General features: G+C 38.4%; 7 protein-coding genes across 9 annotated transcripts in view; 4 read left to right on the forward strand and 3 right to left on the reverse strand.

Moving 5' to 3' along the window:
- Positions 1–2,523: 2,523 nt before the first annotated feature.
- pigm (phosphatidylinositol glycan anchor biosynthesis, class M) lies at positions 2,524–10,089 on the reverse strand. Its single transcript, XM_053487494.1, has 5 exons — positions 9,674–10,089; positions 7,960–8,486; positions 4,932–5,190; positions 3,219–3,320; positions 2,524–2,792 (listed from the first exon to the last, which is right to left on the reverse strand). Exons 1-5 carry the CDS (start codon positions 9,851–9,853, stop codon positions 2,610–2,612), a joined length of 1,251 nt encoding a protein of 416 aa, XP_053343469.1. The 5' UTR covers positions 9,854–10,089; the 3' UTR covers positions 2,524–2,609.
- A 578-nt stretch (positions 10,090–10,667) lies between these two features.
- On the forward strand, positions 10,668–14,206 carry mrpl17 (mitochondrial ribosomal protein L17). Its single transcript, XM_053488049.1, has 3 exons — positions 10,668–11,065; positions 13,527–13,595; positions 13,712–14,206. Exons 1-3 carry the CDS (start codon positions 10,892–10,894, stop codon positions 13,967–13,969), a joined length of 501 nt encoding a protein of 166 aa, XP_053344024.1. The 5' UTR covers positions 10,668–10,891; the 3' UTR covers positions 13,970–14,206.
- A 5,081-nt stretch (positions 14,207–19,287) lies between these two features.
- On the reverse strand, positions 19,288–28,921 carry fzd6 (frizzled class receptor 6). Of its 2 annotated transcripts, none has more exons than XM_053488096.1 (6): positions 28,693–28,921; positions 26,213–26,595; positions 24,420–24,616; positions 23,306–24,320; positions 23,065–23,213; positions 19,288–21,282 (listed from the first exon to the last, which is right to left on the reverse strand). In XM_053488096.1, the coding sequence occupies exons 2-6, from the start codon at positions 26,390–26,392 to the stop codon at positions 20,898–20,900; spliced, it is 1,926 nt and encodes a 641-aa protein (XP_053344071.1). In that variant the 5' UTR covers positions 26,393–26,595; positions 28,693–28,921; the 3' UTR covers positions 19,288–20,897. The 2 variants fall into 2 exon arrangements, with proteins under 2 accessions (XP_053344071.1, XP_053344070.1); XM_053488095.1 differs by having other exon boundaries at positions 28,689–28,921.
- Positions 28,922–30,414: 1,493 nt separating this feature from the next.
- Positions 30,415–44,981, forward strand: pop1 (POP1 homolog, ribonuclease P/MRP subunit). The gene is made up of 16 exons (XM_053487453.1): positions 30,415–30,520; positions 30,727–30,814; positions 30,908–31,000; positions 33,073–33,248; positions 34,153–34,404; positions 34,530–34,617; positions 35,268–35,446; positions 37,095–37,357; positions 37,446–37,539; positions 37,660–37,768; positions 37,940–38,059; positions 38,919–39,040; positions 40,042–40,230; positions 40,583–40,737; positions 40,982–41,185; positions 42,609–44,981. Exons 2-16 carry the CDS (start codon positions 30,727–30,729, stop codon positions 43,366–43,368), a joined length of 2,892 nt encoding a protein of 963 aa, XP_053343428.1. The 5' UTR covers positions 30,415–30,520; the 3' UTR covers positions 43,369–44,981.
- Positions 44,982–48,083: 3,102 nt separating this feature from the next.
- LOC128514342 (NIPA-like protein 2) lies at positions 48,084–55,787 on the reverse strand. Its single transcript, XM_053488149.1, has 12 exons — positions 55,702–55,787; positions 55,395–55,461; positions 53,373–53,441; positions 53,111–53,279; positions 50,967–51,026; positions 50,689–50,810; positions 50,290–50,386; positions 50,047–50,185; positions 48,976–49,064; positions 48,510–48,573; positions 48,302–48,396; positions 48,084–48,220 (listed from the first exon to the last, which is right to left on the reverse strand). Exons 2-12 carry the CDS (start codon positions 55,398–55,400, stop codon positions 48,114–48,116), a joined length of 1,017 nt encoding a protein of 338 aa, XP_053344124.1. The 5' UTR covers positions 55,401–55,461; positions 55,702–55,787; the 3' UTR covers positions 48,084–48,113.
- Positions 55,788–58,992: 3,205 nt separating this feature from the next.
- LOC128514296 (potassium voltage-gated channel subfamily S member 2-like) lies at positions 58,993–61,609 on the forward strand. The gene has a single exon (XM_053488080.1). It carries the CDS (start codon positions 59,669–59,671, stop codon positions 61,124–61,126), a length of 1,458 nt encoding a protein of 485 aa, XP_053344055.1. The 5' UTR covers positions 58,993–59,668; the 3' UTR covers positions 61,127–61,609.
- Positions 61,610–69,068: 7,459 nt separating this feature from the next.
- The window catches only part of LOC128514299 (uncharacterized), a 2,263-nt gene continuing 541 nt past the window's right edge, over positions 69,069–70,790 (forward strand). The window contains exons 1-3 of one of the 2 annotated variants that reach the window (XM_053488090.1): positions 69,069–69,782; positions 69,889–70,171; positions 70,265–70,790. The exon at positions 70,265–70,790 is cut by the window's right edge and continues 541 nt beyond it. In XM_053488090.1, the coding sequence (XP_053344065.1) occupies positions 69,460–69,782; positions 69,889–70,171; positions 70,265–70,790 (1,132 nt within the window). In that variant the 5' untranslated portion in view covers positions 69,069–69,459. Of the gene's footprint in view, positions 69,783–69,888 lie in introns of both variants that reach the window. The other variant, XM_053488089.1, reaches the window with a different exon arrangement.

The following is a 70,790-nucleotide window of genomic DNA, read 5'->3' on the forward strand; positions in this document are numbered from 1 at the left end:
GTTCATTATTTACTGTAAAATGACTTATTATTTTAAAAACATCAAAGGACAAATATTCCAAGCACATTTCTTTGTGTTTCTATAGAATTAGTTGGTTTGCGGTTTGGCACGAACACTGATTTTAGACCCAAGGTAAATCTAATTAATGATCCATAGATAAGTCAGGTTAAATAAATGTGACATTTTTAAGACCATAATAATTTAATAATTACCAAATAAAAACATTTTTTTTACTTTTTGAAGTGACTTGAACTTGAAGATAATTGAACTATAGCTCTTTGAACTATATCACTCTAAAGCTGCTACCTAATCTCAGTTTCAATCCCCTGCTCTTTTTCTGTTTTGTTTCTCATCCAAGTAAATGCGTTTATAATACCAGTATTATTACATGACTAATCGAATTATCAGGAAACTGATGCTTCACAGTGGACATTCTCAAACTGCTTATTCCTTTTCTTTAATCTTTACTTCCTTAAATGTGTAAGGATGCCCCAAAATTCTCTCATAATGCACTCCATGTCATATTGTACTGCAATTTTGATCTAAATTACTAATAGTTAGATTGTGTAAAAACTTTGATCATTTACCCAAAACTCATGTCATCTTATAACAGGATATATGAAGAATTGTGTCTGTCTTTGCATTTTGCATGTTTGTTTGCACTAACGAATATGCACTTTATAAGGCAAAATAAGATTTTGGAAATTGAATCTGTAAAGTTTTGTTTAATGTATTGTATTTCTTTTTGGTGACTATGCAGAAAATAATGTATATACTGATCAACCACATCATTAAAACCATCTGGCTAATATTGTGTAGGTCCCCCGTGTGCAGTCAATATAGCACTGATCTGTTAAGGCATGGCCTCCATAAGACCTCTAAAGGTGTGCTGTGCTACCTGGCACCAAGATCTTAGCAGGAGATCCTTTAAGACCTGTGAGATGCCATGTGAAGCACCCACGGATCAGATTCTGTCCAGAACAATTAGAAGGCCAGGTCAACACCTTAAATTCTTTGTTATGTTAGTCAAACCATTCCTGAAACAATTCTGGCAGTGTAGAAGGGCTCGTTTTGTGGCTGTAACAGCCCACTGCCAAAAAGGGGTGTACGTGTCAAAATAACATCCACACGAATGCCACGACTCAACATTTCCCAGCAGAACACTGCTGGCTTGCCCTCTTCCCACAGTGCATCCTGGTACAATCTGTTCCCCAAGGAAACATAATTCATTAAACCAAACCACCTTCTGTTGTTGCTCCACGGGCCAGTTCTAGAGCTCATGCACTCATTGTAGACACTTTCGGTGCTTGGAAAAGGGTCAGCATGGGTAATGCAATCCACTATGTGTTCTAAGGTTGTTTCTGTCATAGCCAGCATTAACTTTTATTGCAGTGTGTGTACCACTAGTTCTGTGCAACCTAACCAGATGAACTAGTTCTCCTGCCCATTCAGCCTTCATTTACCCTGCCACTGGTTCACAAGTTATCCTTCTCTTGATGATTTCTGGAAGTGACTAGCCACTAAATACATGAGTAATTCCTACAGTTTTAGGGATCCTCTGACCCGATTCCAACGGATTATCTTTAAGAACCGAGCTGTAAAACATACCGTGTCACAACTCCTTGACAGGTATCATTGTAATGAGATAAACAATGCTGTTCACTTTATCCGTCAGTAGTTTTGATGGTATACCTGATCAGTGTAAATTCAAAATATACAGTACAGTATATACTATGACCAGAGTTGCCAGGTCTGAGTGACAAAAGGAGTTAAATAGGGATGAAGTATGTAGCTTTCTTAAATAATTCTTATACTAAGATCCAAAAAGAAATATACATATACCTAGGCTATCCAAACCTAGTAAAAGGGTACAAGGGCCACTCTAAGGCACTCTCTCTTAGCCACACCAAGTTCCGCTCTGCACATGGGCTTACATGAGCATCAACTGTAATAAACCTCATTTAGGTGGATGCCCATCACCTGCTGCTGCCATGTGAGGAAGTATAAAATCCCCATGTACTGTATGTCAGAAACATTCAGCTCCAGCCGATATGTCTCTGCAGGACTCCAGCTCCGCAGCTCCAGTACGAACATCAGCACTGTCAGCATAAAACTCATGGATAAAACTCAAACTTGTCCATGAGTTTATATAACGGAATTTTGAGAGCAAAGACTATAAATAAATAAAGGCTTATTTATGATCACTACAGTCAATAATTCTTTCTGTCATCCCATTAAATTCCAAAAATAACTGACTGTATTTTATGAAACAGATTTTATGGAGCCAAGATGGCACAGATTTTCTTCTCCAATAACTAAACCAAGCATAAAAATCTGAATTTAAACAAACAGAAAGTCATCATTTGACACCTATTTGATACTAGCTTATAACACAATTAAACAAGAAACTGAGAAACTGCCTACCAATAAAATGACTGCTTTCTCATTTGGTTTAAGGCCATTTTGCCGGGCAGTAGAGACAAATGTAACAAAATGAACAGACGTTCAAAAACACTTTTGCTAAATTATTTGTTTATTCATTCATTCAGCTGTATTTCGTTACCTTGCACAGACATGTGCAGTGACAATAAAGTTGAATCCAATCTAATTTAATCCATTCTTTCTTTTATTTTCTTTCTTTGTTGACCCACTGTATTGGGTATATAATTGTTGATGATCTGGACCATTACCACTGAATTAATGATAAGGAACAGCAGGCCAGCAAGCCATATAAACACAAATGCATTGCGTCCTTCAAATTCCAAGTAGTAAGCCGGTGCCAACCACAAGCCCTTTGGAGATAAAGAAAAAAATCGTAAAACTCACATAAGGTATGAAAAAAAAAAACGGTCTTAATAGTGCACACAAATCACTTTCATTAATTGTGCATTATGGGAATTTTTTTTATAAAAACTAGTTTAAAGATATATAAATTAAAGTTACAGTCAGGATATTTACAAACAATTAAAAAACATAAATTAAACTATTTATTGGCTTTAATCCTAGTTTCTTGTATCTAGTAATCCTATTAAAATTTTGGACTGATGTAGAGAGTATACATATTGGCGTAATACTTTCAATCTGTATTGAAAATAACTGCTTCAAATTAAATGTAAAATGCCTGTTACTGCTTGGATTCTTAACAGTTTTTCTGAATCTGCTATTAGAATTTTTTTTTATAATTTTTTTTTATGTAAAGCATTAACCATTTTTCATACCTGGCCAGTAAACCACAACAGGAGTAGCCCAATCCCTTGCTTTATAGTGAGTCTCAGGTGTGGCAAGACCAGCGGCAGTAAACACAGGTACCAGAGGAAATACTGCAACAACACAATGGAGAGAAAACCTTCTATAAACATATTTAAGATAACAACAGAGAAATCTGTGTTAGATGGAAATAGGGAAATTCATGTATTATTTGATACATTGGTATATTTTTTTTACATTGAAGATTTACATTGGATACAGTTGATCGATCATGAATATACTGTAAAAATTGTTAATGCTCATTTAATGGCAAATATTAAGCATCACAGAGTTTTGACAGTTAGATACTTGAAAGAAAAACTAATAAACGGAAGATGATAACCAGCACCATGATGATATGCCTTATATGTGGGCCAAGTTATGCATCCCTACAGTATTTCAGACTCTTATGTCTGTCTGCCAAATTGCATTTCCAGGAAAGGATGACCCTGGTCACTGAAGCTTCCAGTAGGTACTCTAAAAGAGCTTCTGTGCAGAGATGGGAGAACCTGTCGGATGGACAACCATCTCTGCAGCACTCCATAAATTAGGCTTCATTGCAAAGTGGTGGGCGGCATGGTGGTCTAGTGGTCAGCACTGCCGCCTTGCACCTCCAGGGCCTGGGTTCGATTCCCGGCCAGGCTCGATTCCCGCCTCTGTGTGCATGGAGCTTGCAGGTGCTCCCTGTGCCTGGTGGGTTTACTCCGGGTACTCCCGTTTCCTCCCACAGTCCAAAAATATGCAGGTTAGGCTAATTGGCGTTCCCAAATTGCCCGTAGTGTGTTTATGTGTGTGCCCTGCGATGGATTGGCACCCTATCCAGGGAGTCCCCTGCCTTGCCCCCTAAGCCTCCTGGGATAGGCTCCAGGTCCCTGTGACCCTGAATACAGACGATGAGTGAGTGAGTGAAGAGTGGTAAGACAGAAGCCATTGCGAAGTAAAAGCAAATGGCAGTCTGCTTGGAATTTGCTAAACAGCATGTAAAAAGCTTAGGAAACAAGTGGAAAAGTTTTCTGGTCTGAAGAGATGAACACTGGACTCTCATCAAGCATTATGTCTAATGAAAAACAGGCATCGCACATCACCTGGCAAGTCATTCTGGTGAAACAGTAGTGTCAGCATCAGTTCACATTATCAGTTAATTTTCCACATAACGTCGACTCTAACCATACAGCCAAAACACTTCGAAAAAAATCCTGAATGTCCTTGAGCGGCCCAGGCAAAGCCCAGCCTTAAACTCCATTAAACATCTTTTAGGAGACCTGAAGATGGCAGCATATTTTCATTTTATTACAACGGACAATTAAGTTTAAACTAGTGGGTAAAATAGCATGGCATCTGCATACTTTCTGAATCCCATGTAAATTAATTTGAGAAATAATTGCTGGTCTAATTGTGGGTTTGTGTGAATTTTTTATCTTATAGCATCAACTTTTACACAAAAAAGGTTTGTCTCTGTATAAAGTTTTTTCCTTTTTTAAATGTCTGATTAATATATTTTGTGCATCGATCCATAAGAACTTGTTTTATGCTTAGAGCAGTCCGGGAGAATCAGTTTACGGAAATGTATTGTATAAGGGGCAGTCATACAAAATAATGAATTATACATTCTGTCACAAAGAGCGAAAGGAGAATTAAATATAACGCTCTGCAAAGTCACTGGGAAGTATAGCAGGATGTGTTACCTGCGAGGTGCAGACTTTGTTGAAGGTGACAAAAAGGGCTGTGTTGAGGAAGCAGCAGAGAGGCAAGTCAGCATAGAAGGCCAGAGAGGTAAAGAGCAACAGAATAACCTGGGGAAGGAAGGTCACTAAACCCAAAACAAAACTCCATTCACTCTCCACTGTTAAGTAAAACATGTAGAAGTATGGGGAAAAATTATGACGAATGTCCCGTCTTGTTAAGTGGTAGAGGTAGGTTTCTTGGAGGAAATTCCAGCCATACCTAAAAAAAAAAAATGAATAGAGAATTTACAGGATTTGATTAATCAGTTTTTAACAAACAACAACTGACATTATCTCTACAAAAAAAAGTGTTTTATATAAATACTGGGGTATTTATGATTAAATTATGTTTTCTTTTTTATCTCCCGAAATTTAGTTATATCCGATTCCCACCCATTACTAGACTCCTACTAGCTACTACTGCCAGTCAGAGAGGGCCAAAGACTATCATGTGTTTTCTCCGAACCATGTAGCGCAAGCCGACTGCATCTTTTCGAACTGCTCGCTTATGCACTGTTGGGGGCGGCGTAACACACTCGGAGGACAGCGCTACCCACTTGCATGAGCTTACACATGCCCATGTTTGGCTGTAGAGCCGTGATTGACATGAGAGCGAAGTGCCTTCCATCCCACCCTGCTGAGAGAGCTCGGCCAATCAGCTTTTCTCTAGTCCTCCAGCTGCGAGAGGCTACAGCATCACCCGGGAATCCAACTAGCGATCACCCGATGATACTGCGAGCATTCTATATCCTCTTGTGGATGCAGTACTAGAAAGCAGGGAGAGTAGCTGTCTGACAAAAACCCACATTCTAAACCAGTTACGTACCACTTTCAGCAAGAAAACACATCTTCTAACATTATGTCGGCTTAATCAACAACACATTTTCTCCTTAGCAGTTTCTTCCAAGTTGTTCAAAATTTCCTCTCAACTGTCTTGTCTCGATCTTTCATTTCTGCTAGTTACCATGAGTGCAATCTTCTTCCAGGTTCATGACTCACTTTGGTGCATTGTTTAGGGCAACCACGAACTACAAATCTAAACAGCCTCTAGCACAAGGCTGCGTTCAAAATCCTAAAAAAAAAAGAAAACACTATTTGTTGTATTCGGAACTAAGGATTTTACACCCTAAATAGTGCACTAGCTTTCCATTTTAAGATATTTGGGGTTTAACCCTGGAACAGTTCCTTAGTTAGCTAATGCTGTTCTTAAGTGGAATAAGTAGAATAAGTAGAAGAGACCAGTGTTGGGGGACGCTATTTTTTAAAGTAACTAATTACATTATGGTGAAGTACTAGTTAGCACTGTCGCCTTGCACCTCCAGGGTCCGGGTTTGATTCCCGGCCAGACTTGATTCCCGTCTCTGTGTGCATGGAGTTTAAATGTTCTCCCCTTGCTTGGTGGGTTTCCTCCGGGTTCTCCGGTTTACTCCCACAGTCCAAAGACCTGCAGGTTAGGCTAATTGGCGTTCCCAAATTGCCCGTAGTGTGTGAATGTCAGTGCGAGTGTGTATGTGTGTGCCCTGCGATGGATTGGCACCCTATCCAGGATGTACCACGCCTTGTGCCCTAAGTCTCCTAAGATAGGCTCCAGGTCCCCGCAACCCTAAATACAGGGTAAAGCGGTATAGAAGATGAGTGAGTGAGTGAGTGATTACATTACAAAACTAAATTTTTTTTCATTAAAAAGTAATCAGTTACATGACAGCGTTACTTTTTGATAAAAGTAACTAGTTTGAGTACAGTTTTCATTGCAGAAAATAAAACTCCTTTGTGATTCCTCATGCATTTTGTTTCAGTCAAGACCTTTATAATTATTCTACCATCATCACTCAGCGAAGTTTGGCCAATAATCTGTTAACTGCGAGTTTTGGCACTGTGATAGGTTTCCATCTTTCCTCGCGTCAGCCCTTGGATAGTCAAACCGCATAGGTGAGATGGGGTATAACAGCAGGAAAAACAGAGTGGGACGGGGGCTTGTAGGACAACTTTCACACACACACAATAACGGATTGGGAATGACTGCTGTCTGGCTCACGGATTGCATAAATTGTCTGAATAACGGTTTACATTTTTGAAAAAGTAACTAAATAACTGAGTATGTAAATGGCGGTCCTAACGCGTTTGATTACTCGCTACATCAAAAAAGTAATCAAAGTACTCTAACAACACTGGAGGAGACATAAAGAAAAATTTTGCAGATTTACAGAACTGTCCACCACCAACATGGTTTATTCTCCACACTATGGAATTAAAAACTTTTACTTTAGCATGACAGCTATGATAAATTTATATCCTTTTGTGCTCTTCTACAGCATTGACATTACCTATCACCTCCACAAAAAACAATTCTAAGTTAAAAGAATATAGTGTTGTGAGCTCTAACTTAAAAGTAAGCCAAAGCCAGACTGGCGACAACTTTGAGTGGTGCATGTGGCAAGGCACACTATCTAGACAAAAGTATCTGGACACCTGACCATCACACTCATGTTTTCTTTTCATTGGCCAAAAGGTTGGCTGAACATAATTATTTCAAACGTCTTTGTATGCTTTATCGATAAGATTTCTTTTTACTGAAACTAAGGAGCCCAAATATGTCCTAGAATGACAAATGCACACTCCACGCACGCAGACCAGATTCAAACCCCCAACTCTTAAGGTGAAAGGTGACAGTGCTAATCACTAACCCAACGTGTCGCCACTAGTAATTACCCTGAGATGTAAGAACAGGTTTAATGATATTTTTTTTCATTTGTATTGGCAATACTGTACTTCCGACTATAATGTCCCTTTAGTATTATTTGTGCTACTGACTAATGCTTTCTAACCTACACATAAAGAGAAATTTTACCCTAGAAATTGTGTACCTTTCAATCTTATTTTTCATATCAAACTATTAAGCAATGTTGCATCACCAGCCAATTTTTTTGCTCTGCTAAGATGCCCCAGTTGGCTATAGTCTTTACCCCCCACCAACCTTATTTTAACTTACATGTAATAGAAAATCAAAGTCAGTCCAAGAAACACAGCTCCTGCAATGACAGCAAATAGAGCCAGCTCGATGCTGAGAAGTCTTTGGATAACCCTAAAAACACCCCTGTTTCGTGTCATCAGTTCCTTGCGGTTTGATATATAGAGGGCGATGGGGAGGGCGTATATTACTGTATAGATTTTCATATGGACAGAGAGACCATAGAGAATCGCAGCTGTCAAATGTCTCTTTAGTTGTAAAGACAGGAGAGTAGACAGAACCAAAATGGCTAACAGTGCTTCAGCATTCCCACGCGTCGATACACCAATTGGTAAAGGATTCAGAAGCCAGAGAGCTGAGAAGCGGCATGCTGCATCCCTGGATAAACCTCGATGGGTCAATATGTGGTATAATAGGACACCGGAGAGGACATCACAAATCACAAAAAGCAACTTTCCAAAACAAGAGGTCAAGTAGATGCTAGGAGATAACATCCAGGCCAGAAGGGGTGTATACCGGTAGGTGGACCTGTTGTATGGAGACTCACCCTAAAAGAATAATAGCAAAATTAATATAATTAAAAGAATGTTTCAAAGCATTCAATTTCTATAACATAAGAATAACAAACAGAACTGTGCAAAATTTTTACAGATTAAAAAAATAAATACTGTAAAACATGAATGCTTTCAAAAATAGAAGAGTTTTTTTTTTTTTTTATCAATTAACAAAATGGAAAATAGATGAACATAAGAGAATTCCAAATCAAATCAGTTTTTGGTGTGACCAACATTTGCCTGCAAAACCAGAATTACCATCAATACTTTTAGGTACACTTGCACAGAGTTTTTGAAAGAACCAGCCAGGAAGGTTGTTCCAAACATCGACCAGAGACCTCCTGAGGATGTAATCTGCCTCAGATCCCTCTGTCCTTTCATTTAATCCCAGATAGTGATGTTGAGATTAGGGCCTAGTGGGGGTCAAACCAATTCCAGGACTCCTTGTTCTTTTCTACACTGAAAATAGTTCTTAATGACATTGGGTGTATGTTCAGGGTCGTTGTCCTGCTGTGGAATAGAATTCGACACCTCCCTGATGGTATTGCATGATGGATAAGTATCTGCTTGTATTTCTCAGCATTGAGGACGCCATTAATCTTGACCAGATCTCAAACTCCATTTGCAGAAATGCAGCGCCAAACTTGCAAGGAACCTTCACCATGCCTCACAGCTGAGTCACCTAGCCTTGTTCCCGCCTCAGAGGTATGGTTTATGGGCCATGATTCTTCCCTAAAGACCACTACTGGCCAGACTTGAGGTTTGACCTGTGACATGGAACTGTCTTCCAAAATCTCACCTTAGTAGCAGAGTTTGGCTGTTCCTCACCCGGTTTTAAGCCATCCACACAACTGTTTCTGTTTCAGTTGTGTCCGTGTTTCAAAGTACATAATCCAAAGCCTTTATAATAGCTCTACTTTGAGGTGCTGTTTGTTAATTGGTGATTTCTGAGGCTGGGAACTTTAAATAAACTTCTCCTCTGCAGCAGAGGTAAGTTTTGGTCTTGCTTTTCTCTGATGGTCTTCAAGAGAGACAGTTTCATCATGATGCTTGATGGATTTTGCAATTGCACTGAACTATACTGTTTTTACATGAACTATTCCAGAACAGCTGACTTTCGTGTCCTAAAATACCAACTGACGGTTACTGTTGGTTATCACTGTTCCTACAGAGAAACTCACCTGAGTTACTAGTCTGGCTCCGTCCATGAAGACGTGGAAGTCGATGTCAGTGTATTTGACCTCCATGATTTTGTCTTGATAAATCCCAAAGGCAACAAAAAATAAACGTACGACAAATGCGACGCCATGCAGCGTCCAAAAATTCATTAGATGGAATAAAAACATGCTGTCACGTGACATAATCTAACGCTTACTCTCTCTCTCTCTCTCTCATTCACACACACTATAAGTTAATAAAAACAATTAAAAGAAATTTGTGTTTATTTCAATGGCTCGCCTCGCCTTCGCCGCCAGTGGGCTCAGCTTTAAAATATCGACCAGATTCATGTTTAAGTAATCTATAAATAACTATATTTAAGTAAATGTAACAGATGCATTATAATCATTGTGTAAATTAACTTCCTGGTTAAGTTACTTCCTGATTTATGCCGGTTGTTTCTCTTTAGTTTTTCAAAATAAAAGTCATATATCGTTACTAAAAATAGGGATAGAATTCAATTCAAAGAAAAACAAATATTACATGTACTAAAGTTAAAACTAGGAACTAGGAAAAAAAAATTATGAAAATAAACCATAATGGTGCACTGGTACCATAGTGTATAATTGTAATTTTACGTTGAAAACATTTTTTTTTTTACACCCAACGAAAGTTGGATTAAAAAAAGTAACAGATAGGAATAAAAACAAATCACCAATGTTTTCACTTTGTGAGTGGGACACTATTGTAATAAAGGTAAAACATATTATGGGTGGCTGTGTTGTCAGTCAGAGAGGAACACTTCAACCAGTATATAACTGTGTAAGTTAACTTCAATAATTTAAAAGAAATAAGTATTGGGCAGATATATAAGTGCATTATTTATATGCTAAATAAAAACAGGGCAGATGAATAGAATAAAGATAAAAAATAGTCTTGACAGTGGTTCCCACAATCCAGACCAGTAGGTGGCGGTAAAACGCAAAACAGTTCCATGACACCCACCACCAAGTCGCAGAAAACGGTACGATGATGCGCATGCGCAGCGTAAAGAACGTGCATGTAATTCTGCTGTCACTGTAAAGCGCTTTAAATTAGTTATATTAAGTTTTATTAGCATTTACGTGGAAATATCGAATACGTATGTTTGACATTTGCCACATATGATTATATATCCATAGTTTAATCCAAATCTGCGAAGTGTTTCCTTGAGGTTTTGTCCTTCAAACTACCTTCCCGAAATGCGTCTCAGTGTTCGCGCGCTCATCTCGCACGGGCGCGTGGCCCGGCGGATTGGCCTCGGGCCGGAGTCACGGATCAACATTCTGCGGAACATCCTGACGGGTTTAGTGCGACATGAGAGGATCGAGACTACACGAGCCCGAGCCGACGAGGTTCGATTTTACGCTGAAAAGGTAAGAGCTCACGGGAATCACCTGGCACGATATAATCGATATAATATAATCACCAAACCTAGGTGCCGATTCGATTTGTATCGCGATTTAATCTTAAGTATCACGATTTCAGAAATATGCCGATTCGATATGCTATCGTACATTTCTTAAATATTTCTAAACTCGCAGTCTTCACTTAATCATCTGCAGTGAATCTTCAGTCCTCGTAGGGCTGCTTTCTGAGGACCGAACAGGTCCAATGGAGTATCAGGGCTATAGGGAGGACGCTTTGACAACACAAAGCAAAGTTTTTGCATTGTCATGCTCATTTTCTAATAATAACAAGTTTAGGCTTCAGCTCATAAGTATCTCACTGTAACAAGCCATACTGATTATTCAGACTTTTTCCTGATAATGTGTCAGTACTGGCCATTAAGAATTCCAGAAAACGATAAATTTTCCAGCTGATGGTTGGCATTTAAACTTTTTCTTGGTCGACTTTCATCTTCTTAGGAGTATCCGTCCAAATTTAGTTTGCAGAGATATCCAAACACTTCTGTTTATGCTCTTTCAGTGAATTATTTCAGGATCAGGTGCACCCTCAGAACACAAAAAACAAATCACTGCCTGCTGCTTTTCTTTCGGGCAAATTACAAGTTGGGCGTCCCATTCTGCTCGTACCGTAGTTACGAATGAACTGATGTAACACGTTTACACCTGCACCGCAGTAAATGGGAAGACTTGAACGGAAAGCGCTAATAAGACCGTGCGGCCAACAGGAGTTTTAACATAATCAGAGTGACTAACCCTCATGCATCATCTGTCAGAGAAAAACAACTTGGAAAACTGCTTCTCGTCTGTCTATGTTAACATGTTTTAGTTTTTTAATCAGTCTTTCAATAAACAGTGCTTCTCACCACTAACGAGCTCAGTCGGTTTCCACTAAGCCCTCAAAGTAAAAAACACCCTATGCTTCCAGGACAAACCTAATTATAAGAAACAAAGTAAAACTATAAACACAAGTGGTGCATTTCCGTTATGAAAATTATTATTGTCGACTGGACAAAGATGGAGGTCAATTAGTAGCATTTCTTCCGCAAATGCATTTAATCATGTAAAATAAAGCTTTGGAGAAACTGCTTTTAAGGTAATATATGTAAAGCTAGATAAATCATAATACATACTGTAGCTAAGAGTGTCAGTGATGGTCATTTGAAAAATTAAAAGGCGTTCAAAGATTTTTGACTGTTCTCGCAAATTAGTTGAAGTTAAAATTCATGAGTGTATAGAGTTAAAGGTCAGCTATCTAACTGGACAGGGAAAAGTTGTGACGCTATCTGTCAAGCTTAGGTAACAGCACATGCTACTTCAGATAGGTAAGAAGCACTGCTAACTCACAAGTAAATGGTACACTGAAAAAGAAAGACTATAGAGTTTTTTGTGTTCGTTTAATAAAACCTCAAGATGATATAGACAATATAAAGTTACAGACAACTTGTATGATTTTACTGGCAGAAAAAGGATTATTAATCCTCTTTCTGCTGTTTGATATTATATCACATCTGTTTTAATGAGATGTGATGCTTGCGCATGTTGCAGTGCAAACCCTAGTCCTAACTGTTTTCCTGCTTTCTCAAAACACAGTGTTGTTAGAAATGCCAATGAGTACCAATAATAAACACTACTAAGGTTGTGTAACCTGATTTGGAAATGTTAAGGTTCTTTGCACAACCAGGATGCATCCCAGGTGATCGGATCACAAGTAAACAATCATGACACACCTGGCATTATCAGTGCGTCTCCAGTGACAGCCTACGATTATATTTCGTACATTGTAATCTGCTTCTGTATTTAACTCGGTCACAGTGTCAATTGTGCTAACGAAAACTTCTAGACAAATGAGATGAGAAATGCCTACAATAAACAACCAAACAAAGTGGACGTTTTCTAGCCAGACTTTCTAACACACTTACTTTCTTTTTTATGGCTGTCTGTATCACAACATCTCCCAAGTGCGCTGTCCACTTGTGATCTGATCTCCCAGGACGCATGTTAGTCTCTGGAATGAAGATGGCCCAAGATATTATACGAGACCCGTAATCACTATACAGTCAAGCAGTTTTATATAAGCAAGCATGCTGTTATCCTGAATATCAGCAGGTGCAGATATTTTGTTCGGTAGCAGGATTGAAATTTCAAGTGTGATATTTCTTTTGTAAATAGTTTCCAAAGAAGAAACAGCTAAATGAATGAATTGCGACGAATGCAATGCACAGAATGACGGCTCATAGAAGCAACAGTTTCAGGCTAACAGATTATTAGTAGAGTAAAAATTATGTAACGAACACAGACATAGATTGATAAAAACTGTGATACTAAATATCAGCACATTTAGCTGTACAATAAATGTTTATGAGAGGAAACAATAAAAAATATTCTTTCTTTGTGGTTAATTGTATTTTCATTTTATCTGTCTTTCCAGTTAATTGATTATGCAAAAATTGGAGATACCAATAAGAAATCGATGGACATGGCAGAGTTCTGGTTAACGGTATGTACTGCTTGTTTATTTTTAATTTTAAAAAGTGTGAAAAGTGAAAAGTGAAAGTGTGATTTAATAACTGTAGTTATACATTGCTCTAATAAATTAAATGTCCTTTTTTCCAGGAAAAAGATCTGATTCCTAAGCTTTTTAAAGTACTTGCTCCAAGGTTTGCAAACCAGTCCGGTGGATATACACTGATGGCCCGTATTCCAAACAGGGAAAACCTGGACCGCGCTGCTATGGCTGTCCTCGAGTATAAAGGCAACCCATTCCCGCCCTTGTTTCCTGTTAAACGTGCACATGAACTGAACCTCATCAACCAACTTCTAAAAGGATACAGAGAAGAGAAAGCCATGTCTATTCAGAATAGGGGCTCATAGATTATTTTATCATTTACACTATTTTGTCTAACACCTTTTTTGTGGCAGAAATTGATGCATTAGACCTTTACATACAGACTTTTTTTTTTTGTACAAAAGTTTGGATATATCATGCCTTTATTTATTTGTGCATTTGTGTCATCTTGCAAACTTTGCAGTAAAATTAATTCATTGAGGGAAAAAAAAAAGAGTCTCTTATTGAGTCTTGCTAGACTTTTGTGCTGAATTTCATATATACCGTGTATGTGTGTTTTTATATATATATATATATATATATATATATATATACACACACACACATACATACACACTCACCTAAAAGATTATTAGGAACGCTATACTAATACAGTGTTTGATCCCCTTTCGCCTTCAGAACTGCCTTAATTCTACGTGGCATTGATTCAACAAGGTGCTGAAAGCATTCTCTAAAAACATTGGCAGGATAGCATCTTGCAGTTGACGGAGATTTGTGAAATGCACATCCAGGGCACAAAGCTCTCGTTCCACCACATCCCAAAGATGCTCTATTGGGTTGAGATCTGGTGACTGTGGGGGCCATTTTAGTACAGTGAACTCATTATGTTCAGGAAACCAATTTGAAATGATTCGAGCTTTGTGACATGGTGCATTATCCTGCTGGAAGTAGCCATCAGAGGATCGGTACATGGTGGTCATAAAGGGATGAACATGGTCAGAAACAATGCTCAGGTAGCCCGTGGCATTTAAACGATGCCCAACTGGCACTAAGGGGCCTAAAGTGTGCCAAGAAAACATCCCCCACACCATTACACCCTTACCACCAGCCTGCACAGTGGTAACAAGGCATGATGGATCCATGTTCTTATTCTGTTTATGCCAAATTCTGACTCTACCATTTGAACTCAGACCAGGCAACATTTTTCTAGTCTTCAACTGTCCAATTTTGGTGAGCTCGTGCAAATTGTAGCCTCTTTTTCCTATTTGTAGTGGAGATGAGTGGTACCCGGTGGGGTCTTCTGCTTCTGCTGTAGCCCATCCGCCTCAAGGTTGTGCGTGTTGTGGCTTCACAAATGCTTTGCTGCGTACCTCGGTTGTAACGAGTGGTTATTTCAGTCAAAGTTTCTCTTTTATCAGCTTGAATCAGTTGGCCCATTCTCCTCTGACCTCTAGCATCAACAAGGCATTTTCGCCCACAGGACTGCTGCATACTGGATGTTTTTCCCTTTTCACACCATTCTTTGTAAACCCTAGAAATGGTTGTGCGTTAAAATCCCAGTAACTAAGCAGATTGTAAAATACTCAGACCGGCCCGTCTGGCACCAACAACCATGCCACGCTCAAAATTGCTTAAATCACCTTTCTTTCCCATTCTGACATTCAGTTTGGAGTTCAGGAGATTGTCTTGACCAGGACCACACCCCTAAATGCATTGAAGCAACTGCCATGTGATTGGTTGATTAGATAATTGCATTAATGAGAAATTGAACAGGTGTTCCTAATAATCCTTTAGGTGAGTATATATATATACATACATACATATATATATATAATTTGCATTTAAATAATCAAACAATTTAATTGGATATTAAAGTAATTGTTTGTGTACACTAATCATCAGCCATAACATTAAATTTACCTGCCTAATATTGTGTAGCTCACCCCACCCTTGTGTACCCAAATCAGCCCTGACTAAACAAGACGAAGGTGTTCTGTGGTATCTGACAAGAAGACGTTACCAGCTGATCCATGTCTATTCACATCATATTTTTTTATTTTTTTGCTCTGCTCTGAATCAATTGAGTTTGTAAATGTTTAGTATTTTCTACTACACATGTGTGACTAAACAATCACCAGGCTAGCCTTTTTTCCCAACATACTGTACATCAGTGAGTCTTGGGCTCCCATGACCCTGTTGCAAGTTCACGGGTTGTCCTTCATTGGACAACTTTCGGTATGTACTAGCCTCTAAATACTAAGACACCTCTCAAGATCTGCTGTGTGCAGTTGCTCTGACCTAGTCATCACAATTTGGCCTTTATTAAAGTTTCTCCTGTGCTTGCCTGGTTGTCCTGCTTCCAGCACATCAAATGAGAACTAGAATAAGAACTAGAAATGTACAGTCCTTTGGGACACATTACTTAACTAAACTTGATGTATTGATTCTGTGTTACACAAAGACTGTAAAAATTAGGCAAAAGCTCTATAAATAGAATACAAATAAAAGCAATAAAACCTTTGACGATACATAATATACCTTTACATATGTATTTAACTGCAGACTGTTTAACAAACTGCTAAATTTATCTTATGTTAATAAAGGATAAATAATACAAAAAACTAGCACCTAGTGATAAACACCCTAGACAAATCAATGCAGCATCAGGAGGAAACTTCATTATTTCATGAAAACTGCTGCTCTAATGAGCCTTAGACATCCACCTCTGTTTTGAGAAGGATTTTCCACTTGAAGGCAAAATTGGCACTGATTTATTTTTTTATTGTATTTATTTATTAGAGAGTGACATGGTTACTACTAAAACTGGTTTACTCACAGGTTAATTGTCTGATGACTTCAGACTACCCTGTTTTAGAGCCATGGGTGCATAAGGGTAAGAAGGGAGGCACATGACGCGTGTCATGATGATGTACCCATCGTCCCTCTAGTCAGTGTTATGATCTGGTGTTGGTTTAGTGGATCAAGTCTTGAGGTCACCTGAATATACTGCATGATGCGCAAACATCTACCAGAACTCACACTGTGAAAGAGTGGTTCAAGTAGCACAAGGAATTGTTTTCACACATGAACTGGCCACCACACTGTCCGATTGAATTAAATTAGAAAAAGCTTTACAGGATTTAAAATATATACTCAAACATACTAATTTACCATAAATCTCTATGTCCATAAGTCCCCCCTTTTTCTAATATAAATCTTTTCACGAAAGGCTTGGTTAAAAAAAATTATGAGTTTTCAGCCAAGACTTAAACAACGAGAGTGGAAGGCTATTTCTTGAATTTAGGATTTAGGAAAAAGATCTGCTCCCTCCTGTAGCTGCATAAAACTCTAGCAGTTCACTCAGGTACCGGGGCACGAGACCATTTAGTGCTTAATAGGCCAAAAGCAGTATTTTTTAATCAGTGTAACATTTCACTTATAATGTAAGCTGTGGAAAGGTTTTGACATTTGCTACTAAATTTTAAAAAGTCACAGTACATAGTTGTATTTTTCTTTTTTAACAAAAGTTGGTCAAGGCCGGCAGAGGGAGAAGGGAGAGAAGAAACGAGGATTCTGAAACTGACCATCGCAATCAATTGAAAACACCTACTGCCTTCGGACCAACCGGTAAACCGAACTCTCCACCATGGTATTTAAACCAAGAGATCGTGACAATCGACTATATGATGGTGGTTTTATTGTGCTTTATATGTTGGGTGTTATTATAATAAATAGGTGTAACGCAATTTAAAGGTTACAACGTTTTCGTCCTTTTTGTTTACTTCTTTCAGAGATTTATGTTATTTTGCGGCGAGTTACTGCCGCGAAGAATCATGGGAAGATATGTTTTTGCAAACGTTTTTAAAAGATTATTGGACTTATTCTTGTTATCGACGCTTGACTGTTGAATTTTTTTTATAATGAATATAAGCAATTTAAATAGAAAACGCACAACGGTAAAACATAAGAATAGTACGTGACGAATATCAACACGCATATTATTACGTTCTGCACCTACGTCATTTTACCACGCCCACAGACACACACCATGGCTGGCGCTTTTTAAATTAGAATGATAGGGAACGAGCGTTTTTGGTCCGTTTTAAATGAGTGTACTTCACTTTATGTGTATGTTAGTGTTTTTTCGCGTTGTGTGGTATTTATTTGCTAAATATAACGTTTTTTAAAACCTTAATCTTTACAAAGACTTATAGTAGAAGCAGACATACGTCATTAACCATTTTGCCTCACATTGTGCTTAATACTCTTACCCCTACTAAATGTACTTGAGTTTTTGCACTACTGAACCACAGTCCATTAGAGAAGCAGAGAGATAAGCCCAAGCCATGACCCTAACAATCTTACTGTATATGTTAATGACTTTCTTTTTCCACATATCAGCATCACATGGATAAAGATTAACCTCTGTATCCTTCTTCATCTCAGTTTTAGGCTGCTCTTTGGTTTTCACATTTGTTTATCATTTCCAAATGTAAATTATGTTAATGTGCATAAATGATGGCCTAAAAACAAAGCTACTTTGTGACCAGCCTAAAAACAATAACTGCATATCCCTGTGTATAAATATATCCAGGATTATTAAGCAATAAATGATGCATTTACTATTTTATCATATTGTGTTTATTATAAAATGTGTAGAATGTGAATGTTTATAGCATTTAGCAAGAACATGTAGCAAGTACAAAGTATAAATTACATTGAATACATACAGATAAAAAAATCTTTTACAAAATACCAACATTAAAGAACATTCTATTTTAAAGTCCATTTTGACACTGTGGCATAGAAGTCTAGAGTGCTAGCAGGCTGTTCTAACTCATTTTATTCCCCTTTACCACATAAATACACATTTTGCAAATGAAATATTTTAAATGTATACATTCACTGTTTCTACTGTAATTAGAAAAAAATTGCTAAATACTTTCTAGACATTAAGCATTTCATAATGTCCAGTAGTTAAAGAGTACTTCTCTTACATTAAAACAACGCTAATTTCCTTTAAGACAAACTAAAAAAAAATTTTTTTTTTGCTACTTTGATTTTTGTGTTTCTGCTTGCAGCAACAAGTACTTTAAATAGCACAAAGAAGTAAATGAATAAAGTAAATCATTTAACATGCACACAAACAGAATTGAAAACGGACATTTGACAGAACAATGATAAACCTACTATAATAAAAAAAATACAAAAATAAAATAAAATCAGTGGCATCTCTGAAATGACACCACATCATCATCATCATAGCAAAACAAGAAACAAGGTACAGATTTAAGAAATCCAGTAGGAAAATATTTGAAATAAAATCATAGCCTCCTAATAATCCTCCAAGTATGAGAGAAAACAGAGGTTGTGTTGTGGCACACCAGGTAGTGTTACTGTCTTGCATGGTTTCATGCTTTTTTTTTTACCTCCCAAACCTGTAGGTACATTAGCTATTCTAATTTGTAAATGAGTGTGATCGCATGTTTGATACTCGGTGATGGGCTCGCATCCCATAGAGGGCATCCTGCATTCCATATTTCAGTTTATATGAAAATAACATAGAAATGTTCCTACAATTATAATTCAATTTTGGAATGTATTGTCATGTGTCTTAGAATGAATGTCAAGTACAACCACAATGATTGTTTTGAATATTTTAGTTGAATATAAAAATGATCATTGTGAAAAAGTGTTGTGCTACCTTCTGATTTAATCTAAAACACTGTGTGTATGTATATGTATGTGTATATAAAGCAACAACAAATACAATGAATGTATATTTTTCGGCAGGTTCCTTAAGAGGTAAGGATCGATCTCTATGTAAATATACAGTCTATGCTGTAAATTTAATGCCTGACCAAAAGCTACATGAGAAAATACTACATCAACTCTATAGTGTTAATACCCTTCAAGTCTACTTGCATTAAAAAAAAACCCTCTACATCCAGTGTAACAGATTCCAAAATATTTAGGAAAAACATGGAAGGAAAAAAAAAACACTAAAAGTGGATTAATAAAAAAAAAAAAAAGGCTTACTCTTGACCAGCCCTTAAGTAACATTTCCAAAATATTTAATAAATTGTCTCATTTTTCAGGTGTTTTTTTATGAGTGAAATACTACATTACAGTATGACACATTGCAACATATTTCCGGATTCAGACACCTCATCTGGCCTGATGAGACTTGTAGGTAAAACAGTTCTGTGCAGTGTCTACATATTTAATGAATTGGACTCGTCTCTATGGCCTGGGGGCAGAATGAATAATTGTGCTTTAGAAATGAGAACAACAGGCTCCTGTGCCTTGTTTTGACATCACAAGATAAACACAAAAACAGTTAAGACGACACTCTGGGGAAACATTACATTGGTTGAGATGCCTGCAGTTTCTTTTGGTTAAAGTAAATCTGACTTACATGGCAAGCTTGTCACCAAATAACGCATCATAAAAAATAATAATAAATAAAGCTTGAATGTAAAACAAACGAATAAGACATAGCAGAATTTGATCCATGACTACACTTGTTCTGTAAAGCGGGAGTGTCAACTTATCAGGCCACATTACACTTCATTTATCAACATAGAATATAATATAATAAGATTATGTGCTCATTAATTTTAAGCCATGATATTAATCACAGTGATATTCATGGTCTTTGACACAACAAAGCAAAGTAATTTAACTTTTACTAAGGGCACACCCTCGTGCTTTTCATGAAATAGCAACAAAAACAAGATTAATCCAGTGTTTAATAATAAATAATCTATCATTAATAATATTTTCAAAATTTTACTCATTTAACTTGCAATACAGTGTGTTTACAGTATGCTTAAAATAAATAAAAGGATTGGGCCATTCAACGAAGAAAACAATGGCGCAACAGTTTTATTGGTTTAAATTTATTGGTTCAGTCTTTGTCTCAGAATTATTTGTCTCAATCACATGTATTCACCACCTCGAACTCCCTTCAATTTGACAGTGTAACTGAAATAAGGGGATTTTTTAATTTGAGGATATTATTTCATAATGGCATAAAAAAAAGTTTAATCGATAATAATAAAACATTTTTTATTAATGTTTTATTGTATTTTTTCTTTTATCAATTACTGTTGTACTTTGGTTCCCAGTAGAAAAACAGAGACTACCTCTTTTAGTTTTACCAACACATTTAAATTTATATTAATTTGGGTCAGGTTAGAATCTTTTCTTTGATGCTGTTTAATCACATCACTAACATTCAGGCAGACTCTGCAGAGGCTCCCCATTGCCACTGGCCCCAACAGAACTGCCAGCTTTGCTGCTCTTTCGTTCCTTGCTGTTCTGGCTAGATACCTTTGCTGATGCAGCCTGTTCCAGTACAGATGATTTAGATGAACCGCGCCTCTCAGACCCTGATACAGGTGTTCCCTTGTAGTAGTTGCTAGTGGTCATACTCAGGTCATGGTTAGTGGTGACTGTTGTCTGCGCACTGGTGTTGGTGCCCATGGACTTGGAGATGACTTTGAGCTTGTGCGAGTTGGACTTGTAGTGCTTTTTCTTATGCTGTACACGGCTGTTGTGCTTCAGGAAGAAATCGCAAGATTCCTGCAAGACACGCCGACTCTCACTGATAGGGCTGTGAGAGAGAGGTGGGGTGGGAAAAGAAAGAGAAAATTTTAATCTTGATGTTAATGAGACCAGCTCGATCTTTCAATGCAAAAGACAGTGATGAGACATTGTTGCAAAAAAACAAAAAAAAAAAAAAAAAAAAAAAAACGTTACACGCTGATACTCAAATAACAGAACACAAAAAAGTTCAGTTGGGGATGTTTCTCTCTTAACTAAGGTTACTAAATCCAGTGGCAGTAGATGATCACTAGATATGATGATCATTGTTTTTTGACTACAATCCTTATATTTAAAGCAATATGGTATCAAATACAAGCTTCACAACAAAGAGAAATTAGTTGACGACACACCAATCATAATATAAACACCACATAACATTTACAATAATTATCAATTATATACAAGCGGGTATCAAAATGTTTTGAAATTTTCCGCTGTATGTTCTCCCTCAGACGCCTTAAAACCTGGCAAGGTGATGAGTATGCACTTGATTAAGCTAATCCTTCTCGCCTTTTTCGGGTTGTGGAGATGATGGACACTTCCACTGTTGAGACTACTGCTTCGTCTCAGAGTCGTACCCATACACCCAAGTTTGGCCACCAGTAATGGTCCTCGACATAAAGGACAGGACACCCACAGCACACCGACAGAGCTTTTGGCAGACTAATACACAATGTTCCTTCTGCTCCTGGGTCAGCAGCAACTTGTTGCAATGTTGTGGATTGTTCTCTGACGATTATCATGCACAAGTTGCCGAATGGTTTCTGCATCTTCGGGAGTTGAGCTTGTTAAAGGTCTTCCTGATCTCTCATTTATTCAGAAACACTTATCCTGCATGTTGTAAGGCTGCATTTAAATCTCCACTCAAATCTCTATTTAAACCTCCGTCTGAATCGTCATTTATTTGTAAATATCTTAAATTATTACTCTCTCTTTATCACTTACTACTTTGTTACCTTTGTTATCAGTGTTATCTTGTTTCATTTATCCTTGGTTTGATTTAAAAGGCGACTTTGGGTGACCAAAAAGGCATGTAAATAAAATGCATTATTATTAGTGGCTTCCAGCGATGTTCGTCTGCTCTTAAAGTGCTTGCCATTCAAAGCACCTCGAACGACTCATTGGAGCATCGTTGTAAACTTGAAGAATCATGTCAAACAGTTCTGGGGCACAACTGCCCAGTTTTATGCAAAATTTCACCTTCACTCTTCGTTCTAACTTGCTGTCTAAAATGAAATATCAGACACGGTAACGCAAGTCATCAGAATATCACCAGTTGCACAGCCAGCATGTACACAGGACTATGTCTTTCGGCACACTGACTTATGAAGGTCAGTGCTCCCTGTGACATGTACCTTGTGCTGCAATTTGCTGGCATGTTACAAAACTGGTCTTGAAACTTTTTGATACCCCCGCGTACCAGTAAACTGGTGGCCATCTATGCCTGCAAGGACCAAAGACTACGCCGTTTGGTCTGATCCCATAGAAAAGCCAATGCAGCACAACACAACAAAAAAAAGAGGTCTTGTGTAGTTGAGCTGCCCAGGCACCACAAGGGGGGACTAACCAATATTGGGCATAATGTTTTGTGTTGTAAGGTTATGGCTAATGTATGATTTACTAGCTAATTACCCAATCAGAGAACAAATAAATTTTTAACAAAGAAACACTTCTTTTCCCAATGATTTTTCTGCAAACTGAACCATAAATTATCTACACAGTTTTGCTTCATGGCTTACAGTATTGTAAATTGTAGTTTTAGCATTATTCTGATTCTTAGAGGTCTTACTCTTTCTTGTGAGTTCTGTTGAAAAAGTATGCCCACTCGGACCAGGTCTTCTTGCTGCTAACCCAAAAAACTGCAGAGATGCCCACTACAAGTTTCATTAGGTATTTAATCAGGAACAGAGATAGGTCTGGCCGAGCAGCATCAATTTTCTAGAAAAGAGACAACAGCACACGACATCAAAGTTCTTTCATTCTTTGATTCATTCCATCATTCAGTACAATACAAGAAAATCAGGACTTACTCTGTAGGGGCAGGGAATGCTATACTCCTGACAGTGCTCATTGATCCATGTGTTCTCCCATTTGCTGCGCATGGCCTGTTCGTACAGGTAGCAGCCCAGCAGTGTGAGCAGGGGGAGCAGGTACAGGCCACTGAACACACCTATACGTATCATGAATTTCTTCAGCTTCTCTTGGTTGTGCTCATCATGCTGGATCACTTGTCGTACATGGTTAAGTGAAACAATGCCAGCAAGGAGGAGTGTGAGTCCAGCTATCACACCAAGAGCCTGTGGAGCCAGCACGAACCATCTCAGGGCTGCTAGGTCATACAAGCCCACAAAACACACACCACTGATACCATCCCCCTCAACTTTATTAAAAGCCAGCAGTATGACAGTTAGGCTCCCTGGGAGGCCCCAAGCAACTGCATGGAAATAGACAGCCTTCTTTTCAATGGCCTCACAGCTCCACTTGGGCCTTGCTGCAAGAAACCAGGTGATGGTAAGAATAACCCACCAGACCATTCCAGCAGTGAAGAAAAAGTAGAGCATCATGAAGATCAGTGTACAGACTTTGCTCTGGCTGCCTTGCACCACGGTGGATACAGTGCCAAGCATGCTAGGCTTGTTACATGCTGCCCCATCACCCAGCAGGAATCCGATAAAGTAAATGAGAGAAACAATGCTGTAGCATATGGCATAAAAGACAATTGGCCGCTCTGGATAGCGGAAACGCTTGACGTTGATGAGGAAGGTAAAAAAAGTAAATAATGTGGCACACAAGCAAATAATGGAAGAAATGCCGATAAACATCTTGGCAAACTTAATCTCGTGTGCCTTGAAGTACATGTTGTCACATGGAGGAGCACAGTCCTGAGCACCCAGGAAGGATGAACCCTGACCAGGACGGGTCTTCAGCTGTAAGGGACACCAGAAGCCCAGATCTCTGCTGGCTGATGAAGATGTCTTAGGTGTTGTAATGTCGTTTTGGACCATGTCATTAGATTCATCTTCAGATGTGTGACAGGGCTTTAGCCTAAACACAAAAATAATAATTGATTAAATATTACAAACATTTAAAACGGATTAAAAAAACATTTTAAAAAAGAAGAATGTGCTGTGTGTGTTTTTTCACCCTTCACAAGATAGCTCCGGAGGCCAAGTAAGGTCAAAGGTATGCAGGTCTTTTCTACAGTCAGAGAGGACACGCACACAGTGCTCTCTACAGGGCTGGTGCACTTGTGTCTGCTGTGTACACTCTGGAACAAAGGCCTGGCACAGGAACAAATGCACATCTGGCGAACACTTTAGATTAACCAGTGGCATGAAGTGCTGCAAATGCAAAAACAGGGGTTGAACTGAATATGTCTTGGGCAAAGTGGAAAATCATCGCCTTCTTGTGGCTATTACTGAATATACAAAATATTTTAATAAAATAAAATAAAAAGTTCCTCTAATGTTTGAAAATTGTAGGGTATAAAACAAGAAGTCCCACTAAAAGTGGTCAGAAAGTACCTTAATGAAACTGATTCCTTAGTTTCACATTTTGCTAAGGTTATTCCTAAAACTGATATATTTAATAAGCGTTCTGGATGCAATGATACCAATAACATATCATGAATTAGTCAGATACTGCTGCACAATCTAAATAAATAAAAGTTATGTCTGTACATTGGTGAGAACTCACTCTTTCAGTAATATCTTTATGTTTTATACATAGAAGACCCAAAACCACTCTCAATTTTTTTTTGTCTGTATGTCATTATGTCTGTATGTATCTATCACAACATCACGCATGCAAACTGTCTGGACACAATTTAATAAAACTTTGCCAGTTTGTCTGTATTTGCCCGAAGTTTAATCTGCTCCATAAATGAAATCAAAATGTTGAACAGAAGGGACGTTATGAGCAGTTATGTGCCAGACTACGTCACAGCATCTAACACTTTTTGAACAATTATTTGGACACTTTTTACCTTGAGGTGGGCGTGTCCATACTCGTCACTCAACAGTGCCGATCAACACGATAGTTTGCCATAAATACACAGAGTATGCGAAAGACACAGGAACAATACACCTACAAAGTGCCCAAATCCTTACTGAACACAAATCAAACTGCAACACAGCATGGCTTACTCCAAAAAAATGGCACACTAAAAACTGAACCTTCAAACATAATTGGGCAGATCAAAGTTTAAAACCAGTTTGTCTCATATGTTCCAAAACTATTTTATATATGCGTTTCTCCCTTTAATCACTTTTAAAAAATAAATACGGTTAAACATGCTATCGTTTCAGAATAAGCCCATGCCATAGGGGGAAAACATCCATTGATAATTTGCTCCTTTAAATCAAAACACTGATATATTTTTTTCTTGTCCTTTGATCAAAAATTCACACTGCGATTATTTTGACACATATTGTGATTGAGACTTAAACTGCATAATGTAACTATTAAATTGTACTATTTAGTATTTCAAACTAATTTATATAGACTAAAAGCTAGTAGTTGCATTAAGGCTTATCAACTTATATTTATAAATGTCTCATGTGTTTATTAGTTTCCAGCCTAAGGCTTTCAGTTGAACAGTTTTAGTATAATATAGTGGAGACGCTGTGTCCCCAAGTCATGTTCAGTATACCTCAGGCAAAACTCCACATTAATTATTGATTATGTATACATTAACTGTAATACATCGCACCTTGTTGCATTTAAATGTTGATTTGTATGCGAGCAGAAGTGAGCAGATTCAAAACAAAAACAAGAAACCTGCCTAAATCCAATCCTGCAAACAATATCTTAAATTACCATGCAATTATAATTACCATCAGCAGTTTGAAGTGTTTGACACCCAACACTGAGTTACTGACCGAATAAACACAAATAGCACACATTTTAGTGTGGCCAGTGTTTAGATAAAGTCCTACCTGCAGCTTGCTGGCAGCGATGTCCTGGTCGTAGTGCTCAAGCATGTTAGGGAAGAAAGTCATGTTGTATGGCATCTTGTCACACCATCGCACCTGCACAGGTTCACAGGTGAACAGGCTATGTGTCAGGCATGTGTCCAGTAGCACTGCACACACACCCAGCCAGAGCCAACTCCACATGGTGAAAAGCTACTCCACGCTGATTAGCTCTGTTGTACAAAATCAAAATCACTTAGTCCTTTAACATGGGCACAGCAGAAAGAGTGTGTCGGTTGGCTTTTGGGCAAACGTTTTGGCTGCATCCATGGAGACAGGCAGCACCTCGACTTTGTGACCACAATCCAGATTCATGAAGCACGAATCACTCCGAAACACAGGGCAGTCTGAAGCAAAGATTCACACAACAGAGTCAGTGTCAGGCAACTTACAGAATGCAGTAAGCATGCCGCACAATTTAAACATTTGTTCAATTGTCCAGTCTGACATACGCTACTCACTTATCCTCTATACCGCATATCCGGTACAGGGCTTATCACGGAAGACTTGTGCACAAGGCATAGTACACCCTAAACGGGGTGCAAGTCCATCAAAGGGCACAGACACACACTCACTCACACACTAAGGCAATTTGGAAACACCAATTAGCCTAACCAGCGTATTTTTCGATCGTGAAAAAAAAAGAGTAACTAGAGGAAACTCCACGCACTAGTGATGGGAAGTTTGTATCATTTTATTAACTCGGTTATTTGATTCTCGTTCAATAAAATGAGCCAATATTTATTAGTCATTTAGTTCATTATCCAGAGAAGGACCAGCTCCAGCTGTATTCTGCTTTATGATGGTTGGAGCTACACATGCTGCTTCTGTGCTTCCAGTGCTCCAGACCCCATCTACCCTCTGCACCTACTGACTCCCTGTGCTGAACTGGACTTCATGTTAATTTAAAGAACTTCTGTTATATTGAACTTTCAGCTGCATGACACACATGATGGTATCTCATTTCCATCCGTTATCACCCAAATGAGGATGGGTTTCATGATTGAGTCTGGTTCCTCTCAAGGTTTCTTCCTATTGCCATCTCAGGGAGTTTTTCCTTGCCACTGTCGCCGTCACCCTTGGCTTGCTCATCAGAGACATTTCATTCATTATTCATTCATTCATCTCATTATTACCTAGACACATTTGTCTCACACATACACACTTCCATACATTCTTTTTTTTTTTTTAAGTTTTTTTCTGAAGCTGCTTTGAGACAATGAACATTGTTAAAAGCACTATATAAATAAAATTAAATTAAATTGAATTTATTCGGACCAAAAGATTTGATCTTTACAGCCACCAAACCCGGGTGCTCACTGTCAATTTGAGTTTTGAGGTGTACTCTAAACTATTTGCATTTCATTGTGTAGGGTGGGAGTGAATGATTAGCCTTGTTTGAAAGTTTGATTAGAAATAATACGTATGGTGGATGACAGGGAAACGTGCTGCGGCTCAGTTAAACGCTAATCTTTTGTATTTGAAGTTAGTGTGTATTTTTTAAATGCTGTGAGATAAGGAAGGGTTACATTTAAATACTCGTTAAAATATCTTAAAAAAAAAAAAATCACGATACTTGGGTATGATCATAATATCGGATCGGGGGGTGACTGGTGAATCCTAGTCCTAGTTCTGAAGAAGTGACTGGGGTTTGAAGACTTGCGCTGCCAGTAATGTGTAAAGCTCTCATCGAGCTAAACGCGGAGTATTAAACTTTTTAAAAAGTTCTTTGTTTGTTTACCACACAGTCCTACATGTTATTTCAAAATTGACTCGGTATTGTTTAAAAATAATAAATAAAAACGGAAAAACACTACGAATAAAGGAAAAACACTGATGTGAATGGACGTGTCGGAACTTTTGACTGACACACACAAGACGCACGCGATTCTTCATACGGAATCCGTTTTCAAAAACTTTAATGAGAGGATTTATGGAAAAAGACGCGGAAATTAAACAAATGCGATTATATCAGGCTCTCAGTTACAATTAAGTTGTAGCTAATTAAGAAAAAAACGTGTATATATATGAGGACACTGGTTGAGAGACAGACACGCTGCTGATCCTGGAATGTCGGGAAGTTTGTTTTCAGTCCACGCCTTGAAGTCGACCCTATTTACCTTAGTATAAGATGTATACAGTATATATACTTACAACAGCCTAAATTACCCGGTTTATTCATTCAAAGTGCACAAAACAACAGACGCTTGCAAGAATTCGACTCTCAGTCTCGACTATTTCCCGAAGTTCGGCAGAGCGGAGGTTTCCTTTGTCCCCTGCGGAAGTCTCATGTCGACCATTTCAAAGTAGAGCCGTAGTTTTCATGACTTCATGACACCCCATAAAACCAAACACGGAATATACGATAGAAATGACCTTTATTCGCTTTGTTACTTTTGTTCTATTTTGTAGCTTGAGTAATGTAAGTTATACCACTTACGTACATTCCTGTTCAGCAGCTTCAAAAACAAAGTTCCAGCTCCTCTATTACAGTACAGTCGGAGCTCCACGCAGGTTAACGCTTTCTGTCAACTTCAGGGATGAGTTTCAATACGGCAGAACTCGTGTAGTCGTTATAATCTGTCATTCATATGCACCAAATAATAAACCAGAGAAACGAGCTTGAAAATCAACGTGAAACCATGGAGCGTGTGGACATGGACACCGAGAGCAGCTGAAATGTGAAGCCGAAACGTTCTTAGACGCCCTCTAGTGGCTGTTTTTTGAACACCAGCCAGCCGCGTGCTGTTTTATGTAATGTCATAAAATACAGTATGTATATACTGTACATTAGTTTGCCCAGGCCCCACCTGTATGTTCGTCAACAAATTAGGGTGTTTCACTCACTCATCCACCGTCTCTACTGCTTTATTCTGTGTACAAGATTGCAGGAGCCTGGAGCCTATCCCAGGAAACTCAGAGCACAAGATACATCCTAGACAAAGTTTCAATCTATTGCAGGGCACACACACACATGCACACACTCACACGTTCATTCACACACTGTATGTCTTTGGAAGGAAACCGGAGAACCCGGAGGAAACCCACCAAGCACGGGAAGAACATGGAAGCAACATGCACACAGACCCTGAGGTAGTCAGTATGGATACACAGTATGCATATACATTGATTTGCTCAGTGAAATGTTTTAATTACAGTTTTTTTTTTACAGCAGGCTAACTTGTTTTGTGATTACAGATTTGTGTCATGATGTACTGTAGGTTTAAGGCCCGACCGCTCTAAAGATTGTTTCTTTGTCAACGATTAGGTTGTTTTACATGAAAGGTAAAAAAAAAGAAAAAAAAAGGGTATTTCCACAAGATGTCATTTTATAACATTTTATTCCTCTCCAAAATTCCCAAAACACACTTGATTTACAAGCAAGGGGAAAGGCACAAATAATATTCATAATCAGATGTCTTTATTCGTTCAATATATATACCAAGAAATCAAGGCACAATGCAAGAGACACATTGGATGGGCTGCATAAACTTTTCAGGGCACAAGCATATACACACACACACACACACACTATGGCCAACATGGAAACAAACAGCCTACTTAACCTTATAGGAAAACCCAACAAGCACAGAGAGAAGATCTAAACTCCAACCATGAACCCTGTTGGTGCAAGGTGACAGTGTTCTCTCCATGCTTGGTGGGTTTCTTCCTGGTACTCACACGCTCCAAAGACATGCAAGGTAGACTTACTGCTGTTTTCAAATTGCTCCGCAGTGTGTGTGTGTGTGTGTGTGTGTGTGTGTCCTGCCATGGATTGGCACCCCTTCCAGGGTATACCCCGTCTCATGCCCTGCAATAATTTCTAGGCCTCCCGCAACACAATGAAGTAGTATAAATTATGAGTGAGTAAGTGAGTGTCCCAATATTCCATCATATGCCTTATGATTAAAACAAACAGTTATACAGCTAACAGTAGGTATCCTGCACATTCACCCTTCCCCTCACATAAAACCCTTAATAACACAAAACGACCAGCTGTACAATACAATACAAGGTTTAACATCTCCTGAATAAGAAATAAAATATAAAAGTGACACTAGATCATAAAAGGAACGCAAGCAGTTTTTCCAGGCCAGTATCTTAGACCGGCCACAGACACAAAACTACATTACCCATGAGCAGCGCGATGCGGAAGTGCTGCTGCACGTGTTAGTGTGAGCGCCGTGTTAGCGTTGGTGTGCTGAGAATCAGAGACAGGATCAACTTATACTGTTAATTAATTTGGTTTTTCTGATCAAACCAGCGTACAGAGTAAGTATTGTGCACTAGGGGCTGGTTTGTTAAATATATTTGTTACAGTTGGAAACTTTGTTCGTGCACGCACTCATTTGAGTTGTAAGTGACTAGCCTGGTTCAGCTAAGTAACTCAGGTAGAGGATGTGATGTGATGTGATGTGATGTGATGTGTGCTCGAATATCCTGCAAAAAAATAACATGTGCATTCTCTCCTCCCTTAGATGTCTGGGGCTAAAGACAGAATGCGACACAAAAAAATGCGAAATCAGCCCAGTAACGTGACTTACTCTCAGTGGAGTGACAGCCCAGGTTGGTAATTTTAAACATAAAATCTTTGAAAGCTGATCCTTTTTATGTATTAAAGCTTATACTATATAACACATCTGCTCATGGACTGTTCAGGACACACATCAGGTTCTCAGCGGCAGTACAGTAGGAGGTCCCTTCATGATGGAGGAGTTCCAGATGAGCACTCGATTCCCAAGTACATCACAGGCAAGGATCCAAAAAGTCAAACATTTAAACTATGATCCATATCCTCTATACTAATCTCTTAATTGCTGAACTACATCTCTATTTCTGTGTACGTGTCACGTTTTCTTTTCACTGCTGAATGCTGATTCTTACACAGCCCCTATGGTGACATTGGGAGGGAAATAATATTCTGTGGTCCTGACATGCATAAGGCGTGGGATCAAAAATGTTCCTGCTTCTGGTCATTTGGTCAGCTATTTTCAATTTTAGTCTTAGTACTGAGACAAATGTCCCTGTTAGTTTTTCATATTTAGTCAATCTTGTACTGTTTTTGCTTAGTCAAGTTTTGGTCGACTATAAGTCTGGACATTTAAGTCTAGTTTTACTTAAAGAAAATGTAACATTTTAACATTTAAGGTTACTATTTATTAACCCGACAGTCAATCTAGTCTAGCCAAAACCGTTTTTTTAAGGTTTTTCATAAAATCTTAACATTTTAAAATGTATCTTTTCATCCAATGTTTTCAGCTAATTAGGGTCCAAGCACTGTAGGGTGCGCAGGACCCTCTTGTATTCCTAAGGATCATTTTTTCCCACCCCTTTGGACTTTTTAGGTGACTTAACATGTTCAAAAACTCATGAAAACAAACAGCTTGTAATCTGCTGCCTTTAGGATGCCTGAGAGTTGCATAGCTCATACTATCCTACTTGCAAGTATGCACATGAAACTCCGGTACACATTTAGAGCTCATTGAGCCGAACAACTGTCACACTGCATGTTCTGGGCTTAACTCAACGCAATAACAGGAGGCCAGTTATTTTGGGTGATTCGCAAAAATGCACCCTATGGATTTTTATATACTCCTCCTAGGGAATTTATAAGATTGCCACCAAACCGGGCCAATTTTTGATTTCTTAAACGGGTCAGTTGTGATAATGCCTTAAACTTGCTCTGAAAAGTGATTAATAACGTTCTGTGTGGCCTTATATTGAGTGACATTATACTCAATGACACGTTTAGTGACATCACATTGAGTAACATCATAGTATGATGCTTTTTTTCTCTGCATCTGCAGCCTATTGTACACACATACACATCACATATGTTCACACACACACACACGCGTAGGTCTTAACATGCTCGAATAACACACAGGTTGTGGGGTGCACCCGGGGTGGCGATGGCGCAGGGTGCTTGGGCCCATCATCGTTGCTTGCAAATATATTTATATTTATTTTTTAACATTACAACAACTGCTGCATATTCCGATTTTAACTACAAAACAATAGGAGCAGTATGGAAATTACTGCTGTTTGTGCCATAATGAATGAACTCCGTCTCGCACAGATTGTGACGAAAATTTTATGTTGATGAAAATAAAGACAGATGTTTCATTAGTTAATTTTTTTTTTTACCATATTTTTCTCTCGTCTTTTTTCGTTAATGATATTGCATGCTTATTTCGTCACAGTCACTGTTCATTGATATCAGAGATGTCCCGTCATCGTCTCGTCTTAGTTAGAGGAAAATATGTCAACAAATATCTTTTGTCATTATTTTCGTTACCGAAATTAACTCTAGATCTCGCAATAGACAATACACATGTAGTACGATAGACAAGACGTTCCCACACCGTATGTAAGTTATGGCCACGCAACCTACTTTGTTGTGCTGGATTGAGATGGTAGGCCGCTTGGCCACGACTTATATGAGGCGCCCGTGCGGCCACGGGAAAGAGCTAGTAGGTCGCGTGGCCGCAACTTACATAAGGCGTGGGTACGAGATTGTTAAGAACGTGTGGTAATGAGATCATTCATGTCCCAGATGTGATAGGATAATTGTTGTTTTGAAGTTATGCATTGTGTCAGTGAATAAATAAATGTAATAATCCATCTATACTTACAATCAATTTAAAATTGTTCGTAGTCTTCAGGAGTCTAAATGTTCATCAATAAACTCTTGTGTCCATGTGTTAAGTTGTGGCCACAGCATAGCATCTCGTGGCTATGCATTATACTTGTTTGTTCTCACGCCTAATGTCCTCAGTGGGCTTCTGTAGATTGTAATTCTGGCCTTTATATATTTTCTCCAGCATCATTCTTTGCAAATGCGCGAGCTGCAGAAGTCAAAGCCATGTTGAGGGCTGTCACAAAGACCACAAGTAGCTCCCATGTCTTTGGAGCTTTGCCAAAGCATATGCGCCGACGAGCCATGAGCCACAACACCAAGAGGTTGCCCTGCCGCCTGAGAGACATGGCACAGAGAACGGTACAAACATCTTGCTAGATTATCAAATTATAATTTTTTTTGTATTTTGATGTTAACCACAACCTAGCACTATTAAAACTGGTTTGCTTAAAAACATGTGAACTGACAGTTCTTTAAAAATGTGTTTATTTATTACTATACACATTTAAATAATGTATCTTATTTTAAATATTTTATGTGCAAAACAAAGTGTCCCTGACTGTAGAAAAGTTGGGCTCATTTTAGAGTTGCACCTAACTTTCTCCAGTAAACTCCCTAAATCTAACGTTGGCTGTAGAAAGTTCTGCGTAATTCTAATGGACCACTTTGAACAAAGAAGAACCTTACAAACAGTTTGTGTATGCATAGCAACCCTCATCATTTGGATTCGTATGGGGGTATTTATGTCTTGCTTAAATTAAGTAGAGATTTTCTAATTGATAGTTTTAGTTTTATAATCTCAGCAAAAGTAATGGAAGAATACCCGAATCAGTCTTTACCTGTTGCATTGCATAGCAAATAAAGCTGTTAACAGCCTACCTTTTTTCCCCTGGGCTTTGTCCATTTAATTGTAGGAGTCACCACATTGGATCATTTGATCTGCAAGATCTGTTAGACATTGTATGTCAGATGCTTTTCCTTTCGCTACCCTCCCATGTTCTTACTGGGTTGGGAGCAGAACTGTGTGGTTGGGCTGGGTTCTATGGGCTTATGGGTCTTTCTCAAGGACCTACCAATGGGGATTCCTATTTTATCAAGGGTGTTCCTTACAGTGTTTAGTGGGTTTTTACTTTGCTTCATACCAACACCTAAAAAAAATCACAGCAATGCACACCCTATTGTGGTTTATTTGTTTTATTTAATGCCTGGTTTGTGTCAGTGAAAACTATCGTTGCAGTGCTGAGAACCTCTCCTTTCTGTCTAGCTGGAGAAGAGTCAGCAGGCCGGAAAAAAGGAGCAGTCGAAGACCAAAAGTCGCCGTGCACGGCGCCGCCATGGTAGCTTGTTGCTGGAATTTAACCGACGGCAGCGTAAGAACAAATGGTTAGAGACTCACATCTGGCATGCCAAGCGTTTTCACATGCTGAAGAAGTGGGGCTACTGTCTCGGAGATCGACCGACGTACAAGTGCTACAGAGCCAGCTATAGAGCAATGAATTCTGGTTGTCTGCTGCAGGTCAGATGGCTGTTTGTCTCCCAGTCTTTCAAAGCTGTAGTGTTAATGTGTCTGGTTTCTTGAACAGTTATCAGCTCAGCTACCCAATTATTACTTTGCTTTTTATGCTCATATTTTTTCTTTAGGACCTTTCATACTATTGTTGCGTGGAGCTGTGCGGTCCAGAGGAACAATTATTGAGTGCACTCTCCAGGCTCACCAACAAAGATGCAGGTCTTTATGTACCAGATTTTAGGCTCTAAAACTACTCCTTGTAAAAAACAAACAAAAAAAAAAACCTAACCTTTAAAAAAATATATTTATCTTTAAGTGCAAAAAAGTCAAGTTTGATCATGTGCACATTGCATGACCAAAAGTCTGTGGACACCTGACCATTCCAGCCATGTTAAGATTGTCTTTCTCCTGCGTATCATTACGGTTTTGCGTCACTGGAATTAAATATCCAAGCACAAACTGGAACAATGTTACAACAGCTCTTTCCAAGATCATTGGAGGTTATTGTAAAAGCAGATCTAGATCTAGAATAGAATGTTCTAAAGCACATATGAGGTGTCCACAAATGTATAATGCAGCTTGATGATCTGATTAAAACAGACACATGTACCCAATTTTCACAACATTCTGCTACTAAACATGTTTACAACATGTACACTTAAACACGTTCGGCCTAAAAAAACACTTTGGCAAAATTACCAAAATGTGTGTAAGACTGCTTGAAGGAAAAGCTATCTACCTTATGACCAAATATATGTCAAAAGTGACAACTGTGTATTACTTTTCCTGCCAGTGTAAGTGCAATATTGTAGTTTCACATTTAGACATAGTCTGCAATCAATGTTGTGCATGTGTTTGTGTCACTACAGGCCCAACGTTTGCAGCAGCATCATGCATGTCAGGGCAGAAAGAGGGGAATGTTGTGCTTTACAAGGCCGATCAGTACCCTCACCAGCCCCTGGGCCCTGTGCAATTCCTCTGGAGGCCCTGCAGTACTACATCACCTCACAGACAGCTGTGGATCTGGTTACATCCTTCCCTAAAACAGGTAGGGTATGTGTGTACACGTTGAGGATCCCATTAGGTACACCTGTAATAATTGGCCCTTCATCAGTTATACCAATCATCCATAACGTTACTTTGACAGGTCTGCATTTTGAAAGCTCAATGTCACTCACTTCACCTGTCAGTGTGTTCATCTTTTGAATGATTGGTGTAGATATTGTGCAGGAAAATAATATTGTGCCATCTAAAACATGCTATGGTTAAGTTAGAATATGTTATACACAGGTAGTCCCTGACTTACAACTGAGTTCCGTTACGGGAGCACGTTCATAAGTCGGATTTGTTCTTAAGTCCAACAAGGTGATTCTTGTCCGCCTTTGACACAAATATACAATGTAAACCATACGAATCCACTTGACTGAATCTGTCCTCATTCCCCACCATGCCATCATGTGGCCAAAACTGTATCCGTGCGAAAGTAAATAAATCCCATACGTCAAATGTGGCTGTTGTCCTTGCGTCTTTAAATCGCTAGAAGAATCCTAGACGCCATTTTGTCTCGGTGCTGTTTTCCACTGTTTTGGGCTATAAACTCTGTCTTGTTGAGGATTTTATCAAATTATTCCCCATTATGACAGCTTTACAGGACAAGCATTTTCTATCATCGTACTCCTAGACTGGTTCATTGAAACCGGTGAGGCCAACTAATTTCACCCAACCCCCCAAAACATACATATGTATATACATAATATACCAGACTTTGGACATTTTGTACCATCACTTACACACTTAAAATACTGTATATAATTAAAAATGTTGGTATCTGGTGGACTGCAATGCACCTATTTTTTATTTTTTTTACTTCCTAGATTGAATTGGAAGTAGAACTGTGGTCCATTCGTATCTGCGAAAATTTGTAACTTTAATGTTTGTAAGTCAGGGACTACCTGTATATTATGTACTATATATATAATAGTAGTATAGTAATAGTAATGTACTGAATCTGTGCTAATAATAGTACTAATAATAGCAACATCAGTTGAGCAGATTCAGTACATTACAAATACTACTAATAGTGTATAAACAAGGTACCCTATGGTCAAAGATTTGTGGACATCTGACTATCACACACACATGTGGGTCTCTTTCCACAAAGTTGAAAGCGCAAACTTGTCTAGCATGTCTTTGCCAGCCTTAAGAATCAAAGTTTACTGGAACTACTGTGGCTGAATTCAAACCTATTGGTGTACGAAAATGCCATTGTGCACAAAGCGAGATCTGTGTAGTAGGGGTGTGACGAGACGCATTTCCCACGATCCCAGATTTTCCACCACAGAAAATGGTCTCATATTGGCTGAGATAAATCTGATCTCGCGAGATCTCGTCAAACTCCTACTGTGTAGACATGGTGTGTCAAAGTTGGTAAGGAAGAATCTGAGTGGCCTGCATACAGCTCTCACTGATCACCTTTGGAACAAACTCGAATGAGACCAACATCATTCCCTGACCCTGAACGGTCACAAATCCCAGCAGCCACACTCCACAGTCTAGTGGTGAGCCTTGACTGAAGATTGGTGGTTGTAATAAAGGTTACAGGGGCTAAGTAATGATCAGGTGTCCACATAGATTTGGCCATGTAGTAGATACAAGTGGCAGCAGCTACATGTTTTTGGTGTATATGTGTGTTTTAGGATCTTCTTCCAGAATTGCAGGCAGTGTGCCAGTGCTTTGAGGCAGTAGTTCCAGCTGCTGTAGAAGTGATCCCGTCAGAGAAGCTGCCAGAGCCAAATGCACCTTCTGACTTAATCTCTAAGCCACGGTGTACCAAAAGAAAGCGTAAAGTGGAAGCTGGCGATGAGAACGACTCCCCAGCCAAAAAAATTGTGGGTGATGGCACTCGATCGCTTACGACTGCTGTTAGTTGGATGTCCTGCAAGACTGAGATTGTCATCAGGTAAGCGATTTAGTGGCATCACATGTATTTAAAAAAAAAAACCCGGACCAAATGCGAGTTCTGTACATTATGTGGGTTTTTCTTACAGTGATCTTACCATGGACATAGTACGGTATCGTCTGATTGGTCCTCTTTCCCACTCTGTGCTGACTGAGATACTTGTTCCAGCAACTACATGTGAGGTGAGGCAAGTTACAGCTTGAGAAGTAAGCAGCTGACTTTGGTTTCACTGTGAGCCTCAGTATAGTAGGTGCTGTAAACATTCATAACCTATAATAATGATAAAAATATATATTTTTCAGGATAATATAAAAATGGCTGCATCTGCTTTTTGGTGGCCGGAGGAGTGCAAGAAAGGGGAGAGCATGTCACTACATCGCCAGCAAACAGATGTTTTTCAGACTCTTAGCGGTATATTACGTTATTATCTTTTGTATTGCCATCTCACACTTGCCTTCTAGGAACAATCTCAAAAATACCATTATAGCTTCATTATAGTGAACAAAATCTAACGAAAAAGATATGATCCATGTAACAGAATATGAAAACTGTGGACTGTAATTAAAATTTGTTTAAAAATAGGTATATGCTCTACATCTGAGCTCCCAGCAGGGTGTGTACTGGGGCTGACGGTAGATGACCCAAGAATATCTTTGTCTGCAAAACGTGGAAAAATCACGCCTGACCTTTCCCGGACCCAAGGTGAACACTCACACATTCATGCATACACAAAATGCAATTTTTAAATAATGATGATTATATTTATTAAAGAAGAAAAGATGTCCAAAACTAACTCACCCGTGGGAAGTCTTAAAAAAAGTCTTTTGGAATTTCACTTGCCTCACCCAGGCCTGATTACAGCCTGACCTGTTTAAATCACTCAATAAATCACTTGAATAGAACCTGTCTAACAAAGATAAGGTTCAATTTATTTGAAGATTGCAGTGATTCAAGTGTGACAATTATACAAAAGAAAAAGTTTGGCAGTCATCTTATCTGAATCTACTGTAAGCCTGGATTAATTTTTTTTTATTAAATTATTAGTTTTGAACATGTTGATATGACGCGGCCATTACTTGTATGTTTGTTAATTATTGAACATATTTGATATTTAAACTATTTATTATAACGGCACATCTGGTCAGCAAGAAGCACCTGTCAGGTGTGTTCCAATACTTTTGCTAACTTGGAAAAAAAATGCTTACAGCAAAAGGTGCCATATTTCAAGTTGTTCAACAGATTTGGATGTAAATATTAGCACTGAAAGTTAAAAGTTTGGTTTGGTGTCAAACAATGTCTTATGTATGAAAAAAAATAATAATAAACAAAAAATGTACAAAAAAAAAAAAAATCAAAGAATTGGCCTTGGACAGTGTTCAGTCTATGTGTGTTATATGAAGTAAAGCTATACATTTAAACTTTTTGATACAGTTCCAAATGAGCAAAAAAACATTAATTCTAAATATTACTGTTCCATGCTACTACCATATAACTGTGTTGGTAAAAGCTGATGGAAAAGCTCATCAATGGTGTTTTTTGTGTGTGTGTGGATGTGTGGTAGGTGTTGATGAGAAACAAAGAAGAGATTTGACACTGAGCGGGGTCCCTCCTGTCTGTGCTCAGAGTTTTCTATGGGACCGCTCTGTCCGAGAAAATGTCACAAGCAACAAGATTTCAGAACAGGTATCACATGATGTACTACAACACCCACACCCTACACCCCCAAACAACCTCAGTCTTTGATATATTGCACATGTTCATTTTATTCTCTTCATAGATTTTTATATTCTTATATACAGGGTGGGCCATGAGTTTCCATACATAGGAACAATTAATTTAATTCCATGTTTCCTGTTAAACTTTGTTGTAACCATGCGACTTCTTCCTGACCCAGCCATCAAGATGACTTCAGTTTGTTGCTCTTTTGTCAAACGCTTCATGTTAGGGTATCTGAAACATTTTTAAAAATGTGTTAAAAATATTTTATTTTAACATGTTTAAAAAAAAAAAAAATTATTTAAATTTTTCCTATTTATGGAAACTTGGCCCACCCTGTATTTTACATTTACATTTTAGGCATTTGGCAGATGCCCTTATCCAGAGCGACTTACATTTTTATCTCATTATACATCTGAACAGTTGAGGGTTAAGGGTTCAAGGGCTCAACAGTAGTAACTTATTGGTCATTGGGTTTGAACCTGGGACCTTAGTCCTTAGTCCAAGGCCTTACCTTACCCCTGGTCCTATATGTTATACTCTATTTATCTTAATAATTTCTATGGTAGTGTGGTCATCTCCCATGTCTTTAATTAATTGGTTAATCTATTAATTAATTAATTTAACTACACTAGACATACTTAATGATCTGTAATTGCTACTACATGTTTATTGTATATTGTTACTATACTTGCTACTGGATGTTGGAAATTTCCTTCAGGATCAATAAAGCATCCATCCAGTCTTTTGCAATCTCATTTTTGTAATGGTTAAATGTTAAAATGTTATTTAACAGTCCCAGTGAGTTTCCTTTCATACACCATGAAAATAGAATTTAGTTCAGTTGAGTTGAAGGTCATTTGATATTAACTTGCAACAAAACTAAAACGCACATATTCTGTGGCTCCACAGTTGGTGCATTGTTGTGCCTGTATTTTAGCTAAACTAAGTGCGTGTTCATGCGTCAGGATCTGAACAGAATGAAGAGAGAGTTGTTAGTTCCAGGCTCCAGGTTACAGACCCCTGCACAGAGCCGAGTGCCAATTCTGCTGGTTAACCAGGCAGGGAAGCAGGTGGGAGAGGAGCGGCTTGGATGGGGATCCGGTTGGGACTTGCTATTGCCAAAGGGATGGGGCATGGCATTTTGGATACCTTTGGTAAGTACAAGGTTGTTTTTAATCCTAAATGCTTCTGTGAACAACTGGAATCCTCGTCATACGTGGTTTATACGGATATAAATAACAGTTTGATGTTACCTGAGAAAAAAACAAAAAAAACCTGTAAATTTCATCCAAACTTTAGACAACCTTTTTAAAGCATTAGTTAGAGCATGCATGCTAAGGATGCCAGGATGCCAGCCGTTCATGCTCCAGACTTGTTAGGTTTGGTTATGAAGTGATATGGTTAGAGCTAGGTAAATCTTTTCAGTAAAGAAAATGGCATTAATAGGCACTCGTTCAGGTATCAATGTACTTTCATGTTCTTGACCCATGTAAACTTGTGTGTCAGGTGTACTGTGGTGTGCGTGTTGGGGGTCTCCAGATGAGTTTAAAACACTCAGAGAATAAAAGCATGCCTCACTTTCCTCATGGTTACCCAGACTGCCCTGCAGGTGTCCGCTTCCAGGAGCAGCAGGAGATCGAACTGCTGGAAAAGTTTAAGAGGTGCAAAAACTTCATTAAGATATATATGTTCTTTCTGACACCTTGTTACTGTTAAATTAAAATGTTACCGTAACCACATGTATTGCACGTCTTTTGAAGCCTTTTACTGTCCTTAAGAAGAGGAAATAGCACTTCTTTTTTCTTAACAGGTTTTTAGCAGAAGCCGAGCATTTTGGCTTGTATATAATGTTTTTTATTTTCTATCATAAGTGATATGCTTGGCATCTTCTTGTATTACCCACAGACACCCACCTTCCAAACGCACAAACTACATCAAATATGGTTGCGTAGCTCCTTTCCGGTGCCCATGGCAACAGCTGGTAGAGGAGTGGGAGGAGAGAGTGAAACAAGATGAAGACAACCAAGACATTACATCACTTAAAATGAAAGATGAGCCATTGCTTTCTGGGGATCGCCCAGTCCCAGGATCTGCCTTCACTGTGCTGAGGTACAGTAGTTGTCATTTTTCATAATTCTTTCAGCTAATAAATCCCTATAATTGTTAAAAATTGTTAATAAATGTTAAGTATAAGAGAGAGTGGAGCAATGGAGACCCAGGTGGTTGATGCTCTGGGTCGCTGATCAGAGGGTGGGGTTTAAGCCTTTAACCCTATTCCCATACAAAGCCCTAAATCCAGGATGAGGAGGTGGAGCAGGGGTGAGCATCAGACTAGTAGCCTACCCTGTAAAAACCACCACCGCTATAGAAACAATGAAATCCCTCGTCTGATGTGCTCAACAGCATAGGAAGAACAATGAATAAATAAATGAGAGGGAAATTGCCTCTGCAAGCACATTGCAAACTAGAAAGCGCATAGACCTAGAGACTATACAAATTATTGGCATACATCCTGGTATTTATTTCTATCAGCCTTGCACTGCTGGGGCCTGATATTTCTTTCTTCTTCTTTTTTTTTTTTGTTGCTAAAATTGCCCTGATGGACCGACTAGGCTTGGAACTCTTGAACAATATCCAGGTCTTGGCACAGTTTCTGGATCTGACTAAAATTTGTGCTTGACTGGGCCTTTATTTGGTTTTGGACCCACTGCAGGCTCTTGTAGACATTTTGTCTTTTTGCTCTTTAAGATGTGTGAGCTTCTTAACTCGTGTTTGATTAGGGATAGTTATGATATACATGTCTATATCTATGCGTTCTTGTATGTACAGTACGCATATTGTCCTTTAGCCTGTACACCAGTACAATCATGCATTTATCATATGTGGCAGCAGGCAGTGAGCAATGAGTGTCCGGACTTCCTCTCTTTGTTCTCCCGGATTTCACCAGGACATGTTAAAACTGTTTATGTTCTTTGAAGTACCAGATGTACATGACAGCAAACATGTGGCCAAACATATAAAAAAAATGTCTTTTGCTGTTAATAAACAGAGAACTTTCTGTTACCAAACATGTTTGACTGTGGCGTCAGTAAGCTTATTGAAGCAAAGCAGACAGACAAATGTGGTTTGTAAGCAAGCAATCTCATTGATCTACAGTATATAGGCCATCCAAGCAGCTGGTGGTATTCTGGTAATGGGACACCTAGCCAAACGTAAGGCGTCAGGATCGGTCAGGCAGGTCTGGAGAGCAGAAAGGATCAGTATGACTCGTATTTGAGGAGTAGGGGAAAAAGTAGAGGTTGAAGATATTGGCAAGACTGGCTATAGCAGCATAACTAAAAGGGATAGCAAGTAGGTAGCAAAGACATGGTGTTATCTATGGCATAAAGTGGCCAGCCACGTGATGGCCAACGGAAGTAAAACCCAAACGACTTTTCAGCCGAGACTTATTATCCCAAAGCAAGTGTGTAACTTATACAATGCTATATAAAGTATTAATTGAAATGTGGATTTTTTTTTTTTTTTTTGGTAGGAGCCGTAAGGTACTGAGGCAGCTTTCAGGTTGGTGTCGGCCATCTTCCCACACTCAGAGAGCGCGGAGAGGTTGCTCTGTCCCACCATTGTGCCCTGTAGGCACCATGTCTCTACAGGCAGTGTGGAAGAAGTGTGTGTTGTGGGTGCGTGTGTGTGCTCTCGGTAAGGGACAGCCTGCACGTCATGCCATGCTTTGTGTGCCCACCACGGAAGACCTGCAACACTTGATTGAAGACCCACACTGGAGTGGTCCCATGGAACCGCAGCACGCAGACCACCTAAAGCACCGGCTAAAGAGCAGGGGTAAGAAAGGTGACCCTGCACCATGTTGTTCTGCTCCTAAGAAGAAACAAGATTGCAACGTTCCTGAAATGGATGATTCTAGTCAACACTCTGGGCCTTCTGTTGTGTTCAGAGATCCTCTTCTTGATCCCAGTGCGTTGGCTGCTACAGATTCTGGCCAGGCCCATGCGGAACCTCTTTCTTCTCCTGGGAACAGGAGCTCAACTGCAGTGCAAGGATTGTGGACTGAGCAACTACCTAATGTGTCCTCTCACTGTTCGCGTATGACTCTAGGCTGGGTGGTGCAGGGTGATTTTTCTCTAGCAACAGGAACTGGGGAGGCTTTGGGGTTTGTAAGCTTGGTGGGCCTCTTGCAAACACTTCTTGGCCAGTCAGCGGATCAGAGGGGCATTGTACTTCTTCGCAATCCTACCTCCCTACAGTATCGCTTTGCAAGACTCCATATAGAAGCCTGAAGCACTGCATGATCATGGCATCACTACTGTACTAATGGACCACTGTGAATATTTGAACTTCAGATTACTCTACCAACACAAGTTTACATCTAAGCTCATCGTTTTTAATACAAATATGCATTAAGCCTTGTTTATTTCTGTTTGATTTAAGGAACTAAAGGATTATATGTATTTAGTTTATTTTTACCATATTTATCATAAGTTGAGGCCTAAAATGCACTGCAAATGAATGAGCCAGTAAACCAATGCTTCATCGTTTGATCAAACCTAATTCCAGACCCCCTGTTTATAATTGAAAGAATGCATATATAGTTATCTGGATTTTTGGAGTTGAGTAGGATCCCTGTGCCATGTAGTGTTTTAATTTAATATCACAACTATTTATTTCCTCTTCATAAAGAGAATTTAAACAGCTTGTATTAAAAAAGGTTTATTTGATTAGTTGTTCATAAATATAAGGCACCCCATAAGATCCCAAAGATGTATTTTATTATTATTATTATTATTATTATTATTTTGTGATTAAAAAGATCTTGCAGGGGGGGTTGGGGGGTATTTATCTCGTGTGCATGACTTGTTTTTTTGTATAAGTTTAAAGGCATGTTAGGTTGGGTTATTTGTATTGCCACTTTGTTGATCTACAAGTATACATTGATCAGCCATTACATCAAAACCCAAAACATTATTATACTGTCTGGGTTGCTCTTGTTCTGCCTGTGCAGTCTGGCCCCTCAGGGAGTGACTCCACAAGACCTCTAGGGTATGCTGTGGAGTCTTTCACTGGGATGTTGGCGGCGGATCATTCCGGGTTGTGGGTTGGGGCCTCAGTGGATTAGACTATTTTGAACTTAGATTTCTTGAATCGGAAAAGTCAGATCAAAACCTTTTACTCTTTGCATGCTGTGATGCAACTGGTGTTCTGAAATTTTTCTATCATAACCAAAATTGACTTGTTCAGCAATATGTGCTACATTGTCTATTCTGTGGGACTGGACTGCCTAGCCTAGCCTTTGGTCCCCACAGGCATAGATAAGCCTTGGCTGCCTAAGATCCACCACTCACCAGTTTACTGGTATATAGTTGATGAGCAATGTTATTCAAATCACCTGGCAAGGGTGTTGGTGTTATGACTGATCATTGTATTGCAAACATAAAGGCCTTCAATTTTTTTTTTTTTTTTTTTTTTTAAGTTAAAAGCTTTGTGATAAGAAGGTGAGCTTGATCGCACATGTTAACTTGTTTCCAGAAGATTAAAATTGTGTGCAGTAAATGTAATTTAAAAAAATAATAATCTTAAGGCCTTCGTATAAAAATGCTCTTTATGGTTGTTATGCAAAAGTTTAATAATGACGGTATCAATTCTGTTGCTGCCAAATCTAATAATATTTTTATAAAAAAGAAACACTGTATATTTTTCCTAATTTACCTATTTTTTTCTAGACGTTTCTTTTTTCAAGCGAGTTGCATTTCTGGCTGAGATTTTGGATTGATGATGGGTTGTAATCGCTGCATTATGTGGCAATAAAATGAAGTCATCTGACTACCTGAATGTACTAAATAACTCGGTTATTCCATGAATTCATGTTTTTCTTTTCTGACTTATTGCATTATGCTCTTTATAAATGTATTTTTTTATAGCACATTAAAAATGGAAAGTGTTGCAAAGCAGCTTTACAAAAGTAAAAGTTACCAATATAATTTTAAAGATATAAATTTATTAAAATAGCTTTTCTTTTATTCCTAATAAGCAGGTCTGAGCGAATAGTAAAGAAAGAATCCTTTACTTAACGTGAAGTCCTTTGTTAAGGTTACCAACTGTTCACTGATAGGCTTGGGCACAAATTATTCATGGCAATTTCAGTCCTAAAATTATTAAAGCAATTATATTAAAACATTGTATCAAATGTAGTCCAAAGCCATCTTCATCGTTTTTAAGTGGAACTGTCCTCAGGTATACTGTACATGAGTTTATATACAATATATATATATATATATCGACACATTGCTATAAGAATGAGTAAAATTAGCACTGTACTTTGTACAGAGATCTCTGTACATTTATATTCAGGCTTGGGACCAGCACTAAAGTTACCCTGCAACCCCAGTAGCTGGGTGTGAGGCATTGGCAGGTGAGAAGCCATCCACTGATCCGTCAATGCCCTTAATTAAAATGTTAAACTGGGTACTAAAAAACAGTGAAAGGCAGTTCAGCGTTTTGTTGCACAACCAAATGCTTGCTGAAAAATGCAGCTTGTTAACAGATAAGCAACATTTTGAAAAATAAGTAGTACATGTACAGTATTGTGCAAAAGTCTTGAGCCACCCCTTATTTCTTCCTATTCTGCAGATTAAGGAAAAGGGAACAAATGTTTCACTGCAAGTAAAAAGTAAAGCAAAGTGCTTAAAGACAATTAAAACTCAGCATTAAAAGTATAATAATTACTGGCCTGATTCTCTGCCATCATCAGTACCTGTTTCTCACTGGTTCATGCTTTAAGTGTTTTTATGCTTGAATGATTCATAGGTCACTGAGGCTAAACAAACAAAACACATTCCTCTGCTCTGGAAAAAGTGAGTAAAATGAAACGTTTTCTTAGCCAAGGAGCACATTTGCGACACAAGCATTCTATCCTATAGGACCTTTAAATAAGTCCTCATTATAACCAGCTCTGTTTTTTTTAGTTCAGATGTGTATGTATAGCTAATTTGTTGTCTTGGTGATTACAATACAATAGGTAGCAATGTTTAGTTTGTCTTGCATGCTATCCCAGATGATTTATCTTGACTTATTTACAGCAATACGCCTTAATACTCCCTACCCACTCTCCTGAGGCATGGACACTTGGCTGTGGTGTTTACATAAGATTTCAGTTTATTTAAGATCAGATTAAAACTGAACCTTCCATCTCAATCATTAATCACTGTCAGAGGTTAACTACCTTACGAATACCAATTTAAATCCCTGGCTAAACAGCAGGTGGTCCCTTACAGCAGAAGGGTGTTGTAACATCTTAGGTGTAAATAACACACCTTTTGGGGTTCTGGGGACACTACTGGACGCTGCTAAACTGATAGACTTATTACTTATCCCCATGTGTTTAATAAATCAAATTACATGAATGTGTTCTATTGTGTCACTGTCAGAAAATTATAAAATGCAAATTTTAAAGTGTTAATCCTGGTTTATGAGTAGATTTAAGATCACGGCAGGCTATCAAAATAAAGTGCTTTTCAAAACTGACTGCCATCATTGCGTGGTTCCATTTTTCACAGTGATAAGCTTTTGTAACATTTTAGCAATAACCAGGAAAGTGTTTTTTTTTTACTATCATAGTTTATTACAGAATAACACAATAATATAACGAATAAAAAACATCCCCTATATAAACTATTAGAATTAAGCTGTTAATATAGATTATTCTAAATTGAAGTGGCCTATTTTTTACTTTTGCAATAAATATATCTTACAAATATGTTTTAACTTTTTCCAATCAGAACTGTGCATGTCAGTGTAAGAGTGCTGATCTAGTCTGCTCTACATTCAGGTCATTTTGGAACAAAGATACATTTGGCCTTCGTACACAACCACATTTAAAATGTGAAATGGAATTTAAAGTGAAACACTCAGGATGCGAGCCAAGTCAAGACTTTCAACTAATTCAAGGGGTTTGACACAAGTGTGCTGGTCAGGAATTACAGCTATTTTCATTCACACTCATACACTGAAAAGCAGTTACATGTCCAGATGTGGCCTGTTCCCTCATTACTCAGGATTAGTCAAGTAGATTAAACCCCTGGAAGTAGTTCTGAGTGTTGATACGGTAGCTTTCCACTAGAGCCAAGTCAAGAACACTCTTGAGGGGGTGAGAGTGTCATTGTCAAAGTCTCAGCTTGGTCAATACAGGTTTATGAAATAAATACAGAAGCTTCACGAGATGCAAACCACTGGTAATGCTCAAGGTTTGAAATGTCACATCAGAATTTGCCAAACTTGACTGATTTAACAAAAATACCTTATACCGCAATGATGGGAGGAGAAAAGTATGGATAAAGAAATTAACTCATGACCCAAAACATATCACATCACCTATCAAACATGGCGGAGGCAGTGTTATGGCATAAGCATGTTTGTCTGCCAATGGCACAAGTTTACAGGTGATTATTGATGACCTGACTACTGATAAAAGTATGTGAATGAATTTTGTAGTGTTCAGGGCTATACTCTCTGGTCAGATTTAGTTAAATGCCGGCAAAACTCATAGGACGCTGATTCATATTTAAGATGGATAACGACACAAAGCATATGGTAAAAGCTACCCAAGATTAAAAAACTAGATATTCTTTTTTCACTGGCAAGTCAGTCACCCGATCTACTGAAAATAAGCGGTAAAATCCTGGCAGAGCATCTCAACTCAGCATTTGGTCATGTCCATGGGTTTCAGACTTCCGGCATTTTTTGACTACAGTACAATGTTCCATTATTTATAAATCCACAAAATGGAGTGTGTGCATGAAAACCGCTATAATTCCTGAATGGTTAATGGCACACTTTTGTCAAACCCCTTGAGTTGAAAGTTTTGACTTCACTTGACGGTTTCATTTCAGATTCAATGTGTAGAAATGCCACAAAAAAAAAAAAAAAAGTTTTGGGCCTGGCTGTATGGTCATTTTGAATGATCATGTAAAGGAGAAAGTTTAATACATGAGCATATGTCCTACATGCAACTATTCCAGAAGGTGGTGCTCTAAGAGTCAGCCTGCTGCATTCCACTGTTGCACACAAGTTTGGAAGCCAGACCTCCATATTTATTGTCCTTTTTTTCTGGCTTTGTGTTAGCAGCGCTGCTTTTACCTGGGAAACACACAACACTGTTAATGAAGAGCATTTGAGTAACCATGATGTTAAATAGACTTTTAAATTTCATGAATGTACCTGAGATTTTACCCATAGAGATTAAGACACTGTCCATTTTGATTTTAGGTCGTGTCCTAGCAATCAGAAACACTCCAGTAAATGCTAACAAGCACCTAAAATGAAAAGCATGCTTAGTCAATACACAGGCATATACAGGCATATCCTCTCCATATATAATGCACAAAAAAGTATTTACATGCTCTGTAATTTTTAATTTAATGCTTACCCAAGCACAAACATAATGATGTATATCAGTGATAAACCATAGAACTCTTCATAAAATAAAATCCCTAAAAGAAAATAAAATCTATAAGTTTGGAGTTCTTATTTTAATATTCAGGAACAATTTCATATCCTCACTAAAATATTTTTAGATGAAGACATTAAGAAATACAGTATATAGAAAAGGATTGAATACCTAATTACAAATGTAATTTTGGGAAGTTAAAGGATAACAAGATTAGTTATATTTGTTATATTTAAGTCATACTGTTAATTATACTGTTATTCACATTTCATACAAACTTAAATAATTCTTTTGACTGTGTAAAGCTGCTTTGCGGCAATGAAAATTGCTAAAAGCGCTATACAAATAAAATTGAATTGAATTGAATTGAATTATACTGTACCCATATCAGCCATATATTAAAATTATGTTGATTAATGAAAAAATAAAAAATATGCCGTAGTACCTGCTATTACAGCACTGGCTGTGAAGAAAACAAAATTGATAGGAACAATTTCTGTTGCATCAAACATCTTCATAGCTTCGTTAAGAAACCTTAAAGAAGTGGAACATAATGAACAAATCACAGAAATCCATTTACAACCCATTAAAAAAATTAGGTGGTCTAACCACATTAAAAAGTTAGCACCTATTCTTTTAATTTTGTGTTTTTGTGTATACAATAAAAAATGATCTGATTGTAGCAGATCTCAAAACGAAGAACATTTTACTTTTATCACCATGCCATTATTTGTTTAACAAAAATGAAAAAACATGTCGGCAATACTAGGTACAATAACTTGCAGCAATAACTTGAAGTAGTCATAAATTAACATGGTCCATTTTTTTACAACATGGCTTCAGTGTTTTTGCCTATGCACAGCTCTCTAGAAGTCCCACCACAGCATTTCTATTCGGTTGAGATCTGGACTTTGAATAGGCCATTTCATAGGGCAAAATAGTGATTCTTTTATTTTTCAGGCATTCTGGTGTAGATTTACTGGTATGCAACTGATCAAATTTCTGTAAAGTTTCAATATTGCACAGATGGCCTTACATTTGCCCCTGGAATACTAATGCTCTTTGGTTTTTGCCAAACATGGCCAAACAACTCAGTTGTGCTTACATGTTAATTTTAGATAAAATAGGTTTCCTTGCCAACCCTTGTACACAAACCATACTTGTTTAGTCTAGTTGTGCTGCCATGGGCTTTTTTCCCCCCTCTCTGACCATGGGGTAAATGTGATGGGATTCCCACTCCTGGGAAGAAAAGTCTTGAATCCTTTTTTACTTGTGAATAACCTTTCTCAAATTAGAACGGTGAACTCCAAATTGTTTGGAAAGGGTTTTATAACCCTTTCCACATGGAATTACAAAAAGTGGGATGTAACTTTTACACATGACTGTATTCAGGCACGAATAAAAGACAAGGCTCTAATAATAAAACAAATAAAATAAAACAAGAATAAAATAATTTATGCCTCTAATTCATATAATTTAGTATATAATAGAATGGAACATAATCCTGCAAACTCACTTAATCTGGAACACACATGAGACTACCATGATGACAAACATGATGTAGAAAATGGGATATGTGAGCTGTAAATGGCTCCCACGAATTGTCTCTGTGATCATTCCAGACACAGCTTTGACCGTGATTACAGTAACAGAGGCTGAAATACATACACATTCATTTTTTTTCAAAATCCTCTTTAGAAATGAATGATGGGCCACATAAAGTATGTTTATTGACAATGTGAGATGTGCACATTCTTACCCAGTAGAGCCACCAGAAGCATCACAATAACAATGTGCTTCATGTTCCTGCATTTGTACAGGAAGAGTAGGATACAAAACAAAACCACTTCAGTAAACTAAAGGAGAGATTAAGAGAAAGACAGATTATTACCCATTCCATGCACATGGCTATAATCTCACAATTTACTGCCACATCATAATGATTGAAACAAAAACAAAGAATAAAGTAAAATATGGCACAGGAAATGAAAATATAACTACATTGAATGTCTGACAATCTTAAAGCAATAACTTAGGCCTCCTTATTCAAGTATGTTTTACATACAAATAATTCCAGGATTCTGACATTGGAGTTAAAGAGAGTATTGTTATTATAATATTTGCATCCAGTGCAGCATGGTCAGCTAAAGAGACGTACAAAGTAGATGAGGAACTGCAAGCTGATGAGGCAGCGCTCCACCATGTTGGCTGTCACATGGGGGGCAGAGTGTGGGGCAAAGGTCACCAGCAGGTATGTACCAGTTAGAGCGAGAACACCGCCTATAGACAAGCCAGAGACACTAGAAATATAGGCCACTGCAGAGCATGAACATTTTATAAAGCTTTTTAAAATTATTTTTAATGTAAGCTTTGAAATTTGCATTATGCTCACACATAACCATAATCTGAACAACGAAAAGAGCTCGTAGAACCTACCCAGCACATCAGAGGCTCGTAAGATCTCTTTCAGGAAAACAACAGAGATTACAGCACTTGCTAAGAGAGAAAGAAAGGGAGAGAGAGGTGTAGTACCTTTAGTTTTGTGTTCAGTAAGAGAAAAGTACACTCAATTGGGTTGAAGTGAGGTAATTGACTCGACCAATTAAAGACATTCAGGTCCTCGGCTCGGGTTGCTTTTTTACAATTTGGGTTATTATCCATCAATACCATGAATACACTTACACTTAATACGCCTAAATTTTTTATTACTTCTATAAGCATTCATATCATCAATAAACACCAGTGAACTAGTTGCACATGCCAATTCCAATACATTATGTTTTTAGCAACAAAAAAAGACCCTTAGCAAAGTAAATTTTGCACTTTTTATTTTTTCATGTCAGTAGTGGTTTATAGTTTGAGAAACACACTTTCTATTAACATTTATGAAGCTGTCTCTTTTACATCAATATTTCTTTGGATTGTTATCAGTTGCGATCTGGGACAGACCTTTAATTTGCTTACTATTTCATAAAATTAACTAAGCAACTAAGTTTACAACTGGCCATAGAAGATGTATTTTAGTCGCGTGTCCAGTTACTTTTGGGCGTGTGCAAATGGAGGGAATTCATAAACTAATCATTTCTTATAATTCCTAAATAGTAAATGCAATTTAAAAAAAAAATTAATATAAAGTCTACTCTTCAATCAAATCTTGCTTGCTGTAGTGATTCAGGATAAATTGACTGCTTGCCTGCTTTAAACAGTTAAACTGACCGTCTAGCTGAGTCATCACTTAGATTTCACTTTATTCAGACTGTGTCTGCTTCGCTGGCTAAACTAAGGCAATAGTTTAAAATCAATTGTTTTACATGTTAATTTTCTGTTATTTCTGTCATCCATTCTAGGTTCTTCATTTGGAAATATTTTTCTTGTGGGTTATACAGCATCTAATTATTATGGTGTTGCTTATAAAAACAATTTGTTTGTTCTCTCTTTTGGGTAAAAAAAAGTGAGATTTTGCTATGACTATTAACTTTTAACTCATCTCATCGCCTATACCGCTTTATCCTGTATACACGGGCGTATACAGGGGCGTAGAGGGCCTGGAGCCTATCGCAGAAGACTTAGGGCACGACAGAGTGCCAATCCATACATGGACACTCAGGCTCATTTACAAAACACCGTCCATTTGGAAAGGCCTAATCTGCACAACCCTGAAATTGCATTTGATTAACATAATTTATATTTCTTCTCTTTGCCAATGCAATGGTTCCGAGGTCATTTTGTCCAAACAGGTTATTACTAGTTAGGTAAAGTCTAATTTATTATTTAATACAGCAGTGAAGATTTAGTTACATCAGTAAAATGAGCTTGAACTGAGATTTATTAATGTATCAGGTACATTTAAGTAAGAAGATGATTTTTTCAAGTGTTCACACAAAAACTTAACAAGCTGGAATTGTGGGACATTAACTGAAAACTTATGTATAACCAGCTTGTTTTTATCAATGTTGTCTCTTCACTGCTATATAAATGTTGCTTTATGTTGGCCAAATAATTAGCAGGTCACTGCTTAATTTCATGATTTCATAACTTTTTGTTTTATATAACAGTAGTATGTTTTTTTACATACAGTAAGTACATACCTTATTTAAAGTTTCACATTGTTGTTAAATTCATTCATTTATTAATAATTAATATTTTATACCGCTTATCCTGTACATGATTTTGAGGGCCTGGAGCCTATCCCAGAAAAATAAAGACACAAGGCGGGTACACACACCAATGTGTGAGTGCCAATCCATTGTAGGGCACACACACACACACACACACACACTCTACGGGCAATTTTGGAACGCCAATTAATCTAATTTGTATGTCATTGAACTGTGGGAGGAAAAAAGGTAGGAAACGACCTCTCAACTCTGGAAATTAGGAGGCTACAGTGCTAATGCATTAGCTACAGCATGTCGCCAATTGTGGTTAAATACACTATATAAATAAAACGTTTTTATATGAATTCATTTAAAGCCTGTGAATAAAAAGGAGCAAAATGGCAAAGTTTGGCACATGTGCGAGATGGCCAACACTACTGCCTCAATTCATTGTTATTAGCTGAGAGAGGCAGTAGGGCTTACCAACGACAGAAACACTGCCAAGAGGAGCAATGAGGGAAGCTGGTGCAAATCCATATGCAGCAAAGTTACCAAGTTCACCAAGTCCCATCAGTAGGATTCCACACCACCACAGTCGACTGGTGTAGTATGGCTTGGTGCCTTGTTGGGACTGACGTATGTGAGTGTACTTCTGTTGAGAGAGCACTAGTTAGCAGTCAGATACTAGCAGTTATCTGCTAGAATCTAGGCAGCTCTATACATTTTAAGCTAAAGCCACACTCACCTGGACGTTTAATGAAATACTGATGAGAAGATTGCCACATATTGCAATGAGAATCCCTAGGATATATATCTGAAAAAAATAAACATGATACTCCATGCATACTAGCTGGTTACATAGCATTTCATGACAATACTAAGTTGCAATTCTAAAAACAGATACAAGAGACATTAATTCATTAAAAAAGTGTTTTGGTAAATGCAATTTTCAGGTGAACAGAAGGAACCCTTAATGTTTCCAATCAAAGACAACTAAGCACTATGTTCATCAGCCAGAGAGAAAGTAAATGATGCCAATTAGTATGCATGTGAGTGTGTCAATTATTCAGTGATGACATGAGGGGAAATCCTTGAGACTGAAAAGGGAACCCATCCAGAGTTTAAGTATGTCCACATACTGTATAAATCCCTTGTAAAACTAGGTTTAAGTTAACATGAAAAGTAACCTTTGTTTAGGTTACCAGTTGTTCACTAATGGAAACTCTGATGCAAACTGTGTGAATCTCAGCCACAAAACCACCAGAACAATCACAAACCATCACAGCAACATGTTTATACTATACGTATATGTGCAGTCCACAGCCATGTTCCTGTTTTAAGTGGAACTATTCTCAGTTATCAAATACATCTTTATGCAGACCATATCAGCAGTGGCAGTTAGTGGCCTCGATGTGATGAGAACTCCAACCAGAATTCACTAGTGACTAATGGGAGAAAGAGCAGATTTAAAGTTAGTGTGATGTTATGTTAAGCCACAGAGTTTAACCCAATACTCGCTGCTACCATTTTAAAGGTGGCTATAATGTCCAGCCAGGAGACTGAGATGTCTGTGAACTGGTAGAAGCTTAACTGGCCCCTTTCTAGATGCCATTGGGTCAAATGATGTGACTTAATCACCAGTTTGTCTGCTGTATGCTGCCATAGACACACCATCCTCATGCTCATCAATTATTTCCCATAAGGGCCCTGAACCCACACAAGAAAGTGTACAGTGTAACAGTGTTGAAAAGGGCACTGGGTATTGTGAGTTAAGTTTAAAAGCACACATTATATCATGCAACATAAGTATACATACAGCTTGACTCGGAGAGCGAACAGTTCATTATTAGTTATCCGCTTATCCTAAAGTCTAAAACGGTGGCCTGAATTAAAAGGACAAACATTGTTACCACCATTACAGAACTAGAAAACGTCTGGAAACATAACATCCCTGTAAAATCATTGTGGTCTAAAGATTCAATTTCAAAAGCAGAGAGAGAAAGTACGGAAACAGGCTTAGAATTACAGAAATCAAGTTAGCTGAGCCCCAATGAGAGATGCTTACTCTCCATCCCACTTCAGGTTTTTTTTAATCGCTTTAGCCACAATAGCCTCTGTTTTCCCCTTCCAGCAGTAGTCAATTTGCAGCAAATTTCACACAGACCAAATACCAGATGAGACTACTTCAGCTGAAGGAAATCACTTAAAGTCAAAAGCAAAGGTTTCGGTATAACAACAGACCTAGAACAACCTAGAACTTCAACTAACCCAAAGCTTGGGGAAATAACCATTACGTTTCTAAAAATTTCAGTCACAGATCTGAAGAATCTTTGGAAAGAAGCATTTAGTTTTTGGTATAATCTCAGCAGATTTGCTGTCTTTATTAATATAATAATGTTAATATTCGTAATAATTGTGATTATTAAAAAGAAGTCACGATCTAGTGATTATGAACTCTTGATCATAAGTATATTCCATCATTCTAACGTTTTGTTATTGTTTATGATTGTTAGTTAAAAAAGAGTTTAATATTCAAATATTTTAGTCCAACAACGGTGCTAAAGTCATCAGTAAACCTATTTCAGAGGCAACATCCTGGATAGATTTAATTAATGGTTAAGATTAAGCTCAAGGTTAAGTTTTAGTACAGCTAGCTAAATTGATCTTGGTCTGTAATTAGCGAGTTCACATGTTCTAATTCTCATTAGACTTTTAAAATGTAGGCTGAACAAAAAATATAGCTGTTCAAGTTGTAACTCGTGTTTACCTCCATGGTGAATATTCAGGTGAAGCTCCCAAGATGCATAAGCAGAGAATAAAGCTTTCTCTACACACTGTGTTGTAAATAAAAGTAACAGTGAACATGCATTCAAGAGAACGGCAGGAACGTAACTGTGACTGCTTTCTGTTGAGGCATAGCTGCGATTAATGCTTGACTACATAAAGCATAAGGGCTGAATCAAAAAGCTTTTAAACTGCGCAGCACACAATCGATAAGCAAACTATTCACATTTATGTTCATACCAAAGTCACTTGGGGGATGTTTTGTTAATGTAATAAAATAAAATCACTACCTTTAAGGATGCTGTTCCTTTGCACCAGGGTTCCTACGGTTTTGCTGGTAAGACTGTGCTAGAGGTCTGTGACAGAGAGAAATGCATGTGTGTACAAACTGAGTCTTTGTGCGTGAACGGACAATAGGGATCTGTACTTCTGTAGGACTTGAGGTTAAGGAACGTGGGGGGGAGGGGGGCGGGTTCAACACTGTTGGTTGGGCAGAATCTGTTGGATGGGGGTTTGTCCATTAACTTCTATCACACTGGAGCTATTATTTCATTGCCTCATCCTGTGCCTACCACAACTATGCTTACAGTGTGTGTGTGTGTGTGTGTTTATGTGTGTGTGTTGTGACATTATATATCAGTACAGTCAGAATCATGCTAAAACGTGACTAAGAAAGGGCCGACAAGCAGGTTAATAATCCCATTGTAACTCTACAATGCTTGCGTATGCAATGGTGCTTAGGGAGATGTTTCACTTTCTCATCCCCCTTCTCTACACTGGAGCACTTAGCTGTGTTCACGATAAAGGCCAATTTTCCAAGTCTGTTCAGCTGGCAGGGATGGTGAGACCAGGGTACCCACTGTTTCCCCTGCTGTATGTCTTCTACCTGGAGCGACTAATTGTGCACCTAAGAAAAGAGCAGATGGTCCTTGGCCATAAAAAGGTCAGCATGGGGACACGTGTTGTGTGTGCGTTTGTAAACTTTACAGAACTGCACAGTGCTGTGTAAAAGTATTTGTGAAAAAGTGTGAGCCATTATCCACAAATAGATAAAACCTGGAACAGTGATGAACCTTCACAGGAGTGGTCAGTCTACCAAAACTATTCCAAAAGCACAAGGACGACTCATCCAGCAGCTTATAAAAGAATCCAGAACAAGATTTGAAGAACAACATGAATCACTTGCCTTTAAGGTCAGTTAAGGTCAGTTTCAGGGCCTGGGCAACTTGCTATCTGGTATAATCTCAGAAACATAAATTCTTTGTTCTGACAGAAAATCCTGATGACAATGTATTTCATTATATAAACACAGGATATGTACAATGTCACAAAGGTAACAATGATCTCAAACTGGATTCTTGAACATGACAATGAGTTCACTGTACTCACATTGCCTCCTCAGTCACCAGATCATGTTGTACAAAACTGTCAATCCCATTGGTTCTGCTGTTAAATCAATTTGTTTAATTTCCAAAATATTATTCTAAAATAGTACACATACACACTTCAGAGCCAACTACCCCCCCATATCTTAGTAGAAGAGGTAATCAGCCAGTACCAACTTCTACAGACTGTGGACCACCTCAAACTGGAATGGATGATGTGCCAGTTACCAATGAATGATTCATAAGTTGGCACCCTTTATGTGTGATGTGTAATATACACTCACTGTCTCCTGTAAAAGGAACACCTGTACACCCACTGTATTCATGCAGCTATTCACTCAGCCAATCATGTGGCAGCAGCACAACCCATACATTATATAAAGACAAGCCAGTAGTTTCAGTTAATGAGAACATCAAACATAAGAATCGGTGGGGGAAAAAAACCCTGTGATCCTTGTGAATTTTACCATTGGAGGTGGTTAGTGCCAAATAGGCCAGTTTGAGTATTTTAGAAACTGGTGAGCTCCTGATGATACGGTCTCTCACAGTGGATTTTTCACAGCCTCTGGAGTTTACAAAGAATGCTGAAAAACAGTATCTGGTCCGCAGCCTGAAACACCATGCAGATGAGAGAGGTTACAGTAGAGGACAATGACCAGGCAGGTGAGAGTTGACAGACTATAGTAACTCAAATTAGCATTCTTCACATCAGTGGTGAGCAGAAATCAGCATGATGGTGAAGGCCTTTATCCACAAATGGATGAAACTTGGTAAGGCTTCCCGGGAATGGCCAGCCTACTAAAATTACTCCAAGAGCATAACAACGACTCATCCAGGAGCTAATAAAAGAACCTAGAACAACATTTAAAAAACTGCAGGCTTTACTTGCCTCAGTAAAGTTCAGTGATCATGATTCAACAATAAGAAAGATACTGGGTAAAAATTGCATCCATGGGGGAGTTCCAAGGCAAAAGTCACTGCTGACCAAAAGTACACAAATCTCACATTTGCCAAAAAACATTTGATTATTCCCAGGACTTTTGGGCAAATATTCTGGAGACTGATGAGACAAGTTGTACTTTTTAAATAGGTGTGCATCCTGTTACATCTGGCATGAAATAAATACAGCATTTCATTAAAAGAACATCATGCCAACAGGCAAACATGGTGGTGGTAGTGTGATGGTCAGAGGCTGCTTTGCAGCTTTAGGACCTAGACAACTTGCAATAATCGATTAAATCATGAATTCTGTGATCTATCAGAAAATCCCAAAGGAGCATGTACTTCCATCAGTATCTCATGCTTAAGCACGCTTGGGTTATGCAGCAGGACAATGATCCGAAACACACAAGCAAATCCACCTCTGAATGGATCATTTAAAAAAACGATTTGGAATGGCCTAGTCAAAGACTGGACAAAGTCTCTGATCGAGGTCCTTAATCAGGCCGTTTATGCCCGAAAAACCCTCCAGTGTGACTGAATTAAAACAATTCTAAAAAAAGAAGAGTCAAAATTCCTCCACAGCGATGTGAAAGACTCATTGCCACTTATCACAAATGCTTGCTTGCAGTTGCTGCCACTAAGGGTGGCAAAATCAGTTATTAGGTTTAGGGGATTTATTTTTATTTTACACAGGGCCAGGCAGATTTGCACAGCTTTGTTCTCTTAATAAATAAAATCATCTTTTACAAACTGCAGTGTATTATTAAAATTTGTTCAATTATCTGAATCATTTAATTGTGACAAAAAAAGAAATCAGTAACCAAATACTTTTTCACAGCACTGTAAATGGGCAGAAGACCACATTAGGTTCCATTCCTGTCAGCCAGGAGCAAGTGCTTTTGTACATAGAGTCCTTGAAACTGGAGGGGAAAAAAAGGATTGAATTCTATTGTAGGAGTTCTGAACGTATGAACTGATTGAACTCATCTGAGATATAATAATAATAATAATAATAATAATAATAATAATAATAGTGATGATGATGATGATGATAATAACATGTGAAATTGCTTTTTGGTAAGAGATAGTACCAAGTTAAGTAATCAATTAATTAAAACGATCACCCCCTAATTCCTCCACGGGGCGGGAGAGAGAGAGAGAGATAGATAGAGGGAGGGAGAGAGAGAGAGAGAGAGAGAGAGACTGTAGTTGTATAGAGTAATACAACAATAGCTCGGATGATGAGCAACATTTTTCTCCTTGCTGTCGCCATAGTGAATTGGCAGCGGCGGCTCGCGCACCCCTGGAGCGCTTTTAGTGGATCTGTCCCTATCGGAACATCAGCACGGGCGCGCGCGCGGTGACAGCAATCCGCAGTGACTTCCTCCATCACAGACAAAGAGCGCGAGGTATTTAAGGAGGGACGTTTTCTTTTGTGCGCGTTAAGAAATTTGATCAGCAGTAAAAAAGGAGACGGCTTGGCGGTTGGGTTCCGTGCTGCGGGAAGGAAAGGAAACCCCTCTGTCTGTCTCCTAATCCGCACAGACATCGACTCGTCTGGAGGGCGTAAAGCGGAGGGTCTGGGAGGTGTGCGCCTCATCATCCCCAAATCTCAACTCATGACTCTTACTGGAATCACTCTCTGCTATTTCCCGCAGTCGATATAAGGATCGTTTTAGACAGTGAGTGAATCAAATCAAATCAATCAATCAATCAATCAATCAATTAATTAAATGAACACTTGGGACAATGACGTGTGTGACACGACTGGGCGACGTTCTAAGGGCTGATCATCCGCTGCGCGCGCAAAAACATCCAGGAGTGAAACCTCCCCAGTGAAATGGCCAGCTCTTTACTGAGTTTCATAACTCTCAGCTCCCGAGTGAGATTATAATCCCACAGTAATTTTTCAGTTTGCGCAAAAGCTTGCATGATTTGCGAAAAGGATCAAGACATGTTTGCACACACGCTCAATGATCTAAACGTGTTTAATACCGAGAACAGCGCCATACGCATTAACGTAGGAGGCTTCAAGAGGAGACTGCTCTCTAGCATCCTGTCTCGCTTCCCTGAAACACGACTTGCTCGTTTGCTGCGATGCCAGTCAAAGGAATCCATCCTGGAGCTGTGCGATGACTACGATGACGCAGAAAGGGAGTTCTACTTTGACCGAAATCCTGCACTTTTCCCCTATGTTTTGAATTTCTATAACACAGGCCGCCTGCATGTTATGGAAGAACTCTGCATTTTCTCATTCAGCCAGGAAATCGAATACTGGGGGATCAATGACTTTTTCATCGACTCCTGTTGCAGCAACACCTACCACTGCAGAAAAATGGAGCCATACCAAGAGGATTGGGAGGATAAAAGTGACGAGGGCAGCACTAATTCTTCCTTTGATGAGATTTTATTATTCTATAGTGACGCGACCAAGTTTGACAAGCAACCGCTTGGGAGAATCAGAAGAAAGATTTGGCTGATACTGGACAATCCAGGTTACTCTCTGTGCAGCCGAGTCATTAGTGTTTTCTCTATTCTGGTGGTGCTTGGCTCCATAGCCACCATGTGCATGAACAGCATGAGTGATTTTGCTACACTGGATAGTGAAGGCCTTCTTCAGGAAGACCCCCGTTTTGAGACGGTGGAGCATTTCGGGATAGGCTGGTTCACATTCGAGCTGGTTGTCAGGTTTGTTGTTGCACCAGACCTACTCCATTTCTTTGAGCACCCATTAAATATAATCGACTTGGTATCTATTTTACCATTTTACCTTACACTGATGATTGATCTTGTGGCTGAGAGGCGTCCCACCTTGGAGAACCTGGGACGAATAGCACAGGTTCTGAGGCTGATGCGGATCTTTAGAATCCTTAAGCTCGCACGCCATTCCACTGGCCTGAGATCACTTGGAGCAACTCTGAAAAACAGCTACAGGGAAGTGGGTCTGCTACTGCTCTATTTAGCAGTGGGGGTGTCATTCTTCTCTGTTATGGCCTATACCGTTGAGAAGGAGGAAAATGATGGACTAACTACTATCCCAGCCTGCTGGTGGTGGGCAACAGTCAGCATGACTACAGTGGGCTATGGAGATGTGGTACCAGGGTCTATTGCAGGAAAACTCACTGCTTCAGCGTGCATCCTTGCCGGCATCTTGGTGGTGGTGCTGCCCATCACACTCATTTTCAACAAGTTCTCTTTGTTTTATAAGAGGCAGAAACAGTTGGAGATTGCCATGAGAAGCTGTGATTTCAGTGGAGACATTAAGGAGGTACCTTCAGTGAACTTGAGGAACTATTATGCGCATAAAGTGAAGTCTCTAATGGCCAGTCTGTCCAATATGAGCCACAGTTTTCCCAGTGACCACAGCTTGACTGGGTCACTGCAGTAGCTCAGGGACGTTGACAGAACTCTCGTATGTATGGCTCCATCAGAACACACATTTAAATATCATGCAGTACAGTTCTGTCTTACCAGCAAAACCTACTTACCTGATGTTGACTGTATTGTACCGAGTTCAGATGTGTTTAGTGATCCAGTGTTATCTGTCTCGTTCAGTGTGTTGGAAAAATATCCCCAAAATCAATCTATACTATTTCATAAAAACAGATAGCGTATCCACTTGCTAAACTTAATACTGAAACAATCACCATCTGCCTTTAATGGAGTGGTTTAAAGAAATAATGTGTGTATGTGTATGTCTGTTGAAGTTCTGTACTTAAATTTAATCAGTGTTGCTGCAGTATAGTCCTCTTGCAAGTGTTAATTATGAGGATGTACAGTGTTCTACAGTGAAAGTGTTTCTGTTGTATGACTAACTATAAAGTGATATTCTAATTAACTGCTGTTTTATGATAAAGGATAGGATAAAGGAAATAAATCCAATTCGTGTTTTAATGTTATTACTTAAACATAAAGACATGTCTCCAGTTTATTATAATTGTTAAATATTTGACTGCAATTTTTTGATTAACTTAATGCAGTAGATTCCAAACAATACTATTTTAGTTAATCTTTGCAGTATAATCCACATTTAATTGTAAATTTCATTTAAACAGCTTTAACAGGTTTTAGTATAATGTGACATTACCATGTCAGAGATGTACATAAATGTATTAAGACATTTTTTTCCCTTCAGAAGTTTGATTCACATGGAATGGCAGATGTCAATTTACTTGGCAGATGTCTGTTTTAAATGTTTCTAATACAGCATTACTCTATTCTAGCCTTTGTCAAGTTTAAAAATGCCACTGTCTAATTTGAAATCTGCAGTATCTTTGCAACCAACTAGGGGGCTTAGAGAAACCCTACACTTTGAGAAACAGTGCTATAATCAACATTTATCTATGAACATTCAAGTAACACACTACATTTAATAACAACTGCTGGGAGCTTAAGAGATCATTAAAAAGAGTATTATAAAAATATGTAAGAAAGTTACAGGGAAAACTTGAAAGGCGGCATGGTGGCTTAGTGATTAGCACTCTCACCATGCACCTCCAGGGTCCGGGTTCGATTCCCAGTCAGGTTTGTTTTCCCCCTCTGTGTGCATGAAGTTTGCTGCTTGGTTTCATCCAGGTACTCTGGTTTCCTCCCACAGTCCAAAGACATGCAGATTAGGCTAATTGGCATTCTCAAATTGCCAGTAGCTAATTTGGTTCGTAGTTAACTCACCCCAAAGTCTTATATGCTAATTCATTTTCTGGGACTAAGTTTGCGAAACATTGACAAAAGGTCTCCTGTGTAGGAGGCGCCCCAGTGTATAGGCCAGGTGCTCCAGTGTGTACAGTATGTTTGGAAGTAGGTGTGCTTAAGAAAGCACACATTGCAAATGACAAAATGATGATAAACTAGTGTAGAACTTTTGAAGGCTCTACATTGTTCACCATGAAATACTGATACAATTATTTAAATTATGTAATATGTAATTTGTCTTCAACTCGTTGTTTTAATTTTACTTTAATTGATTGATGCTGACACCAGTGTTGGGGCATGGGGAAAGGTTTTAAAGAAGCCAACTGAGACAAGACCTCTAACCTATGTCCTTTATTATTATTATTATTATTATTATTATTAATATTAATATTAATATTTCATTATTATTACTATTATTCATTAATTTATTCATTGATCTTCTATAGTGTTTATCCTGTACAGGGTCTCGGTTGGCTTGAAGCCTATCCCAGTTGACTTTGGCGCAAGGCAGGGTACACCCTGGGTGCCAATCCTTCGCAGACACACACACACACACACACACACACACACACTACAGGCAATTTGGAAATGCACATTAGCCTAATTTTCATGTATTTCGATTATGGGAAAAAAACTGAGTACCTGGAGAAAATTAAAAAGTCTACCCTGGAGGTGCAAAGCCACCATGTTGTATTATTATTATTATTATTATTATTGTTCTGCGATGGACTGGCACCCCATTATTATTATTATTATTTTATTTATTGTTTTCTGCGATGGACTGGCACCCCATTATTATTATTATTATTATTATTATAAGTAGTAGTAGTAGTATTTTGTGTGTGTTGTTAATAGGATGGCACTTTAACAGGAATGTAACCAGATGAACTTTTAGAGCATCTGTTATAATTGTACACAAGCATGTATGTAGTCACACACTCCAGCTGACACACAGACTTGATTCTATGATTCTAAACTTTTTAAATTTTTGCTTTTTTTCATTTTATTTTTGAAACTCCCCACTCAAAGGGATAACCGGATAATGCACTTAATGTGTCATATTCAATAATGAAAAAAGAACCACTTGTTACAAGCTCACTCAGGAGACTTTAATTTATGTTCATATCTTAAAGTGTCTACATGTGTCTAAAGTAGGCTACATGTAGTAGAAACCCATGATTTACAAAACCCATTGCATGAACTTGATATGCACATATATTTTCTATATATTATTGTTGTTTAAAACTAGACCAAATGTTTATTATGTACATGGTGCTTATTTTCTGGTTGTAAACAAACTATTGGTGTCAATTGATTACATTTTTTTTATCTAAAAAATTCAGATTTACTTGTATTATAAACGTTCAGTGTTGGAATAAAGAATGCATGACCAACTGGTTAGAGGAAACATTATGCAGTTTTATAACATCTCAAACATTCACATTCAATAAGTGTTAAATAAAATCTCTTAAATTGTAAACTCCTTACAGGGGCAATCATATTGTGTGCTCTGTCTTCTCCTATAGTAGGGACCATGTCTGTCATCTGCATTTTAACTTGGCTAGCTCAATTGCCTAGCAAAATTCCTTGGCAAAAGTTCTTCTGTTTTTAACACACCCAGAGTGAATGAGTGCAGTTACAATTTGTCATTAATTAGATGTGCTTTTACAACGAGGTAGTTATGGTCACTTACTGATGTCCAGTGGTCTACCGGAAAGTGCGGAAAAAGTTCTGCCAACTGCCTTACTTTTATAGACTATTTCAGCGTCTTACATTTAATGTATTCTTGTAACAATTTTATCCAAACTTCCATCTGGAAACTTTTTAGAATGAAACTTCCAGTTCAGCACACCTGGTGATGTTTCCCCATTCATCTTATTTTCCGTGTTAAACATGCCGCCTGGCACCTTCTCTGGATTATGGAAAGCCATAAGGGTCGACCTTTCTAGATTAATCACATGCATTAGCGCGTTGATACTGATATCCCTTAAACAAACACCGTAAAACAACTACTTTGTTAAACTAACACATGCAACTAAATCCAGGCAAGCAAGGCACAATATAAGAATTCATAGCCACCAAAATAGCAGCTCATAGTTAGTGCTACTATTTAGCCACTGGGTGCAAATATCATGTTTCTCATTCAAAGTCTGAATCTCAAACTACCCTCCATTACTGCACTTCCTAATGATCATAACAGTGATCGGGATTAGATTGTTGTGAAGCTTCCTTTGACATAATACAGTTCACCCATGGGATAATGATAGCTTCATTTGGTTGGTTAATCCTTCAAATTTTTTTTTCTTTTTTAAAAAGGAAGGCCAACATACAGTAGCCTTTCCTCTGAAACAATATTAGTTTATTATGCATTCACCATATAACATTTAGGGGGGATTGTTTTACTCAATGTAAAATGAATGGATAGATTGATGGTTCCATCGATGTGCCACCCGGTCCATTGGGCAACTGATATACATCTGCCGTTTCTCTGGTAGTTCTGTACAGGGTTTGGTTGCTAGCTCAATGCCCGATTGTACCTAAGCACTTGGGGGTGAAGGACCTTCCTCAAGGGTCCAACAGGGTCTCGAACCTTAACCACCGAGCAACCGCTGTCCCTCAATGAAAAATATGGAAGAGATGGCCTCTTACCTGCAAGCTCAAGACTATGTGTTTGACATACATAAACTGATGTCAGGTAAAGAGGCTTGGTTGCCTGGTTGAGGTCAGGGCTTCTCTTGTGTGCCATGTCTTCATTAAACTTGCTTTGTGCATAGGGGTTTTGTCATGCTAAAGCACCTTAGCTTTAGTATTGCGGAACTGTAATGCTACAGCATACGAAGACATATATCTGAGAGTTTTCAACCGTAACAACTGCTTGGGCAAAGCCTACATCTAAGTGTGATTGTCAGATGTCCACAAACTTTTGTAGAGTACTGTATATTAGTCTCAGTCTAAATGAGGCCCAGTGTACGTTCACTACAATTACCTGCCATTACATCTGTGACAATTTTCTCATCTGGAGCTTAACAAAGCTGGTTAGGCTTAGTATACCAGCAATTCTGCATGCCAATCTTACAACAGCTGGTGGTGCTGTTGCAATTTGTTTTCCAGAAGTCCATAATCATCCACTTTAAGGCAGTTGTTAACTGTCATTAAAATAAAAAAGAAGGAACCACCATCTTTGTTATAGATAAGTAAAACTGAAACCCATGCAAAGCCCTTCCTTTTAAGCATCATCTGTGGTTCACTTTCACTGACATGTAAATGCATAAAGATGATAATAATTTTTAACAAGAACAGCACTGGAATCATTTTGTAGTTTGTACAAATCAGTTAATTAATGTAATTAGGGTGCAAAATCGTCATAATCACTTTAAAGCGTGTTGCTGTCTGCTGTTTATGAAGTTACTTGGGATCAAGATTTTTTTTTAAATGATTTGGATCATATGCCCTGAGGAGCTCTCTGGACATGTCAGTTACAAGATTTCTCACAGCTCTGCATATCTGTTTTGCATTTTGAAATATAATGAGTGAGGTTATGTGATGCACAAAGTGTTTGTTCCTAAAACGCGCACACATTTAGAGTTGCCCAGAAGAAAAAAAGTGGAAGGTTTTAGACTTTTAGCCAAGTCAACCACAAGACCCTCCCTCAATTAAGCATTCATTTCACCTCGTGAAGAAGAGCCTGGAAGTAGAAAGACCTTAAAACGAACAATTTGCTGCTCAAGCCTAGAAAAGCACTACAAGTAAATTGCGATAGTTTGGTGATGTCAGTAGATTGGCAATTTGGCAGTGTTGTGCAAGTTCACACTTTACAAGAGATGGCTCATAGTACAGTTTACACACATTAAAATGAACTAGTTCATGTTTATAGTTTACACATCTAACTTTTGAGCCAAGATCACAGCCCAAAGAAATGAGCTAGTTCAAGTTAATTTGTCCCCCAACCCTGTGAAAAACCTCATTAGTACCATTATTAATTAGTTGAACGTCACCAGCCTGCTGACTGATCTTAACGAAAAGGGGGATACCAGATGTGGTCTAATTTTAAATTCAATTAAATTTCAGAAATGAATTAAAATATGGAAATCTTCATGAAATGAGAAAAAATGCGTATGAATCAAAATGATTGGGGGGGGGGGTGTTGGGGGGGACTTGCTGGTCTGTGAAGGGAGCGATGGTCAGGTTTTTGTCACAAGCAACTATAAGAATTTAATTCCCATGATGAATGAAATGGTCTGCATCTATAGTCACAAACTCCACCAGCGGAGAGCAGCGACTAGAAACTACTACATTAGTACTCGAGTTATTGCACCATACTGTGTTAATATAAACACACTAGCCACAACTGCCCTACCACACAGAGCTGCATTCCTGTTGGCACAGAACAAGAAGAATGGAGCCTCCAGACTGGAGGCCTGGTCCCTGCATAGCTACAAGGGTGCATAGTGCAATAGCTTCTCCAGCAGATCATTGCCCAAGTTAGTTTTTCACATAATGTAACAACACCTGGTGGTAGTTATGAAAACTGGATGGATGCTGTTACCAACCTTCTATCGTGGATCTTGATCTTGATTTATTTTTGAGTGGTTCAAAGGTTATGAGTTACTACATGGGCTGACTCAAATCCCAGAATGTGGAGTCTGACTTGATCCAGCACTTTTTGGGGAAAGCCTAGGGGATGGAGACAACTCAACATGTTTCAGTCTGGCTAAGTGTGCATGCTTTTCTATGTTGCACAGTGATGCATTAGTTAAGGTTAGATGTTTGGGAATCTCCAGAGAGAGAGAGAAAGAAAAAGGAAGAAAGAGTGCATTCAATAGTATTTCAAAATCTTGATCTTGGCTCAAATGTGCATTACCTCATACTATACTTAAGTCTTAACAGACTGGACCGCTCTAACAAGAAAAGGGCTGCAGAAGGCCTTTATTCTCTGGAGCTGATCACACCTTCTGCTGGTCTCCTTATAATTTCTGAGTATATATACACTGTCAGATATGATTGGAATGGAAAAGGCATACACAAACCTCTTCTTGCTCTATGAACTTGCTTAGGCCATCTATAGTTAGTATTAATTTTTTAGTCATTCTTAATGTTTTTTTTATGTTATATGGCTTTATACCACTTCTGTGATGTTCTGTGGGGACTGGAAGCAGCCTTCATGAGTATAGTTTTCTTTATTTTAGCCCATGTAATAAACCAAATTTAGCAGACAGATCAGTCTCTCTTACTGCCAACACAAAGAAATACTTATAGATAAATTTTCCCCTATCAATCTAACACAATCTTGCAGTCTTCTAAATTTGCGAACAGCCGCAAGGTGTTGTATTAGCCGCTGCAAATCATTACTATGGATTATGATGCTTTTTAGATAAGTGGCTGTGTGCAGTACACAGCATGTGGGTGAAACATTTAGTCCATGAGACGCGGGAGCCCAAAACAAACTGAACAGTGTTATGAATTGGTGTAACCCGAATGGAGTGGAAAAAGCCATTATTGGTGTTAGCCTTCTGGAGAAAGCTTTGACCAAAGGTATGTTTAGAGGAGTAAAGGTGAGGCTTAAACCCAAAGAACACACTACAAACTGCATAGAATGGTGGTGGCATCATCGTGTTTGGAGTCAGCAGAACTGGTGCACTGAAGAATGCAAATGGAATATTGAAGAAGGGGGGTCAAAACCTTAGAATCATTGAGCATAACCTCAAACGATGAGTAGACAGCTGAAGATTGGAGAAAATTGAGTGTTCCAAAGAGACAATGAGCCCAAACACACATATCAAAGCTGTGGTGAATTGATAAAGCAGGCTAACTCCCCACTTTTGGAGCCTCAACTTTATAAAAAAGTATAAACCATGCTTAAAAAGCATGTACTGGGTGCATGCTAGAAAACAATCAAATTTAACACTACAGTTCTGGAAAGATGGTCAAATATGCAAGCTATTCTGAAGGTTGTTGATGGCAATCAAAAGTGTACACGCCAAGTAACACATTTGACCAATAATTAAAGACCCATTTATGCCGTCTAGAGAATCTGGTGCTTTTGAACAGGTTTGTGACATTAGGTTTATACGATTTTTATTTGAATGGTTCCTCTGTTTTATTGGAAGCCTCTCAAGGAAAGACTTTATCAAGTCAGGCATTATAAAAGGAAATATTATCTATATGAAACCCCATGAAAACAATATTCCTCTTGAAACATAAAATTGGCTCAAGTTGAATATCAGTGCTGGCCACCTAATATCTTCTCTTTATAACTTCCTGCAGGTTTATCAGGTACCATCTACAAGATGGTATCAGGTTGCTATGGGTGACAGAGTCTGGTACTGAAATTTCTGTCTCTTTATGGAATTAATGCCTAGAGAAGATTAATGCTTAACAATAAATCCTCATTACTATCTTACCCAGTTTATCAAGGATTTACATAGATTGTATTAGACCAATGATATTTCATAAGTTTTATGTATTTTTTTCAGGTTGTATAAATGTAACTTCACAAAAGCATCCCCTTTCTCCATTTTTCCTGTGGACCTATGCAAGGTTTTCAGTGCAGGATGTTTAGAAAAAAAATTAATTGTTAAAACGTATTTGTTAAATCAGACTTTTTACTACAACACAGAACCGGAGTACTTACAGTTTTTTCTGATTGCTTAAACAGTAATAATGATTCCTGTAGCACAATTTCTAAAATTATTAATAGTTGTAGAAAAACTATTCACTGAGTTTGCAAAATTAAAAGCACAAACACTGCTTTGCACACAGTTTGCACTTTTATAACACACAATTTGCAAATGTATAAATACAATCTAATCCACAGCACTCCTTTTGCAGAACTGTAAACACAACTCAGTACTTTACACACAATTTCCAAATTATCAGAACACTCCTAGTAAAACTATACACATTTATGGACATTTTTTACACTTTTTGTGTAACTGTTTGACCACACTGCACATGTGAAAACAGTTTTATATAATTAGTTCACTTTGCAATCAGCTTGAGCACTATAAATAAGCCACAGGTAAGCTTTCAATGTGGAGAACAATGGAGGGCAGACTGAGAAGAGTGAGAATTAGAGGAGGGCGAGGAAGAGGAAGAGGACGAGGACGTGAAGGAGCAGGTGGAAGAGGAGGAGGACAAAGACTAGGAGGTGAATTTAGAGGAAGAGGACAAGGAGGTGAAGAGGAAGGAGGAAGGATAAGAAGAATCAGAATTCCTGATGACATCAGAGCAACAATAGTAGACCATGTAATCAACCATGGAATGACCCTAAGGGAAGCTGGCCAACGGGTTCAGCCTAACCTCAGCCGCTACACTGTAGCAAGTATCATAAGGACATTTCGAAATGAGAATCGGTTAGTACAGTTACTTCATACTACAGTAAGTTTTCTAGTAGCACCATACCCTAATGAAAAACAATACAGTACTTGACATGTAAAAACTGAATTTGTTACTTTACAGAGTTGCTAGAAATCCAGCATCTGGGGGCAGACAAAGAATGTTCACTGAAGAACAAGAGACTCATATAGTCAATATGGTGTTGGCCAATAATTCCATTAGGCTGCGAGAAATACAGCAGCGCATAATAGAGGATACCATCACATTCCAAAACATAAACAACGTGAGCATCTCTGCATTATCTCGTGTACTGGCACGAAATAGAATAAGAATGAAACAAATTTACAGAGTCCCTTTTGAAAGAAACAGTGAGCGCATAAAACAACTGCGATATGAATATGTTCAGGTAAGCTATAATATCATTGGTACTGAATGTGGAAGTCCATCCTGTAGTGCTGTGTATGAACCTGCTGTGCTGCATTTGTTTTGTCTTTTCCAGAGAGTGATGGAGCTAGAGGCAGATGCCATGGGTCATGAACTGATTTATGTAGATGAGGCAGGTTTTAACCTAACTAAAACAAGGAGACGTGGCAGGAACCTTATTGGACAACGTGCTATAATCAATGTGCCAGGACAGCGTGGTGGTAATATAACTATGTGTGCAGCTATGAGTCAAAATGGTGTTGTGCACCATCATGCAATCCTGGGCCCATATAACACTGCACACATTATTACATTCCTGGATACCCTATATCATACACTCACTAATGTTCAGAGAGCAGAGCAGATGAGATATGTTATCATATGGGACAATGTTAGCTTCCATAGGGCTGCTTTGGTCCGCAACTGGTTCACAGATCACCAACTCTTTACTGTACTAAACCTCCCCCCATATTCTCCATTCCTGAATCCAATCGAAGAATTCTTCTCTGCCTGGCGCTGGAAGGTCTATGACCGTCATCCCCATCAGCGCATGGCTCTTTTACAGGCAATGGAAGAGGCATGTGAGGATATTGACCAGGCAT

The sequence above is a fragment of the Clarias gariepinus genome, chromosome 26 (genome assembly GCF_024256425.1).
Source record: "Clarias gariepinus isolate MV-2021 ecotype Netherlands chromosome 26, CGAR_prim_01v2, whole genome shotgun sequence".
NCBI classification, from domain to species: Eukaryota; Metazoa; Chordata; class Actinopteri; order Siluriformes; family Clariidae; genus Clarias; species Clarias gariepinus.

Bases quoted from the DNA above. Each gene is read 5' to 3' on its own strand.
- fzd6 (XM_053488096.1), bottom strand. From the start codon at position 26,392: ATGTGGAGTTGGCTCTGGCTGGGTGTGTGTGCAGTGCTACTGGACACA. The intron at 23,214-23,305 runs GTAAGTCCTGAT...TCTCTTTTCTAG, and splicing joins GCATTCCCTGCCCCTACAGA to AAAATTGATGCTGCTCGGCC. The intron at 21,283-23,064 runs GTAAGACCTCTA...TCTCTCTCACAG, and splicing joins AACAGAACTCACAAGAAAGA to CCCTATCAGTGAGAGTCGGC.
- pigm (XM_053487494.1), bottom strand. From the start codon at position 9,853: ATGTCACGTGACAGCATGTTTTTATTCCATCTAATGAATTTTTGGACG. The intron at 3,321-4,931 runs GTAACACATCCT...GTGTTGTTGCAG, and splicing joins ACAAAGTCTGCACCTCGCAG to TATTTCCTCTGGTACCTGTG. The intron at 2,793-3,218 runs GTATGAAAAATG...TTATCTCCAAAG, and splicing joins TGTTGTGGTTTACTGGCCAG to GGCTTGTGGTTGGCACCGGC.
- pop1 (XM_053487453.1), top strand. From the start codon at position 30,727: ATGTCTGGGGCTAAAGACAGAATGCGACACAAAAAAATGCGAAATCAG. The intron at 37,540-37,659 runs GTGAGGCAAGTT...TATATTTTTCAG, and splicing joins TTCCAGCAACTACATGTGAG to GATAATATAAAAATGGCTGC. The intron at 41,186-42,608 runs GTACAGTAGTTG...TTTTTTTGGTAG, and splicing joins TCTGCCTTCACTGTGCTGAG to GAGCCGTAAGGTACTGAGGC.
- LOC128514296 (XM_053488080.1), top strand. From the start codon at position 59,669: ATGATTTGCGAAAAGGATCAAGACATGTTTGCACACACGCTCAATGAT.
- LOC128514342 (XM_053488149.1), bottom strand. The intron at 48,397-48,509 runs GTAAGCATTAAA...TTTTCATTTTAG, and splicing joins ATCATTATGTTTGTGCTTGG to GTGCTTGTTAGCATTTACTG. The intron at 48,221-48,301 runs GTACATTCATGA...TGTGTTTCCCAG, and splicing joins CTCTATGGGTAAAATCTCAG to GTAAAAGCAGCGCTGCTAAC.
- mrpl17 (XM_053488049.1), top strand. From the start codon at position 10,892: ATGCGTCTCAGTGTTCGCGCGCTCATCTCGCACGGGCGCGTGGCCCGG. The intron at 11,066-13,526 runs GTAAGAGCTCAC...CTGTCTTTCCAG, and splicing joins TTCGATTTTACGCTGAAAAG to TTAATTGATTATGCAAAAAT. The intron at 13,596-13,711 runs GTATGTACTGCT...CCTTTTTTCCAG, and splicing joins TGGCAGAGTTCTGGTTAACG to GAAAAAGATCTGATTCCTAA.